This window comes from Sprattus sprattus (assembly GCF_963457725.1).
Source record: "Sprattus sprattus genome assembly, chromosome: 6".
Taxonomy (NCBI): Eukaryota; Metazoa; Chordata; class Actinopteri; order Clupeiformes; family Clupeidae; genus Sprattus; species Sprattus sprattus.
The window spans coordinates 25,316,217-25,385,614 of NC_137925.1; the positions used below are offsets into that span (position 1 = coordinate 25,316,217).

General features: G+C 40.9%; 12 protein-coding genes across 12 annotated transcripts; 1 reads left to right on the plus strand and 11 right to left on the minus strand.

The window, feature by feature from the left end:
* The first annotated feature begins 379 nt into the window (after positions 1 to 379).
* On the plus strand, positions 380 to 5,207 carry pdgfrl (platelet-derived growth factor receptor-like). The gene is made up of 6 exons (XM_080840430.1): positions 380 to 504; positions 2,269 to 2,545; positions 2,675 to 2,826; positions 3,084 to 3,377; positions 3,576 to 3,712; positions 3,947 to 5,207. The coding sequence occupies exons 1-6, from the start codon at positions 450 to 452 to the stop codon at positions 4,130 to 4,132; spliced, it is 1,101 nt and encodes a 366-aa protein (XP_080696556.1). The 5' UTR covers positions 380 to 449; the 3' UTR covers positions 4,133 to 5,207.
* A 213-nt stretch (positions 5,208 to 5,420) lies between these two features.
* On the minus strand, positions 5,421 to 36,235 carry mtus1a (microtubule associated tumor suppressor 1a). The gene is made up of 15 exons (XM_080841286.1): positions 36,112 to 36,235; positions 29,206 to 31,051; positions 28,185 to 28,521; positions 27,034 to 27,228; positions 25,023 to 25,124; positions 24,544 to 24,657; positions 16,911 to 17,137; positions 12,623 to 12,689; positions 8,918 to 9,132; positions 8,651 to 8,756; positions 8,470 to 8,543; positions 8,222 to 8,320; positions 7,890 to 8,006; positions 7,693 to 7,790; positions 5,421 to 7,120 (listed from the first exon to the last, which is right to left on the minus strand). Exons 2-15 carry the CDS (start codon positions 30,907 to 30,909, stop codon positions 6,904 to 6,906), a joined length of 3,672 nt encoding a protein of 1,223 aa, XP_080697412.1. The 5' UTR covers positions 30,910 to 31,051; positions 36,112 to 36,235; the 3' UTR covers positions 5,421 to 6,903.
* Positions 36,236 to 40,113: 3,878 nt separating this feature from the next.
* fgl1 (fibrinogen-like 1) lies at positions 40,114 to 41,714 on the minus strand (the record flags this gene model as incomplete). The annotated part of the gene is made up of 6 exons (XM_080840186.1): positions 40,114 to 40,273; positions 40,392 to 40,579; positions 40,812 to 40,900; positions 41,002 to 41,099; positions 41,216 to 41,375; positions 41,690 to 41,714. 6 exons carry the CDS (start codon positions 41,712 to 41,714, stop codon positions 40,114 to 40,116), a joined length of 720 nt encoding a protein of 239 aa, XP_080696312.1.
* Positions 41,715 to 43,502: 1,788 nt separating this feature from the next.
* Positions 43,503 to 46,395, minus strand: asah1a (N-acylsphingosine amidohydrolase (acid ceramidase) 1a). Its single transcript, XM_080841245.1, has 13 exons — positions 46,312 to 46,395; positions 46,084 to 46,130; positions 45,878 to 45,968; positions 45,584 to 45,670; positions 45,341 to 45,494; positions 45,160 to 45,205; positions 44,912 to 45,056; positions 44,766 to 44,820; positions 44,522 to 44,603; positions 44,287 to 44,418; positions 44,077 to 44,200; positions 43,877 to 43,933; positions 43,503 to 43,773 (listed from the first exon to the last, which is right to left on the minus strand). Exons 1-13 carry the CDS (start codon positions 46,381 to 46,383, stop codon positions 43,684 to 43,686), a joined length of 1,182 nt encoding a protein of 393 aa, XP_080697371.1. The 5' UTR covers positions 46,384 to 46,395; the 3' UTR covers positions 43,503 to 43,683.
* A 1,071-nt stretch (positions 46,396 to 47,466) lies between these two features.
* med29 (mediator complex subunit 29) lies at positions 47,467 to 50,334 on the minus strand. Its single transcript, XM_080841374.1, has 4 exons — positions 50,172 to 50,334; positions 49,453 to 49,511; positions 49,243 to 49,327; positions 47,467 to 47,816 (listed from the first exon to the last, which is right to left on the minus strand). Exons 1-4 carry the CDS (start codon positions 50,328 to 50,330, stop codon positions 47,589 to 47,591), a joined length of 531 nt encoding a protein of 176 aa, XP_080697500.1. The 5' UTR covers positions 50,331 to 50,334; the 3' UTR covers positions 47,467 to 47,588.
* A 1,768-nt stretch (positions 50,335 to 52,102) lies between these two features.
* LOC308367085 (uncharacterized protein) lies at positions 52,103 to 55,459 on the minus strand (the record flags this gene model as incomplete). The annotated part of the gene is made up of 11 exons (XM_080840906.1): positions 52,103 to 52,241; positions 52,407 to 52,437; positions 52,581 to 52,671; positions 52,855 to 52,904; positions 53,156 to 53,215; positions 53,453 to 53,542; positions 53,732 to 53,812; positions 54,207 to 54,278; positions 54,371 to 54,529; positions 54,616 to 54,957; positions 55,405 to 55,459. The coding sequence occupies 11 exons, from the start codon at positions 55,457 to 55,459 to the stop codon at positions 52,103 to 52,105; spliced, it is 1,170 nt and encodes a 389-aa protein (XP_080697032.1).
* Positions 55,460 to 58,256: 2,797 nt separating this feature from the next.
* On the minus strand, positions 58,257 to 58,871 carry LOC308366843 (heat shock protein 30-like; the record flags this gene model as incomplete). The annotated part of the gene is made up of 1 exon (XM_080840605.1): positions 58,257 to 58,871. One exon carries the CDS (start codon positions 58,869 to 58,871, stop codon positions 58,257 to 58,259), a length of 615 nt encoding a protein of 204 aa, XP_080696731.1.
* A 1,222-nt stretch (positions 58,872 to 60,093) lies between these two features.
* On the minus strand, positions 60,094 to 60,735 carry LOC308366396 (heat shock protein 30-like; the record flags this gene model as incomplete). Its single annotated transcript, XM_080840082.1, has 1 exon — positions 60,094 to 60,735. One exon carries the CDS (start codon positions 60,733 to 60,735, stop codon positions 60,121 to 60,123), a length of 615 nt encoding a protein of 204 aa, XP_080696208.1. The 3' UTR covers positions 60,094 to 60,120.
* Positions 60,736 to 61,958: 1,223 nt separating this feature from the next.
* On the minus strand, positions 61,959 to 62,630 carry LOC308366693 (heat shock protein 30-like). The gene has a single exon (XM_080840423.1). It carries the CDS (start codon positions 62,601 to 62,603, stop codon positions 61,989 to 61,991), a length of 615 nt encoding a protein of 204 aa, XP_080696549.1. The 5' UTR covers positions 62,604 to 62,630; the 3' UTR covers positions 61,959 to 61,988.
* Positions 62,631 to 63,856: 1,226 nt separating this feature from the next.
* On the minus strand, positions 63,857 to 64,498 carry LOC308367518 (heat shock protein 30-like; the record flags this gene model as incomplete). Its single annotated transcript, XM_080841455.1, has 1 exon — positions 63,857 to 64,498. The coding sequence occupies exon 1, from the start codon at positions 64,469 to 64,471 to the stop codon at positions 63,857 to 63,859; it is 615 nt and encodes a 204-aa protein (XP_080697581.1). The 5' UTR covers positions 64,472 to 64,498.
* Positions 64,499 to 65,725: 1,227 nt separating this feature from the next.
* LOC308367459 (heat shock protein 30-like) lies at positions 65,726 to 66,367 on the minus strand (the record flags this gene model as incomplete). The annotated part of the gene is made up of 1 exon (XM_080841376.1): positions 65,726 to 66,367. Exon 1 carries the CDS (start codon positions 66,338 to 66,340, stop codon positions 65,726 to 65,728), a length of 615 nt encoding a protein of 204 aa, XP_080697502.1. The 5' UTR covers positions 66,341 to 66,367.
* A 1,228-nt stretch (positions 66,368 to 67,595) lies between these two features.
* On the minus strand, positions 67,596 to 68,237 carry LOC308367419 (heat shock protein 30-like; the record flags this gene model as incomplete). Its single annotated transcript, XM_080841325.1, has 1 exon — positions 67,596 to 68,237. Exon 1 carries the CDS (start codon positions 68,208 to 68,210, stop codon positions 67,596 to 67,598), a length of 615 nt encoding a protein of 204 aa, XP_080697451.1. The 5' UTR covers positions 68,211 to 68,237.
* Between the last annotated feature and the right edge of the window lie 1,161 nt (positions 68,238 to 69,398).

Sequence of the window (69,398 nt, forward strand, 5' to 3'; positions counted from 1 at the left end):
AAGATCTTTCAGAGGTTTGTTTAATCTATTCTATTAAATGCATGAGATTCAAATGTGTTGAAGCTCTTCATACAGTTAGCAGTGCCTTGGAGGATTACCTGGACAAACAGTGTAATCAAATAATGAGGACGGGTTGGGGTGGGGGATTGTGTACTCGTGAGCTGGCAAAATGCATTCCATGATTTATATACAGCTGTCTTTTTTCTCAGGATGAGAAAATATTCATTCCTTCTTTTCTCTTCTCACTCTCCCCACAAGATGGCAGCAGAGTACAACAGAACAGGGGGAATGAGGTCCATGGCTAGAGAGGCACATAATCTGCCCCTCTGTATTGGGATGCAGCGTCGGGGGGAAGGGAGCCCATTGAGTTTCCTGCACTGCTCCTTCTGCTGCGTCCCTCCTGGCATTCCCTCCGTGGCTCTTCCCCTCTGTCGGCTCCCAGCGCAGACATGAAGCTCCTGGTCCTCCTCACTCTTGGGGGGCTCCTTCTGGCACTGCAGACTGGTGAGATTACTTTTTCACCCCTCGCTACTCTCTCTCTCTCTCTCTCTCTCTCTCGCTCTCTCTCTCTCTCTCTCGCTCTCTCGAATTCTTGAAGTATTGATTTCCCTGTTGTACTTTTGAAGAGGATGGTGTGTGGGTTGGATTGGAGTATCAGGATCATCTGAAGTGTGTTGGGAATGCAGACCGAGGGCTGTGGAGTGGGAGAGGAACAGAGGAACGCCAGGGCGGGTTGTCAATTATGTAACAGTTGGAACGTGGTCAGAAGAGATTTATCTCATGTTTGTTGTTTTAGTGAAAGCGACTCAAAGAAAGTTTTGTAAATTTGAAATTCCATGAAAAATCTCCCACAGGATTGAGCAACAGTTCTCAATCCAGTTCTCAATCCTCTCCCAAAGGATTGAGCAACAGTTTGCCTGCTCTGGCCACTCGTAGGCTCTGTCACTGGTACACCTTTATACAAGGCAATTCTTGGTCTGCTCCCATACTACCTATGTGTCCTAATCAGTCAGAAAAGTGCCGGCAAATACTCTTTGCGCTCGCAGTACTTCTTTATGCTAACTATCCCAAATGCCCATATGGAAATGGGAAAGAAGGCTTTTGTGTATTCTGCTCCCTCGGCGTGGAATATGTTGCAAAAGGTCTTGAAACTAAATTATTTCATCTTGCTTTATGCTTTTAAACTCAAAATAAAGAACATGAGACAGAGTCTTTAAGATGTAAATGTTTTTAATGTACCTGACCACGACACTTTTCTTCTTTTGTGTTTCTGTCTGTAACTATATTGTATGTAACTATATTGTATGTTAAATAAAGGTTAAATACATTATTTATTTATTTTTTTAAACAGTTGAGCAACCAGATTATTTTTTTTTAGAGATTATTTTTTGTTTTGGTATGAAACTTCTCATCTCATTTCTTTCAGAAAAGATGTTTGGATTATGGATCTTGGATATATTATAAAGCCCATGATAGATGAATGTCCGTGACATCCAGCCCTTAAAATATCCAAGATCTGCACAGTAATGTTGCTGATGTTAACTGAAAGTCTGCCATTACTAGCTGGTCCAAAGACCAGGAAGAATATTTCTAGCATTTGTGTTTACACAGCTGGAAACTGAAAATGGAGGAGTTTTCCAGATGGAGGCTGCCCCCTCTCTCCTTCTCTCTCTCTCTCTCTCTGGTGAGGCTGTCCCTCTCTTCTTCTCTCTCTTTTTCTCTCTCTCTCTGGTGAAGCTGTGAAATCAAAGGCATATGTTCTCAAAAAGGAACTTTAGTTCAGGCCAACCTACCATGTGGCACACAGGCATGATCTGCTATCTGTTTTTTTGTAGTTAAATGAATGTAGTGAACTGGTGGAGAGACAGATATTCTAAACTTTCCAAGTCTGGCCCAAAACTACCAGCTTACCACTTATAGGCTTATAATCGAGTGATAATTATTGTGGTTTTCAGTGCTTTTGTGATTTCTATAACTCTCATTTTTTTCAGAAATTTCTCCTGGCAATAACAGAAAATAAAAGGTCACTGACCATTTTTAATATTACATCCCACAGGCATGAGTGACTGTCCTAACACAAAAAGTAATAAGTAATGACTTAACGGTCTCAACATATGGACACTTTCTCTTAAAATAACTACAGACAAACCCAAACATGTCCAGTTCATCTGCTTTTCTACAAAGCACTCCCAACATTTAGTATTTTTGCAAATGTTTTCTCTGCTGGACATTTTCTCTGTGTAAAGAAATCTTACCGTTTCTCCGAAGGTGTCTGCCAGCAACCAAAGCGCAAAGAGGACCTAAGTGAGAACCGCATCAGGCCTGGGCGGAAGAGGACGAAAGTCAGGCACACCAAACTGAAGGAGAAGGAGAGTGGCAAGGCCGGGTCCATCCTCACGCAGGTCTTGGACAAGGGTCGTTTCCTGCGGCTCGGAGAGACACTGAGCCAAAGTCCTGGGAAAACCCTTGAGCTTCGATGCAAGGGAAGCAAGATTGGCTGGGCCTATCCCTCCTACCTGGACACTTTCAATGATACTCGACTCACGTAAGCCTATGCCTCAGACTTTAGTTTGTGATTCAGTTCATCTGTATCATTGACTTGCATTGACAAGTTGACCCGTGTTGAGCAATGGTGGTGCACACCAATATTTAACGTGTTTGTTTTGGACCTCAGCATCAAGCAACAGGAGAAGTTTGGTCAACTGATCCTGACGGCGCCCTCAGCTGCTGACACTGGGGAGTACAGCTGCTGGCCCATTCTGTGCGATGGAGATGAGTGTAATAAAGACCCAGACCGTACTTCATCCTCTTACATCTATTTCACTGGTGAGTGTATCCATGGTAATTCCATTGCTGACTGGATTTCTCATACGATCAGAATCTTTGCAATTTGTTGCTATTATTTTGGTGAAACTTTGTATTGCTGTCATCCCAGTCCCTATTTTCCTACTCCCCCTTTCCCTGTTACATTGACCATTGTACCTGCCATGGTAATTACTGTCCAGAACAGGACATTGCAGGAATGTTTTCTTTAAAATATGCTGTTCTTTAACAGCTCTCCACTTGGCACTCTCCCTGTCCAGACAAAGATGAGCTTTTTGTCCCGTCACCGATACACTTTGAGATTGTCTACATGCGACCCGACCAGCCTGCCATGGTGCCCTGCCGGGTGAGCAGCCCCAACGCTGAGGTGTCCCTGCACAGAGAGGTGCCGCCTGAGGAGATCCAGGTGGATGGGACCCAGATCTCCTACAACCCAACCAAAGGCTTCGTCCTGCGGAGCCCCAGTCCCGAGGACCAGGGGGCATTCTACTGCAAAGCCGCCACCAGATCCACGCCTCAGATCTCTACTAAGTACATGCTTCTTTATGTGGAGGGTAAGACCTCAGGATCTTGTATGTAAGGTCACCAGGTTACCATTTTAATGCATAAATAAGGTGAATAAAAGTCCACACTATATGAGATATGGATACTAATGTAACAATCATATCAGAAGCAATGGCATCTTTATTTCATGTTTGGTCATCTGTCTGGAATGAGTTGTGTGTCATATTGTCCCCTTCTTGTGTTCCCAGTTCCCAGTGGACCCCCTTATGTCACACTGGAGGCCTCAGCTGATAGTGTGAGTGCCGGGGACAACTTCAACATCACATGCACAGTCCTGGGAGAGCCAGAAGTCGACGTGGGCTTCAACTGGAAGTTCCCAGGCCAGGTTAGAGGAACTGGGTCATTAAAAAAAAAATCAATAACAAACATGTCTTCTGTCACAGGTTAACGTTTAAAATCATTGTGCTGCTGTTAATGTCTCTTGTACTAAGAGTGACCCTCAGATTTAGTGAAGGAGTATTTAGAATGCGCCTATGATTTCTCATCTAACTGGCCTTGGTGATCAGTATCCCATAATTTCAGTTACCCACTCAATGTAAGTTTCTTTTGCTGTGTTTAGGATATGCGCCCGGTGTTCATCCATAATGAGTGGCGGCTCATAAACAGGGAGGTAAGCTACACAACTCGCATCTCCCAGAGTGTCATCACTGTCGAGGACGTGGAGACAACCATTGACCTCGGAAGATACATCTGCACAGCCAAGAACAAGCATGGGGAGACCTCTGTGTCTATAAGCATGAACTAAATGGGTAGACTATTTCTAATCTACAGAAGATCAATGAAAATACAATACAGATCAATACAGATGATCATTAAACTTGATAAAAAAAGGAACTCATTAATTCCACTGATCTACTGCTCTTTGATTTATGTCATGAAAGACTTTCAAACATGCAACAAAAAAGAAAAGCATAGTTGTTTGGGATAAATATTTCTGGTTTCTTTCTCAGATTTTGATCATATGTGCTACTTGCATAGGTCTACTAGTTCTGACTACAGAGCAATTTTTCCTTTTTAGTTTCTTAAGACAGACAGGCTTTCCCCAACAGAACTCGATTCCCACTTGAGATCGACTTGTAATGTTCTAATGAACTGTGGGACCTGCTTATTGGTTGCCATCAATGCAAAACAGTCTGAGACATCTAATTCTACAACAATTACGTACATAAAAGAATTAAATGCTAAGAAATGCCCAAGATGTGTAAACATTGTTGTTTGCATGCAGGTTTGTTGTGTTTTACTTGATCTCATCGCTATATGGTTTTTGGAACACAAATAAAGTTAAAATTCAGTGGACCTTATCTGAAAGAGGTTTTATACACCCAGTTGTCATTACATTATGATTTGAGGCATTGGTGAGGTTACACATGTGTGCATTCAGACGCACGATTACATTAATAAAATACATTTAACTGAGGTTTTTCATGAAAATCCACGACGTGATTTGAAGGCTCTTGGTGATTTGGCGTGGAATGACCTTAAAGTGTTGTGAAATTAAAACAATTTATTGTTAAATCTTTTCTTCTATAGGGTTCTATTTGTGTCCCAGGCATAAGAGATATACTGGTTTTCCTGAATATTCCTTGTTTTAATGATCGGAAACATTACTGCGGCATAAATAAAACTACCACTTTTAGTAAAAACATTTGTTTCTCAGTTAAACCAGTCATCACCTGTCCACAGATGTGAAAAACTCTCTGCCTTGCCATTAATGAGTCATATGTGGAATGTGCAGAGCGCCTCCACAGCTTATTTTAGTCCACACTTCAAGAATGTTCTCTCTGCTTTTCCTCTTCTGTCTTCCAATAAATAAATATCAAATATAAATTCACATGTATCTGAAGTCTCTTGGAGATAACCGTTTTGTATTCACTTGTTTTTTTTTTCTTCATATGGGCAACAGCGATGTGGAAACCATGATGTGGGTTCACTGGAGATAGCCAAGGAGCCAAGTTTCCAGTCTAGGCAGATTAGTTACACAAGTGCCCCTAGTGGTTCAGGCTAGGATTACAAACGTAAATTGACATCAGATGAAACATGTAGGTGTAACTTTATTAATTGCATATTTTAAAAGAATTTCAGTCACATGAATAAAATCACTTCCATATGGTTACTTTAAAGGAAAACATACTCAAGGGACACACTTAAAATACACACACACACACACACACACACACACACACACACACACTCTCTCTCTCTCTTTTTGCAGTCACACATTTACACTGCCATGACATCAATCTCTTAAAGCTGCAGTAGGAGAATACTCTTTGTACAAAAGGGGAGATGCTCTCAAGGCCATCCGCCATGCTTAAACAGTCAGATACACTGGTCCCATGGTCATGAATACATCTGAACAGAGAAAAACTAAAACTCAGAGGGGAGATATGCCATGGTGAAGAGTTAAGTTACTGATGACGATGCATTACACTGTCAATGTAATCACTGTTAATCAATCACTGAGAGTTCTTAATTGAGTGGAGGGCCCTCATGATTTCCTGACCAGTAGCCCCTTCACAAACAACCGTCTGCTGAAAGATCTCACCGCTGACTGTCTCTAATCATGAGCCTATGGCTAGGTTTCCCTTCGCATCGCATCACTGTACTGTGGAGAACGTCACAGAGGGGCAAAAAGCGCAGCAACCGCTACCAGGACACGTGAAGATATTCAACAGGAGTTTCGAAACCGCGTCACTAACTACATTCACATCAGCAATAGCAGGTCTGTACAGACATTTTGGTAGAGCTGTACATGATACTTCTGTCCGGAGCACAAGAGGTTAAGACCCGTCAAAACCTCTGAAAGCTCTAGAGAGGTTCACAGTCAGCAGGCACTGAGTGTTTGATCTTATGGCATAGAAAAAGTTAAAGTATCCAGGAAGGAGAAGCACAACAGCGTTTACGCAGATTCTCTCTGTAGTGGTTAAGAGGACCTGTGGACAGTTAAATGCACCTTCGGCATCTTCAGTATTCAGTAAGAAAGTTCTTAAGATAGAAGTGTGAATCATTTACCACGGTTAGTGTTTCTGCCCGTTATACATTCCTTTATACATTTCTTTAGATTCCCTGTGCCCTAAATCTGTGAAGTTTTGAAAATATTGAGAGGCAGAAAACTTAATCTAATGATGGCAAAACTACACTGATTTAAACCACCTACAAACCTGCCAGAGGAGCATGACTTTGGCAGTCTGACTGTCAGAAAGGTGGTGATGAGGTCATTCTTCTCAGGGATTTCAAATGACCTCACTCAAGGTAGTCAGAAAACAAATGTTCACACCTGAGATGTCCTTTTCCCTCCATACATCAAAAAAGAAAGGCAGAGAAGAGTTATCCACACTGGTAAGTGCTTCTGTGCAATACACGCATCTTTACAGCTGTCTGTACATCCATTTTTGGAAATGTCTTCTTGGGATAACAGGGCTAAAGTAACCCCTGTGTAGCTAATATAGCCTTTGGTATAGTATATAAAAACTCTGAGTCACAGGTAGCGTGCTTCATGGAAGCCTTCAGCCGGTGTTATCTGGGTGAAACAGGAGGGCTGGAAAAGATGCCAGAGTTTCGGGGTGACTGCAGGGGCATGGAGGGTGAGGGGGGCGACAGCTTGCGGGGGCTGCCCAAGTCACCATTGTGTAATTTCCACAGGAGCTCTTCATTTTCCATGGAGAGGCGATGGTTCATTTTGGCCTCCTTCTGAAGAGACTCCTGCAGTGCTGACTGCTCACTGGACAGTTGCCTGAAAGAGGGAACAAAAACAGTACTGATTACTGCCTAATAGACTAGACAGAACAGCCCAAGTGCCACAACATTTAAACATTGTGTGGCCCAGCGAGCCCAGTTTAGTCAAAACATCAAATCAACCTGCTATTTCTGAAAGCACCTACAAGCTTCAAAGAGTTTAGATGTAAGCAATACAAGGCCTCCAGGGTCAAGTTTCTCCTTCAGATGAGCACTTAACCCAACCTCAAAACATGGAACTAACTGTTACATTAGACTAGCCTAGGGCACCTTCTATTACAGTGACAATGATGCCGGTGTGGTTAGTACGTCATTCCTATTTATATCTGGAAAGTCTTTACAAGTGTTTGTAACCCCCCATTTCCCCCTCTGTGAGACGCATTGTGTTAGCTCCTGGTATGAAATGCGCCGTTCAAATAAAGTTTGATTGATTGATTGAATGATGACCCTTTATTAATACTATTCACATTGAGGTGCTTTGCATAATGAGGCATAAAGGTTATGTAGTAAATGTTTCTGTTTTGGGGGGGGGGGGGGGGGGGGGTATAGAAGCCAAACAGGCAGACTTACCTAGACAAAGCCATATGCTTGTTCATCCTTGCTTTGAAGTCCTCGTTCTCCTGCTGAACTTTTTGCAGAGACTCACCAAGTTTCACATTCTTCTCCAGCTAAGATAAAAAATAAAAAAGTAAAAATAGTCTTAATGACAAATGTGTGATGTGGTTTAAAGAGCAAGAAAGCAGCTCTGTGTGAGTAAAGGTTCGTACCACTTTGTCCATCTCCATAAGTTTCTTGTCCTGCTGATGGAGCTGCTTATTCTTGATGTCCAGCACCACTTTAAGACTCTCCAGCTCCTGCTCCAGATACAGAGAGTGGGAGTCCGCCTGAAACCACACGGTAAAAGAGGTTTTTTCGGGGGGCACTGTGGCACGAGCCAATAAGCCCCCAATTTACGGGCTACAATGCCTGCGGGGACACCGGTTGGATTCTGGCCTGCTGTCGTTTCCCGATCCTTTCCCCACCTGCTGCCAGTTTGTTATCGGAGAACATTTTTCTAGTCTATATGATGTCAGCAGAGGGAAGTGTATGCTTTTGTTACCTGACTATCACCCGTCGTCTCCTTCCACATCTCGTTTTCTACAACCTGAAGTTTTTCGTTTAAAGCACTGTTTTCCGTTCTCAGCTCTTCAATTTGACCCTGGAACAGATTAGTCATGAGCTAATTTACCAAATACATCATTCCGTTAATCAAAGGAAAGAAAACTCAAACATTTTGACCCTTTGTGCAATGTGTCTTAACTGTCCAAGGAGATATGGTTTAGGTATATTCAGACATGAATCACCTACCGTTAAATTAACTTTAGTCTCCTTCAGCATTTTATCCAATGTTTGCATTTCTGCTTCATGGGATTTCCTGAGCTCTGAAAACACAAATTAGTAGTAGAATGGAATCACAGAACTGTCCTTCCTATTTCTGATCACACAAAGACCAAAAATATGAAACTGACTAAATATCCAGATAACTTACCTTCTAAAGATTGCTCATACTGCTGTGTGATGCTCTCCATCTTCTCAGCATGGCTGGCTTCCAGGTCTTTCCTCAAAACCTCATGCTTGAATCTTAAACTTTCCAGCTTCAAGAACAAAAAATCAGGTTATGATGGATACTGACATTTTCCTGGCTGTTTCCACACCTCCCCTTATTTTCAGTGCACATAAAACACCAATATGAAGGAAATATTTCACATAAATACAGAGCAGAAGGCCAAGGTAGTGAGCCATCCCTCCCGCTCACCTGCTGTTCCATCTGGGCCTTGCACTTGTTAGCCTCTTCCTGGTACACCTGGTGGACCATCTCCCATTCGTTCGAGTAGAAGGTCCTGAGCCTCTCCTCCAGGTCAACCAGGTCACTGCGGTGCTGTTCCTGCAGCTTCTGGAGGACGCCATCGAAGGCCCCTCGCAGCTCATCCTTCTCCCGCTCGAGACGCTCGCGGGACTGGGAGGAGTTCACTGTGAAGGAAACATCTACAGCGTCAATATGAGGGAGAGACAAGTCAATCAGCCTCAGGTGAACCTCCATCACCAAAGTTAGCCTTCTATAAAACTGTAAGGGGTTCTTCCACACCCTTACACACCACAACAAATTGTGTAAATATCACCTACATAGTAACACAAATGACAAGCAAGGTTTTCTGCACCTATGCCTTCAACACTTACACAATAGAGTAACTCCAATGGCAAGCAAGGTTTAGAGCAACAACATCTTCATTACATAATATGTACGTCGCTTTCGACAAAAGCGTCTGCTAAATGACTAAATGTAAATGTAATATTCAAGGATAATGCTGCAATACAATCAGGAAAAGATAGACTAGTATATACTGATTGTGGCCAGACTGATATGCAACAACAGGCTACACAGTTTCCCAAGGCTCAACATTTTGACACCACCATTCTACCCTAAACATTTCTAAACCTATAAAGTCTCATTATCACTGGCAGCAGTTGTGGCTTAGCATCCTGAAACAACACAGACATCATTGCTCCTGCTTGCAAAAGCAACCAAATGTGTAGACATACAGTTGACTGTCCCCTTGTTTTTACCAGACCTTAATCACAGTTGACACATCAACAATGTTTAGCAGACGCTTTTATCCAAAGCGACGTACAAGGACACTGCAGAGTTGGGATTCAAACTAGCAACCTTCCGATCACTAAACGACTCCTCTTATAAATGATTAGCAGTCTGGCTGGACCCAGCCCTTGCATGTCAAAGCACCCATTCTGAAAGATCGCCTGACCAAACTCTGCAGTTGTCTTGATGGATTGCAGAAGCTAGGTGGGTGATGTAATGTCAGGCCCAAGACCAACAGCTGTACATGGCAACCATGGCAGACAGACACAGTTAGCTGTGTCACAATCCAACGCCACTTGCCACCAAGAGCCAGGTGGGATAAGTTCAGCAAAATAGGAAAATAGATACCGACTTCCAAAGGAGGGTTTAGAAGCCATTTTGATTAGAGCGGTTAGCATTTCAACATTTACAGTTGTCAGAACAAAGTAAACAATACTTCTTGGCTTTTTTATGCCTTTAATTGATAGGTTAGTGAAAAGTGGGACAGGAAATGAGAGGGAGAAGAGATGAGGAGTGGACAGGAGAAATGACATCGGGCCGGATTCGAACCCAGAGCTACAGTGCCCCCCATAAACAATACTTTTAAAGCAGATGCATTAATAACTGTTTAAAATTCTGAAATTTCTAGTACTGCGCAATGGCCTTTAGACTCGAGAGGATTTGTTGAGAAATGTCGAGAGAAACTGACCTTCAAATGACTTCTTCAGAACAACTTAAAGCTAATCACCATGTGTGCACATTTACATGGTAATTTCAAAGAACTGCATTTGAACACAGACGTCTATACTGCAGTGGGAGAAAAAGCCTCAAAATATATACTTATTGACTATTTCATTCATGGACACATGGAGGGATTCAACCAAATGCACAAAGACTGTTCCAGCGTATAAAAGGGGAAGACTGCATAGGCTGATCCTATATCATAGGAGGAGTGCACCCACATCTGCAGAAGAGTCCAAGTTATTTTGACTTATTGCATCAGGCAGAGGAGGTAATTCTATTAGCGTGTGAATTCATTCTGTTAAGCAGACTACCTATTCAACCATCAATAACGAAAAATATGTGACAGGATTAAATATATTAGCGTTGGGGGGAAGCCAGATTCCTATTTCAGAAGGAAGAGGGGAAACCAGGTCGCAACTTGTCCGAGCGACGTGTGGAATATTGCAGTGGAGGGCTGGTGCAGTCAGCACTATGGATGGCAGCACTCAAATAAAGGCTCCGCTGAGCGAGGGGCACTCAGGATACGATGAGACGTTTACAGATTCGCTTGGGATGAAAACTACAAGAGGTCGACGTGCAGATATCTCGGGGTCCAAGGCGAGAATACTAAAAACACACAGGGGGCAGACATGTGACCGTGACCTTGGACAGTTCTGTGGACTAACTTCTTTTAGTTAATCTTGTTGAGGGGGCAGGAAATGCTGATGATTTGATTTGGCTGATGTATTGTGAGAAAAAATGGCTGTGCTTTATTTCTTAAACATAAGCTACCACAAAACCCAGGGTCATCTGCAAAAAGGTTTCAATGTCAGATCTGAGTTCTCATCCAAACAGAAGTCTGTTAATCAGATTTAGCTACGTACTACAACACAAAAGCCTAACATTTCAAAAGATTATAAGAAGGTTTAACTGTAACGGTCATACAACTGTTCCATGCCTAAGCTAATTGAATAGTAACAGTCTGTGGTAAAAAGCAGAGGTGTGCAAAGCAAAGTGAGGGATTAATCCAAGCCTTAAAGCTTTTACCACAGGAATAATCAAGACTGGCACCACAGGCATCCAAACACAGGCACCCTCATAGCCATTGGCAGTACCTGCAGTCAGCCCTTTGATTGATCTGGATTACTTTAATGCAGTAGGTAACTTTATTTGACCAATTTGGATAAGAGACTGAATCTCCAGACCCCACAACTCTGATTCAGCAAAATACTGTGTGTGTGATCCGAGTTCTGGAGCTCAGGACAATCTAGAGTTCTATAATCACACTAGATTCTAGACATTTTGGGAACTCTCTCACCCGGCTTTGACTAAACATTCACTGGCTTCTTAGTGGGGTCTCACTAGGGTCTTAAACATGCGCTGGGAATGCAAAGATAAGCTGCAGCATAGAGATTACAAATGGAAAGAAAAATCATGTGTTGGCCATTACGGTCCTAATACGTGCGCCCAGTCACACAAAAAATGGTTTTGCCATCACCCCATGAATACTGAAAGTGTTAATTGAACACTAAAAAACGTGTCACAGCCATCTGGGGAATGAGAAGGACACCAAATGCAACAGTCATTAAACCTCCCTGTTCAGCATCCTAATGCATCAATATGAGGGATGCCGCCATGACAACCACATTTGGAGCGTCCTCCACTAAGGCCCTGAAAAAGGCTTATGTTTTTTTAGCAAACAGCTGTAGTGACGCTTACTCTACTCCTGCTGAAGGTACGTTTGTCTTTTTTTTTTATTATTTAAGGAGGGGGGCACTCTAAATGACCCCCAAGGGAGCGACTCCCAGCGATTAACCAACCTCACAAAAGAAGCCCATCAAACCATCCCTGATCCCGGGCTCAGCAATGGCTAAGCAGTGCATCTTGTCTGAACAATTAAATGGAGGAGAGAAAATCTAATTACAAGACAGTGAGAGGCCAAGCAAGGCGACTGGGACTCGTCTGGGGTCTGGAAATACATGAAGTGCTTTCTGTCCCTTCGGTCATACAGATGAATGCCCGTTTCACCAATTAAGGAAAACAAACTGAGAGGCCCCCTTATACGGAGAGCCCTTATCTCACTCAGATTAGCCCTAGCTGCAGTGGTGCAGGCAGTGGGGATGTTGTGGTGATGTGATGTGCTGTGCGGTGGCCCACTCTTACCCAGATCCTCCCGCAGGTTCACAAGCTCCACAGACAACTGCTCACATTTCCTCAAGGACTCTTCACGCTGCACAAACAAACAAACAAAAAAACAAAAGTCACAATTAATATTCATATTGTAGAGCCAAACATGTGTAGCACAAGCCCCTGAGCCAGGGACTAAAGTCAGGAAAAAGATATTGCACTGAGTATCAGTATCCACATAGAAGAAGTGTAAATTAAATACCAGAATGAGAATCTTTCTTTTCCATAAACCATAGACAGTTGGCAGAGAACAGCAGTGAGTGTCTAAACAGAAGCCCCAAGCTGGCTTCCTCTTAAACTAGGTGAATACTCCAGAATGGTGCAAGAACTGCCCAGTTTCCCCCCCTCTCTCCCTCGCCCTCTCTCTGCCTTCCCAAACCTCCCTTCCCTCTCTCTATCTCCCCCTCTCTCACTCTCTTTATCTCTGCCTTTCCAAACCTCCCTCTCCCTCTCTCTAGCTTTCCCTCTCTCTATCTCTGCCTTCCCAAACCTCCCTTCCCTCTGCAGTGTTTCTGGGTGGTGAGCCAGTCCCCACAACTGCAGTGCTCCTCACAGTCAAAAACAACAGTAGTGCTCCGTTCTCCTGCTCTCACTGATCAAATAAAAAAGCTACTCGCAAAGCACCACTCCATAGGACCAGCAGCATAAGATTATGAATGAATTTGACAATTCTACCAGAAGCACACACACCAATATTCAATCTTAAAAGAAAAATCACAGACGTCACACATAGTCTGTGCCTAGGAACTGACAACTTCATATTCCACATGAACAAAAAAACAGATCAATACAGAGATAATAAAGCAGAGAGAATGGATGTCTGTTACCCTGGGTCGAGTGCAGGAGAGACTAAGGCACTCCTTGCTGCTGGAGCAGCCCATGGCTCTGAGGCCTGTTTGGCTTTCTCCCCGGGCTGCTGTCTGCTGCCGAGGGACACACAGCACAGCCCAGGTGCAGGCAGCAGCACCTCTACCTCTGACTGCACGCCTCACATCCAAACCACTGCTGACAGACTGCCTATTGGTCCCCAGCCTCCTCCAACCACTGGCAGTTCAGTGGCACGCTGCTACCGTACTCCTCCTAAAGGAGTGGCAGATGGGGGGAGGAGCCTGCTATGCACTGTGGGGGGAGGTTCCGTCTCTGCAACCGGACTGCTGTGAGAACGGGTCTCAGCAAAGCATAGGCCAGCAGTGGCCAAATGTGAGGGGGACATATATATTTAAATATTAAGTGAGTGTGACAGTGAAGCTGATCAAGTGGCTCTCAGTGAAATGGGACATGGTGGTTGAGAGGACAGCGAGGACCTTCAGGGTCCCACGTGGGGAAAAGAAAGGAGTGCCTCTCCACCTCCATCAGTGGAAAATATGAACCCATGCCTCCTAATTCAATATATTTAGCTCGACCGTTGACTCTTTTAGAATCTCTGTTCTTTCATGTCCTTGTGGTGAATTAGGTTAAGACACACAGGAGTTAATTGCCACGCAATGACTCCCATTTAAGTCTTGTTAGCTTTCAACTCATTGCAGGAAAGCTTAAACAAAACACTGCATTGGAGAAAGAGGATGTAAGAGGAGTAAGAGGATGTCTCCCACACCTCAAACCGCCCACACAAACAAACAGGTCTTAGGGCAAACAACAGAAGAGTACCTCATGCACCAGGGTCACATGCCTAACCTGCTGACAGCCTTTCACAAACAAACGATGGCAATCAGCACAGAGCACCCATCTGAACACTAGGCTCTGCTTGGAACCATATCAAGGCAACAGCTGGAACATTCTCACACAAACATGGCAAAGACCCACTTACTATTCTTGGGATAATGAATGTTGAACGGATTCCTCCACTGAACACTGTTCACTAACCGACATGTGCCATGTTATCTCTTACAACCAGCTCCAGAGAGGTGTCTGTAAAACTTGACGTGTAGCGAGGATAGGGAAGCAGTTTTAGGTTCCGGTGGGAAAAGTCAACTTCCCAATTTAAATGGTATTCTTTCTTGGTTGGTAACTGTTCTTTTGAGGTAGCTTGGTTGTAATGGTTTAAAGTAGTTTCTTGAAAATGTATATTCCTCTGTGAACATCATAGCAGAAGATCAACATCAAAATCCCAAATAAAGCAAACAATATATATGACCACCACACACACACACACACACACACACACACACACACGTGTGTAGTCTTATATATAGACATCTTTGGAGAGGCACTGGCATTGAAACTAATTTGAAACCCAAGTGATTTATGGTTCTGATGTATTCTAATGGATATCAGCAGAAGTAGGGGGAAGGGTGCAGGCTATATCCACCACCCTCCCCCACCATACAGGGGATAAGTGAAAACACACAACGCATCTGAACATCACCAAGAGGTAGAGGAAAGGTGTGTAAGATATTCAACCTCTTATTCTCCATTAGCCCAGTAAAGCTAAAGCTTTATGTAAAGTCTTTTTGTACAGGGCCTTGGCTGCAACATTTACCAAAATAATCCTCTAAAAACAGCAGTGCTATCGTACGCTGCATAGCTACATAGTTGGCAGTGAGCAAACAACATGCACTGGATGACATAATATGCCCAAGGATAAGATAATGCTCAGTGAAATCCGGTCTTTTCTGTGTACACTCACGCATGTATGCCAGACCAGACCTCTGGAGTACATCACTGACCCAACACAGGCACTTGCTCTCAGACATGTCAGATAAACCCCCCCTGAACCGCTCTCTGTCTCTAGCATATTTCCAGGGGCAGATAACAGTGTCCCATGGGTCCTTAGGCAGAGCAGACAAGAGCAGATGTGACGTCCCCTGCACCACTCCTCGGGATGGGTGGGGCCAGGCACAGAGCCGGATCTCTACTGTTTATCACCTCTCTAGGGTTTGGCGTCCACAAACACGCACACGCACACGCACACGCACACGCACACGCACACGCACACACACACACACACACAGGGGACCAAATAAGGACACAACACACACAGGCACTCAGATTCCTTTGAATGAAAAGTGCGTTAAAAATAAAATGAATTATTATTATTATTATTATTATTATTATTATTATTATTATTATTATTATTATTATTATTATTATTATTATTATTATTATTATTACTACATGGTCCTTGTGATATTAAACTAGTAACTACCTGGCGCTTTCCTTTGTATTTGGGTGAATCTCATACTAAAAATGTTTGAATGTTTTTGCAGGGGAGCTCTCGGGTGAAATGGAACATTGGTGGGAGAATGAGCAGCTTGTTTATGGGCCTCTCATTATATCTAGGGTACTTGTTTATGGACCTGTCCTTATATCTATGTTACTAACCTGCAGTCAGTAATGACAGAGGCAGAAAGCCTTAGTACTTAAATGGGGTGGTGTTTTAAATAAACAGACTTGAGTACTCAGGGTCTCCTCAAGAGTGGGGAAAAAGCATGTCCTTTCTTCAATACTTGCCTTCCCATGTTATAAGGGAAAAGTCAGGATGATTAATTAATTATACATAATACAAATCTCTGTAAAATAATCCATGCCAAATATATTCAATGGCTAAACAGTGTGAAGGTGAAGTGTACCATTTGGAGTCTAAATAAGAACACCTCCCTCGGTTAAATTATGTGTGTGTGTGTGTGTGTGTGTGTGTGTGTGTGTGTGTGTGTGTGTGTGTGTGTGTGTTCTAAAACCAAATCCTATTCTATTGCCAGCTTTGATCCGAGCAAGGTGACCAAAATAACTTAAGGGGGTATCAAGTGTTCCCTGTCAGGACAGCGAGGGCAGCTCCTTTAATACTGCACCAGCCTGGAGCTCTAATGACACCTGTCATTGCATATGGTCTTCATGCCACAGCAATGGTTTTTAAAGACACTACAGGCTGGAGAAATGCACACATGTCCAAAAACACATGGCTTCATGTTGTTAGACAGCAGAGGCATTAAAGACAATATAAGCCTCGGCTGCAGAGCCAACTCTCAAGCCACCTCCCAGGATCTAATCATTCAGCCATGGAAGAGCACCGCCAATGCAAACAGTGGGAGTGAGCGAAGTGTCACTCAAAGACCTGGGGCAGATAAACATGTTCCACTCCAGACCTGGGGCAGATAAACATGTTCCTCCCCCACATGCAGCGCTATCACCAATCCTAGCATGCTAGCATGTGAAGTCTGCCAATAGGACTTTAATGAGTAATACATGTCAAACAAAACTTGAGGCAGACATTTTAAGTAAACAACAGATTTAACCACTGAAACAGGATGTTTGGGTGGGGGGTTACCTCTGCTAAACAATGCTGCAGGACGACAGAGACGGCCTCAAATCTGCGGTTGCTTTCAAGAATGACACTCTTCAGATCCTGGAGGGTCTTTGTGTTCTTCTCACACTGTGCCTGATGACACTCCGCACTGCATGCCTTCTTCACAGGGGCCGCTGGCTCCCGATGCCCATTCACCTGCTGCGGCTGCTGGTTTCTGGCAGTGGGCTTCTGTTTGTTGTTCTTGTCCACTGTAAGAGAGCATCGGTTTAGTGTCCCGATCACATTTAGCATTATTCCTTCTTGCACAAAAATTCAGTTTGCCCTCCTACCAGTCCTACCACCAAGCCCTTTGGTGCCTAGTTACAGTGAATCTCAGGACAGAGAATATGACGGGGCTTCCAGTAAAATTGACACGAGCCACTGCCCACCACAGTGTAATTAGGATGATTCACAACGCTGTTAGGACCCATGTAGAAGCCTCCCTCGAACCAGAACTAAACGGATCAGAGAATGAGATTACTCCCATGGCCAGATTGAATCTTGCGCTCTGTACGACTGCAGCCCGACAGGGCACTGTTATTTTGGCACAGCAGTGTCAACGCGGTTTTGATTGACATCAGCCTTATACATGCAACACCAGGGCATAATAATGGTGTGAATCCCACTAATGAGGAGAGAAGCCCAAAATAGCGCAAGTGAGGCCGAGGTCTGGGCTCCCCCGACAGCTATTGGCTGCCTAAATGCAGCACACAAGAAAATAGACGTGTATTCCAGGAGAGTCCTACATGTATGCTTGAGGCTTGATATTGAACTCTGTGGGATTGCCCCCGAGGGCAACTTGTTCCATCAGGGGTATTATATAATATTATAGTAAGGACAGGCTTGGACATTGCCAAAATAGCAGACTTAAATGGGGGGGGGGGGGGGGGGGGGGGGGACGACGACACTAAATCCCCCTTTGGGCTTGTGTTCCTACATGGCTCCTAGATTTTAATACATTTACAGTATGTCTTCATGCTGGTAACCATAACAATAACAAACAGAAACAGCACCATTGTGACACTAAAAGATATATTTATTGGGTAAACTAAGTGCATGGCACAAAAATAACAATTCTATTCCACATGCAAATTTAAACATAATTTGACAATCTAAAATGGGCTTTTGACAGTTCATACAATGTTATCCCTCAACCAAAGGGGAGAATTGACAGGAATGAAAGCATTGTATGAGGACTCATATTGATGTTAAAGAAAACCCAGCAGTCTATCCTGACTTTACTGAGAACACAATTGGTATGCTGACTGTGTTGTGAAATTTTGATCTAGCATACTTTCTATTGTTCCCTCTACACTGCTGATTGAGGGCTACAAGTTGCTACACGTGTTACTGTGTGTGTCTATGACCCTGCGGAAATAAATAATAAACACATTAAAAAGGAGCAGTACGCTTCCCAACAGATTTTCAGACAGAGGCCATTGCAATACATTTGTTAACAGTGGGGAGAATCAGGTTTCAAGAGATACCCCAGAACCTTGTCTACTCCTGGGAAGATGAATACACAAATGAAGTAGGCAGAAATATTACATTTCAGCCCTCATCTCAGGTTCATACACTGTGAAAATCACTGCCATGAAATATTTATAGCACTGAAGCATCAGTGCCGTGCCTCAGCCCCAGCCAAAGAGCACAAAAGCCTCACTGAAACAACATTCCAGCCCAATAAAACCTGCATTATTTCACAACTATGAGGGGTGAGGCCGGGCTGACACTAAACCAAAGAACCTCAGGACCACCGTGTCCTCACAGGGGCCAAGCAGAAAGGTATGATGGGAAATGAAGGATGTTTAAACAGCGATGCCAAGAATCTGCTGAATTTCCCCCAGCTCTAAAAGAGGACGAGGTAATCATTGTGTGGGAAACATTACTACAGATTACTACACCAGGTTCACTGCACATTGCTTTTAGAACATCATTATGTACCTCACCAAGTATGTACCTCAGTTGTGAACATAACCTTTATTCCCACGTAATAGAAGTAAAAGTAAACCCCATACATGCCCCATGGTTGTGCTACTAAGCACACTGATCGTCAAAATAAATAAGTGTTAATTCTTATAAACTGCTGAGTACAATGCTTTCCCACTAAAATCAATTGTAGTTCTTGTCTTGGATACTGCTGTGTACTTCAGTGTCAGTCATTTCAATATGTGATCCTATTGGCAGTGGCCTCATAACAAAACCCTTTAAAATTCCACAGAGGGTTGAAAGCTAAGGAGTCCTGTTCACCACATTGCCCTCTAGTGGCCTAATCTCAGGTTGACCGTCTTTTCCAAGATTGGAGTCCACCCACACAGTTGCTCTCTACGTTTTCTATCTCATAACACATAGAAGTGGCTTAATCTTTGTTTTTGTATACAAGCTTATATATTTCCATCCATTTCTATAAACAGAGCACAGGAGTCTTCCAAAAGACTTACATATGACTCACTAGGCACAGTAAAGACAAAGATCAAAACCTGATAATTAGTTACATGCCAAATGCAACCATTTTTAAATGAATTGCAATCGCTAGAAATATGTCTTATATAGCTTGACATTTTTAACTCCTTAAATATATCACCCCACATCACAGCCCAACACAGTTGTCATGAAAGGAGAGTCATGAAATACAAATCAATAAGCTACTCTCAATACAGTGCCATTAATTAGGTTTTGCAATATCAACATTTAATCAGCAACAATCAGTCACTTTCTGGTTATTTCAGCTGCTTGCTTACGAGACACGCCATCACCAAGAGCAATCTGAAGCATAACATGACTATACGTGGGAACATGGCTCGATACGTCTTAAATCACTGAATCTCTTGGGAATTTGAAGTACTTGCTTTATGTATTGCAGTCCAGAAGGACTCTGAAGAAGACAGAAAATATCATGGGAGAGGTTCTGAAACTTGCTTTGTTTGCATTAACTGCGCTTTATCCACTGATTTTGAGTCATAGTTTGTGCTATGAAAATGAGCCTCGCTCACCCACAATGCTGTGTGACCTAGCTTTAACTGTATGAAGCGAACTGACGGTCACTATTTAGGGCGGGTGAAACACCAGGCACAATTTCAATGATTCCACTGCAACCGTGTATGCATAACTACCAGTTCAGTTGTGCTAAAAGACACAAATAAATATAGAGGTCATTGACTGCGCTCATCCCATGTGTCTGGGTTCATGACCGATTAGGCTATATTTGTCTACGAGGAGAGGGCTGGGTGTTACTCAGTCAAGTCTGAATAATTCCCCCTCATCTCTCACAGCTGAATTATTCAGAGTAAAGTGGCTAGAGTAGCAGGCAGCCCTCTCCCAGTTCCTCTCAACGGCCAGCTCCTTTATGACACACATTGCCTAGCAACAAGGACTGGTTACCAGCAGCGGTGCAACCCTCACTTCATCCTCAGTGTCTTGCATCAACCCTCATCAGTCCAGAGGCTTTTTTTTTAATTGATATCTAAACTGTGTTACATCCTAACTCGTCCAAAGAGGTTTGAAAAAGCAAAAAATAGTCTGATTCCAGTGACTGCACGTGAAAGCCATTTAGCGCTGGCTATGTGAGAGCATAAAGTGCTGGATTGTAGCAAATCAAAATAATCTGGGGATGTACACAACTTGACTTATAGCTTGCTTACGTATGATGAACCTATACATTCATTCAAAAAGGAAAACTGTAAAATGTGAAAATGTTTTGTCCTTTATCTTTGTCACTCTGAGCTATGGCAAAAAGGAATGTGAACAGCCAATCCAATACATCAACTTTTGAATTGAATGATGTGTCTGTTTAACTTCCAGCATAATTCAAACCAGTTTCTTGATATAAACTAAAATATTTCTTCATGGTAAATCACGCTAGTCATAAATAATGTATTTCGTCGTAGAAAGACTGTTATAGCTCCGTCTTGTGGTTCATGTCAGTTTTTTTTTCTCCCATTCCAGTAAGGTGTTACTGTGTTTTAAATTGTTTACATACCCACTTTTTCAATAATACAAAAAATAAAGTTAAATTGATAACAGTCTTTAATCTGGTTGAAAAATACTAAGGAATGCACTGTGGCCCTAAATGCTAATGCGCATGCCTGAATATACCACAACAACAACAACAACAAATGATAGTGTGGTAATGAATCACTTGGTACAGCATCACATTACAAGTCCACTTACACCTGGCTTGTACGCCCCACATGGGCAGTATGCAAAAGGAATATTGAGACCATTGAATAATAATAGCAATCTATTTTTTAGCATCACCCTGAAACAAGCTGAACAGAGAACCTTAATCAAAACAATTTTTCACAAGCCTGAGATTCCAACGATCGAGCAATTGTTGCATTGCTACATACGCGGTTCAACTATAGCTGGTAAATTAATCCTCTAGAAACCTCTCAAATAAAATCTGCATATGAGTGAAAATATACTCGTCTGTCCCTGTAATATTACAGTCCTTTTTTGGCCATATTCTAAAAGCAGGAATGGAATGCCTCTTAAAACAAGTCTAAATTAAAAACATTTCCATGTGAATCTACCCGCTCAGAGGAATGTTCTCTCAAATAACCCCTCTGAGAGCTGGAGTAGTCCTCTGAAACTGTAAACCATATGTGCACACTCCACCATACGCACAACCTTAAAATTGACAAAACACCTTGCTTGATGGTGGCGGACACTCATCTGTCAACATCTGAACTCAGACTCAGTTCTATTTCTTTGGTTCTATATTTGGACAGTGGCTTCTAGCATGTAGACAAGCAGTAAATATGAGATGAACTCGTTTCCTCTGTCAGCCAAGAGACTGCCGGTCTATAAATAAATGCACAAACACAACCCAAGAGCTACACCTCAGGGAGGCCAACAACCACGGCACTGAAAGACCCAACCTGAAGACAAGCAAATGGCCACTGTGAGCATCCATTTCAACGGCAGACGGATGACGAACAGACCTGCACAGAAGACCAAAGTGTTCTTCTTGCATCCCGAGAGCAGCTGGAGGTTCCGGAGCAAACCTTTGGCCGTCAGTCTCACGTGGATGTTGGACAGCGAGAACTTGGCGGTGAACATCTCTCGAGTGCCCGTGCGAACACGAAGCTGCCGACTCTTTGCTCGCAAAACAAAACCGTAAGCATTCAGTGAGTGCAAGGCAGCTCTGGGTCAGGTTAACCACAGGTGGGATTCAGTCAGTGCATCATAATCTCCGTCAGCAGGTGCACTCTATGTTCATTCGCGTTATTTCAAGCTCTTCAGTCAACAAGACGGTGGCAATGTTGCAATAAAAACTGGCAGGAAAAGAGTAGAATATAAAGTGCTCCTCAGCTGGAGGAATTAGAAACTAGCTTGTCTCCGAAACTAGTTAACGTCTCCTCTCCACGAGATGCAGTAGCGCTCTCCCCTACCACACTACTCCCTGTGGCAGCACAGCAGTGTTGAGGTCAGGGGGGAGGGAGGAGGGGGAAAGTTCGACAAGAAGGTCCCCCCCTACTGACAGATGTGCTGACAATTGAGACCTTAATCCAGCGGCTGAGGCGGAGCCTTTATCCCTTTGGTTCCCCACACAAAGCTGCAGCAGCATCCCAACACGACCACTTCCACTATGCAGTGTGCTGCTTTAGTGTACCAAGGGATGATGGAGGAGGAGGAGGAGGAGAAGGAGGGGGCAGTGGGAGGAGTGTGAAGAGCGGGTGTGTGGATTGTGTTGTGACAAATCTTTCGCTCACACTTTCGCTTCCTCCCTCTCCCCCTCTCCCTTAGTCTCAGACACTTCTCTCTCTCACTCAGATAGATTTACATAAAGAGTGGAGATTTACATAAAGAGTGGAGAAGAAAGATGGCGTGAGGCAAAGCATGACTGGTGGCGAGGTGGTGATTCTCTACTGTTAAACAGCCTGTGTGCCATAGTGGCAAATACAGATCCACACCAGAAGAACAAACACATCACCATGTCTCGTGTCATGAGGATTGCTTTCGAACTTAATTTTGATACAATTTTGGCAGTTAGGGGAAATATGAGTGCCCTGTTATTTACTTTTCTCAGATGGTTTGATATCATGGACTCCAAAAACAGAATAGAATATTCGTCCATTCATCTATTTATCTATTATAATGTATTATGCTTTACAAACATTAATGAGCAGAGTGTGGTGATCAAAATAGGCCTCACATAGATCATGGCTAGATAGAAACGATGTCAATAGGCATTTCTAGATACCCAGATGATGTAGCTATAGTCAGACATGCTATCGATCCACAACACTGCACATCTCTACAATGACTGTCAAAGAATCTCCAGTAAAGATATACTTTTAACCGCTCTCTAAGTAGCCACGAAAAATCTCTGACCACAACATGCACAAGCAACCATTCCCTTAGCTGCAGGAGATCATTTGTGGTCAGCCGAGCCACTACCAGAATTGTCCAGCGCCCCCGCAGACGGCCATCAACAAAGTGCCCCCCTCCTGGGACTCATAATTATGTTTGTGGTAGAATTATGTTTACAGGGAGCACATGTGGAAAGAATGCTGCTGAGGAGGAGGAGGAGGCAAATGCTGGTGCCTGGGCATCTTGGGCCCGCATCCAAGTCCTATTCTGAAGAAACCAGCAAGAATGAAAAGACACGTTATATCCAGAAGAAAGGATGCAGAGCCTGGGGGCATTTTTAGAGTTTTGGAATTGCAATGGCTAAAGAATCTGGCTGACCAATGGCCCAAATGTCAGCACATAGTCAGCGATGTGTTGTTATAGAACTAAACAACACTGTAACCACAGACAGTGCAACATCCCGCTGGGGGTGAAGCAAGGCCCAATATAAAAGACAAACAAAGCGACAGATGGCTTGTCAGCAGCACCCCGTAGGTCCAAATTAAATTCATCTCCTACCAAGCATACATTACATTTAAAATTGAGTATGCATTTTTCAAACAAAATGCAATTGTAGCTCTGAAACAATTACAAGCTCTGTGTGACAAAAAAACATTTGTACCATTTTATATTTAGTGACTAATCATGGTGAGTGCTACAACACAATTTTCGAAATCAAAGAAACATATACAGGATGCAAGGGAATAAAGGGAAATATCCATTTTTAAAATCATACACTGTTTAAAAGGCCAGAGGCCTTTCTATACTTTTGACAACCTTTGGAGGAGATCTGGCTGCAGTGGCTCTCTCCAGAACTACGGAGTTGGCATTTCAGAACTGAACACATGGTGCACACAGCCTGCCACATGGCATCGTGGGTAAACCACTTCTGAATCACTGAAGCTGCCGCAGACCACAGAAATCATTTAGATTTAGAGGACTGGGTGAAGCAAACATGGACAGACATTTTGGATGTGGATCATATCAAGTACACCATAGAATAAGCATCCTCCATGACTGGTAGAGATTGGATGCATTTCCTTTGTGATGTTGCCCAATCCACTACCATGCAGTCAGGGACAGGCAGTCATGAATTTCATATTGGTGTTGTTTAAGATCACAGACAAACATCCAATGGATGGGTTAGGATTAAGGATTTATCACCATATCTGCCAGATATTAAAAGTAAGACCTGGAGAATCACTTCCTTATGGTTTTACCATACACGTTTACTTAAAAAAAAAAAAAGAATACTTCTTACCTGGTTGAGCAGTGTTTGCACGAGCTGGCCATGTCAGGGGGAGCTTTTTCAGAGAGCTGGGAGCAGGCTTGATGGCTGCTGGATGTGATGAGGATGAGGCTAAGCTCCTGTAAACTGCAGTCAGGGAGAAAAGAGGCTGTCAGATACAAACACTCAGAACATATCAGTGGGAATCTGCATTTGGCTGACATATCTTTGTGAGGAGTCAGACAGACACCTCAGTAGCCACACTAGAGGGTTCACCGTGTTCACCAACACACACATGGTATTCAAAGTAGAGATTCAGGCTAGTGGCAGGCATTTGTGACTAGTTATATACAAAGAATATAAGCCGTCTTTAAAGTATTAGTCTTCCATACAGTCATTGACATATATGCACCCATTCATCAAATCCCCATGCCCTTTTGATGAGCAGCAGTGCAAGACACTGTGTGTCGTGTGCGTATCTGAGCGTTACAGAGGAGAGGACTTGGCCTTGCCTGTTGTTGTGATGCTCTTAGCTGGTGTCTGAAGTCTGGGTCTGAGTCCTAAGGCTTTGGATGTGGAAGCCCTCTCACCGCTGCTACATGACTCTCCATAGCCTGCACAGAGGAAGACATGTCCACAAAAGAACTGCAGTATTAAAAAGCTTTTTAGCACTTATTTCCTTTAAGTTTTGATGGATTACGGTTGGTGCCATGTAGAGACTGCCTTTCTGGAGGGGCCATCATATCATATCATACCCATATGAATGGAGATCATTTAAAACTGAAAGCCCCCCTCCCTGGGCACAAACATGGCCTTTCTTCCCAGGGGCCTCTCATGCTGTTGCCATGTTACCAAGACAATAACGCAATACACCGCTGAAACACAATATTGGACTGCTGTGCCGTTTTCAGAATTAAACAGGGTGTTTCAATTCCAATATACCACACACAGGGCTGAGGTTATTTCCAACTGACGGACACAGTAGGGGACTTCAGGCGCAACACAAAACACAAATAATTCCATGCCACGGACAGTCCTCACTTACTTCCCCATTGTTGTGTTCTAGGCTTTGCATGGAGGGCGGCTAACAAAGGGATGATACAGAAGCGATAGGATCCAATGAGGAGGCAAGTCAAAAGAGTGAGATCACAGTGTGGGGTCGCGCCGACACGCAGGTCCAGAGTGGTGTTGGAGGAAGCAGGTACGACAAGCTCAGTCGAGGTACAGCTCCAGAGGCTTCTGTATGCAGACATGGTGACCCAGCAGTGGGGTACAGAACAGCCAAGAAGGCTCCAGGAGAACGGAAGCCTGTGTTGCTTTGTTATGAGACCAATGACATGTTGCAGCCATGCAGCGCCTCTTTCCCTGTGCGTGAAGTGGGGTGGAACAAACCCCGCCTCCCAGATATCTGTGTGGGGATCCCTGGTTCAAAGACCAGCACGCTACTCAGCCAATGGGAGGACAGAGGGAATGGAGATGCTCAAAGAAAAGGATTCTTTGTTGGTGGGGGGGTTCCCCCTTTTTCTACAGTCGAATGCCAGACTCTGAGAAATCATCATGTACTCTGACCTGGTATTCGACAGACCATGCCAAATCAGCAGCAATGCTATTCCCACTGATATAGATCACTGGGTTATACGCTTTGGTCAAAACATAAATACATATTATGAATCACATGCATTACATTTCTAATACAGAGATTCCAAACAATATAAAATATATGGAATATGGTAGAAGAACTGGTATGATATAATACAGAATATGGTAGAATAAATGGTATGGTATAATACAGAATATGGTAGAAGAAATAATACTATAAATAACAATATAAATAACTTGTCCTTTAACATTTCTTAAATGTATGCAGCAATGGTTTTAACCCCATAGATTAAATGAGTCACTTGGGGAGGGGACACAACTGGATAGTGTTTATAGGTCAGAGTGCGCTGGTGTGGACCATCAACAACTGCCTTCTTACCAAAGGAAATGGTGGCTTATTTGGATTCACTATAAAACATTATTTCTGCCAACAATAGCCTGAAATAATTTTTCAAAAAAAGGTTTTGATGAAATTCTATTTTCCTGCAGTTGTTTGAGTATGTGTTTTGGGTAGAGGAGACATTCAAGCTGCAACTTAACTACAAAGATGAACAGTTTCTCTCACACACACACACCAAGAGGTCCCCAGAGTGCCGTGGTTATGAGTGGCTATGAGTCACACTGTTTATGTGCACATAGAGAGGAAAGACACCTCCCTTTTCTTAAACAAGAATACAAAAGAAATGGCAAGACACTTTTGTGCACACACACACTCAAAACACAAACATTGGCTGGCGCGCACGCACACACACACAAACATTGGCTGGCGCGCACGCACACACACATTGGCTGGCGCGCGCACACACACACACACACACACACACACACAACTGGCCAACTACTTCCATAAAGTGCATGTAAAAAGCAAATGCCTCAGTATTGCAAGATTAAACAGCTCTAATTAAACAATGATTATTTCCCCACCTGGTGTGCTACGGACACTGGCTTGAGAGGATCTGATAACACTCTTGGTCTGTCCCTCGGGCTGCACTGGTATTCTGGAGGGGGTGACCGGGGGCAGGGCTCGCTTTGGACTGTGCTTTGCCCCACTGAATGGATCCAGAGGCCGCGTTGATCCCATACCAGCTGACATGTTGTTTAGAACATTTTTGGAATGACCTGTGAAAAATAAAATGACATATCAGAATTTTTTTTTTCTCTCAATCATCTCGATTATATATTTAACATTTTTTTTTCTGCAGTCAGTCACCCACTGTTGGTTGTATTCCTAATATCCAGTGCAGTTATAGTAGAGTATTTTAAATCCAGTGCAGTTATAGTTATATGAGAGTATTTTATTGTAATGATTGCTAGAGGCCAGTCTAATCTCAGAGCTCAGATCAGAATCGCTTAGAATGAGTGATACTCCTGAACACCGCTTCATGACAATGAACTGTAAACATCCTCCATGTTCTCCAAGGCTCTAGAGACCTTCTTGACCCCTGAACCCCCCCCCCGTCTGCTTTTTCAATCCCATCTTTTGATGTGGCCTCAGAGGAGCTGGCCTCCTCCCTACAACACCTGCTTCCTCCATAAAGCTCAACAAAACCTTGGTCTATAAATGGCCGATGTTGAACAGTTGATGTTTGACAGTGGTTACATGCACAATAAAAAAATTAAACACAGTGATCATTAATCATCTTTAGAATCCTCATGTAAAGCATTTTCTGTGATTTCTCTCCAATGGTAAAAGGTGGTACTGCCTGTGTGGTTTTAAAATGTATAAAAGAAAAATAATAAAAACGGTAAATCAACAATTTGATTCCTAAGATTCCTCCAAGTTTCTTAAATATGTGATTTGCCTGAAGATCTCTCCTAAAGTAACCATGTTCAAATATATTGATATATTGTGACATTAATAAGCTATTGATTTCCAGCTCTCTGTGTAGTTTGACTGAATAGTTAGGAAGAGTCCAAGTTACAGGCTTTTACGGGAAACCAATCCCCATGTCAGAAACAGAGAAGATAATTAAATAAACATTTTCAAATAAATGACCAAATTGAAGTGAACCAAAATTACCAGTCAGCACTAATTATTATGGCGAGAGACTGAATCTCTTTTGTGAGTGACTTACTTGCAGCCTGGCTGTCTTTGTTGGGACTGACCCCCCGGGCACCGCCCAGCCTCAGCCTGGCCATGTTGGGCAGCAGCCGTGGGCTGGCAGCCTGTGCTGCTGGGGAGGCTGGGGCACCTCGCTCACGCAAGGGAGATGCAACTCGGTCACGGCAGGGGGATGGCTGCACTCCAAACCTGGCCTTCCTCCCCTCGACGGCTGCTCTTACTCCTCCTGCTGCTGGTCCTGCTACTGCTGCTCCTCCTGCTCTTGCTGCTCCTGCCCCTGCTCCTGCTGCTCTTGGTGCTGCTGCTCCTGCTGCTCCAGTCGCTGGCACCACTGGCTTAGTGCACACCGTCTGCAAGAGGAGCTGACCATCACTTACAAAGTCCCATGTGAGAAAATCTAATTCCCTTGTCCCGAGCTGCACCATGGTGTTCGCTATAGCTACTCAGGAGAGATCTGTTGCATGAGAGGGCTACTTATGCTAGTGCAAAAGCTAGGCTGCTATTGTATCTACATTCCCCTTGGATTCCGGCAGGCCTGGCCACGTTTTATCCCCTCCTTTTTTTCCCTTTCTTGCTGTCTGTAAACATGTGGCGCACATGGAGTACATTTGTCAAAGAGATATATACATGCACATCACCCATAGTCCTTGGAAGAATGTTGTTCTCAAAGGAAAACTGGATGACCAGTGCTTTTCCAAAATGTGTTTTGTTTCAAAAGTGTTTGTGCACTTTAAAACTATACTAACAGAACATTTCAATTTCAGAATTATAGTCCATCATATACATAGTTAAAGCCGTAGTTGTACACTTTATGTTGTTGTACCATATATGTGTTTAATGATGCAAACCTATTACAGGACATAGAGCAACTATCTGATTGACAATTCAAATAAATATATTTGGAACAAAAACTACAGGAAAATGATCACTAGTTATGTTCCACTGTGGAACACAACAGGAGGGTTTACAGAAAACATTTTGAATCCAATTAAATTATCTAAATAAATAAATTAAACAAATTCATGTCAACTTACTTTCAGGCTTATTTTTGAGAGCTCCTTTCGGGACTCCTTTGCTGCACCCTCTTGAGAAGATGCTGAGCCATTCCGATCTCCCGGTTTGAACTGCAACTGTCGTTTGAGGTTTGCCGAAACAGCCTTGGACTGAGTGACAGCCTTGTAGACCTTAGCTATGAAACTAGGAGGGACTGTTTTTCCCCTTTGGTGTTGGGTGTCAGCCTTTGATTTGGGCACGAGAGAACTGTCAGACCCCAAACGAGGCCTAGCCTTGGGGAACAGAAGGTTTTTGTGACTTGCAGGTGGCTTCTCTTGTTGGCCTGAAGGGGGCGCCCCTACCTTACTTAGAGCAAACTTGTTAGACGACACAGAGGGACTGGAAACAGCGGATGATGTCGACACAGTAGGGGAGGGTTTACTCTGTGTGGGATGAGATGGCCTCTGAACCTGGTCCCCCATACGTTTAGAAGAACAAAAAGGGGAAGCTTTCACAACCGGCAGATTGGACGATTTTGATGTGCTCGCCTGCCTCGAGATGATCTTCGGCCTGACAGAACTAAAGTCAGGCTTTTTGACTTTGGGCGCAGCTGCAGCGGCCTTTAACACACCCGTTGTTCTTGTGGTGCCATATCCAGGCTGTTGTTTCATACCATCTGCTTTCGAGCTTCCCTGTTCTCCTGGTTCTTCTGTGAAGGGTGATTCGTTGAGGGTTGGTAGGCAGAAGGTCACGTTGCCTAAGGACTGCACTGGTGTGGAAGTCTGCACATTGCTGGGGTCACCATCCTCAGGGCCAGGCACCACAAAAGTCTTGTCCCCAGCAGTCATGCGCTGACCAGATCCCAGGGTATTACTGTGCAGCAACTTAACAACAGAGTTACCACTCCTGCCAGTCTCCGGGGTGGCATAATCAAACTTTGAGGGCACAGCGAAAGGCGAGCCTCTGGCCTTTCCTCCAGCACTGAGTGCAGATTGCCCGGTGCTTTCCTCCAAGAAAAAGGTTTGATTATTGGGGCTCAAGAGGTCGTCTCCAAGGCGACGGTGCTTCATGTCCTCTTTTGGGGTGCCATCTGGGCCCCAGAAAGGGTGAGCGTCATGGGGCGTGTCCAGGTCGGAGAGTGTGGCTGGGGAGCCTGCCGACTCGGCTAGGTAGGAGATGCTGAAGACCTGGTCTGAGTCCTGCAGGCAGAAGCTGTTGCTACGCAGGACCCGGTCCAGGGAGCCGTCACTATGGCAACGCAGGACCCGGTCCATGGAGCCGTCACTGGAGCTACAGCAGGAAGGCAGAGAGTAACTGTCTGGCGTGCCCAGACTGACAGAGGACAGGAGTGGACTGAAGTCCCTGCTACTGCCATCAACACTACCGTGCTGTATGTACGAGCCATTTTGGAGGTCGGTCATTACCATTGCCACGTTCAGGGCTTGGATAGTGGTGTTTCTGTTGACTTTAAAAAGGGTTGGAGACACTGGAGGGCTTGAAGAGCGTGTGGGATCACCTTCCCCTGAATTGCCATCACTGAGACACTCAAACATCTCTACGTCAGGTGGACTTTCCACACTCCTATTGCTAAGGCTGCTGGTGCTTCTGGCAGAGTCTGGTGATGGGTTAAGGGGACTCGGCAAGTCATTGCCATTCTGTTCATCGGTCAGCAGAGGGACACACTCGGTCTTGCATTGGACAGGCACCATTTCAGTGTTTGCACACATTTTTACAGTGGAGTTCATTTTGCAGTTTTAGTTCCTCCTGTTGTCTATATTGAATAGGCCTCAGGAAGAGGTACTTGCTCCAACAGTAACTGCAGAATATGAGTAGCTTGCTTCAGTTAATTAGGGATCATCACCTCTTTCAAAAACGTTGATTACACACCTTTAACAGAGAAAAAAACACAGAAGAGACAGAAATTGACTGAGTGTTGTATTTGAGGAAACTTAACTGTACAGAGAAAAAAACACACCTTTAACAGAGAAATACACAGACGCGCGTTGATTACACACAGAGAAAAACACAGAAGAGACAGAAATTGAATGATGAACTGAATACGGGATAGAACAGACAAAATACCTTCCAAGTATTCTTAACTGAGGGTTGTATTGGAGGACACTTGTACAACTGTACATAAATACATCAACACCAAGTGGGACTTAAGTGATGCCTCTTAAAACCACAAAAAGATGAGAAAAGGCATCACTGAAATCACACTTTAAAACAATTATTCCACTGTCAACAGTTCAAGATTTCGGTTTGTGAAGTGAGAACATACACACTGCCTATTGAGGTTACCGTCTCATTGACTCAACTGACGTCTCAGGTTTACCATGTCTTGTTGAATTATTAATGCCCTCAGGTACGGATTCATTACAAATGACGGGCTCTAAGGGAACAGCACAACACAGGATAAAAACACTAATGAAAAGAGGCAGTGCAAGCCAGATACTGTCCGCTTCTCCAACTAAATAAAATTGCATTCCGTTCAATTCTCCCACCATTGGTTAGACATGGTTTGGCAAGAAGAGATCACAAAAATGTGATTATTCTTTAAAAAAAAATGCAGGCATAGTGAATCTATCCAACAGTCAGTGAATATGCTGGCTAAATGAACGCATTCCTACTGCTACTCCTTTCCAAGTCCATTGAAAAACAGGCTGACACAACTAAAGGCTGACATACACAGTGTGGTCTGGACACAGGACCAGTCAGTAGGGATGCACCGATCCACTTTTTTCACCTCCGATACCGATACCGATATCTGAGGTTTAGTATCGGCCGATACCGATCCGATACCGATATAAAAAAACAGGGTGTGATCCTACATATGTGAGTGTCTGCAATTAGAATGGGGACTTATTTGCACTGCACTGAATTACTTTAACATTTTATTGCTACACGATAACAATTACACAACTAATATTACTCGATACATATAATTGTACAAGGCAACATGAATGTCATTCATAGCTCATCCAGTCGAAATCTTAACAGGATGAACCCATCTTTATTAGAGCGAATCAACATCAGGACATAACTAAATCTCCGCTTAGAATGCTAATCGCTACTAATAGCAACGTGCACTCATAATACACTACCCATATACATAAAAAAAAAAAAAAAAAAAAATGTTTTTTAATTGTCACCGATACCCGATCTAGAAATGTCTTCAATATCGGTACCGATACCGATACAAATATCGGATTGGTGCATCCCAACCAGTCAGTGTCATAATTAGGGGCCAAGTTGGGAAAGCCAATGAGCTAGCTCTACTACCTTGTACAAAGCTCCCACATGCTTAAGCAACAGAATTTAATACAATTGCTTGTTTGGCTAGTTATCCCCCCTTGTGTGTCGCTTTGGATAAAAGCGTCCGTTGCATGACTTAATGTAAATGTTAACTGACTGGTACAAGTCTGCCCATGTAATCCAGGCTTCAGGCTTACTGTGTAAGTGTAACAAAGTCTGAAAAGCTACGTGTGTAACTTAACCTGGACGATCCATTACAGGTGGATATACACCAACATATGCATGACCCATTACAGATCATTGAAAGGCATAATTTACTGTCTTCAGAGTTATAATTTCATCACCTGTTACAACTAAAGACAAGATCCAACAGTATTCGGACTAGATGCAGTCCACCAGACAACAGCATTACTGTATGGAAGGGGTCACAATGTTGCTCCTTGTGGATGAATTTTTTTCTTAAAGCGATCACCTCATGACAAGTAATGTTTAAAAGGGCATGTAAGACAGTATGTGGCATCAGCACAGGGAATACTATGGAAATGACGGCGGCAGAAGCTCTTTAAAAACCTTCAAGATAATCAGCAAGACACAAACTGTCCTTGTGCTTGGCTGGAGCGTCACCAATGAACAGGCTACAGTACCACGTGGTGCGTCTTTCAGTGAACAATTATTTTCAAATGGCCTACAATCCTGCTGAGTACTACTACAGTCCAGAGTCATCATTAAGTATCAAAGACCAACAAAACATGGTCCATATTGACATGCTGTACTGCCACAATGCCACTGCATGACCCAGGAGTGGTCTCCACTCCACTGCAGGCTCTGGAGACGGACAGGGATCGAAATACAAACCCATCGTGTGGACACAGAGGAAATATAAGGAATTGAAACAGTGAACTGTTGGGTGACAATTAAGTCCCAGCTGTGTCGTCTCATGGATGATTCAGCATCATGAGGACCAATGGACATGCATGGGCTTGTTCAGACGCAGGAAACAGTCTCCTGGGTGTGTCATGGCACTTGACAAATAAATCTGTCACACCATGTGGATGTGCCCTGATCTAATCCAGAAGGATAGCATATGTGTATACTCCAATTTCACTTCAACATATACAGTATATGAATGCACTGTTCATGAGCATCTGAAAGGACAGTAGCAACACCATCAGCACTAACAGATGAATGTAATGGGGCTAAATTTGTCTGGCATGCACCTAATGATTCAACTACAAACTACCCAAAGGTGTAGTTCTTGATTATAGAGAAATATTTCAGCTCAATAGCCAATCAAACAGCACTCATCCCTTCCTTGCTCTTGAAGTATGGAATGAATCCACTGGTATAGTGTATGGCTATGGCTCTGTCCTTTATCTGTCCATAGTGTATGGCTCTGTTTGAGCCACTTTCATCATTTCCCAGTTATAATATATGGCCCAGACTGTACACTAACACCAGAGTTTTTTGAGGGCGCATAATGGACGGAGAGCTAGAGGAACATGAGGAGGATGTCACTGAATTCTATGGAAAATGTGATGGATTATAAGGACTGCACATTTAAGGGCTCAAATCCTTGTCTGGGAATTCCCCGCCCCTTCACTGCATTTCATTTGCTCAGTTAGTCTGGTGAAGTACTAAATGGAGGTCCACTTCACTCACGTAATTGGACACGCCTTTAACCAATCAGACCAACGATACTATACAACGATACAACGATCGGTAATAAAGCAAACACATCTTTTTTCTGTATGAATTGTTCCAGAGCAGGTTTCTGTTCTATTTTCAAAGAAAACTTGCCTTTGAAATCATCCAAGACAGCCGCGAGAGCAGTATATAGTTTACTGTGCTTTTCTCTTAAGTTTCGCTTTTGTTACGGTAGACGTGGTTATTTTAAATCCGCCAATGGCGCGCCAGGTAGCCAAAAGCCAGTTTGTGATTGGCTCCAAGGATTCTGGAAATGTTGAAGTGAACTGCTATCCTAAGTTTGCCAGACCCCCTTCAGAGGCTAAATCAAATTGGCCGGAGAACAGGGGCGGGACTTCCCAGACTACTCAACCCTATACCAGCATTCCTTCTCATCAAACTGTATTCAGAGAAATAAATATAATATAATAAAAATAATTGTGCTCTATGGAATGCAATTCTATTACAGCCATACCAGTGGTCACACCAGGGGTTCTACAAAATAATCAGCACAAACCACCTGGACAAGCTGTCGCTCAGCAGTCTATGTGTTGTAAACTCTCCTTCTCTCAATACATTAAGCCAGCAGTGTCACTTCAACCATTATCTTAAGGACATTTGTGTTTCGTTGTACAGCCAAGTACATCTAAAAAAAAATTCAGTTAAAAGTGTCCTACTCTGTTCAACTGTGCAAGGCTAAAAACCCAGCGGAAATTTACAAGCGAACTGCTATTTTCATCAATATGTACTATATAGCCTATGCGTAAGACAATGTGATGGAGAACACACATATTTAACAAACTTCCACAGAATCTGAACATACCTCTTGGCCATGCCTTTAAGGAGAGGCTTGTTCACACATTTTGTCATTATTCTCTACATAGAGCACAAGCATGCCTTCTCTGGAGGAGACAGGGAAGCGGGTAAGAGTGTGTGTGTGTGTGTGTGTGTGTAAGTGTGTGTGAGTAAGTGAGTGGTCACATACTGCTATGACCACCTGCATGCCTAACTACAGGTCTATAAAAAAAGCACATTATAGATGGTAAACACTTCAGAATACTGCAAGTTTTGCATGAGGCTGTGTACAACATATGCCCGTGTATAGTAAATTCATTCAGAAGTTGGGAGTTCAGTAACTGCGTTTAGTTTAGTTACACTGTATCATTTCTTGATTATTTATCACAGAGATGCTATGATCACAACCCAATACACTTCTAATTCATTTTGTAATCTGGTTTCTTGCCCTTTTACAGACTATTCATGCAAATGCTAGACTGTTAAAAGTTATATTCAAATATGGCTCAGATGTCATGCTTTGACCTTATCATTTAATCTTCTTCTGAAAGGTTGCGTTTCCACTCCATACTTTTCAAATCACTTAGACTGCCTTTCAAAGTCTCTCATGCCCGGAAAATTAAAAAAGGCCTCACCACACAGACCAACATTTGTCTCAGGCATTTATTGTGGACTTATCTAGAAAGGCTCAGTAACAATCTCTCAGAGTCCTGACAGAATGAAAGGTTTCCTTGGGAACAGACTGTGCTTAGTCATGACAGCCAGAATGCTCAAGCCAGTGCCGGGCAGTGCAGAAACAAGAGCTTGCCTGTTCAACAGCATTTGAAAAACTACTAGAAATACCTATACAGTACAGAACTAATATAACTACATTACATTCCTTTCATCTTGCTTTCTAAGGAGTTAAATCTGCCATCTCAGATGCTGTGCTGAATTAGCAAATCGGTTTACATGACAATATTTATAGGTTGCCAAAACAGTCAGAAGAGTCTCATATTCAGTATCAATCACAGCCACCTATAAAGGGGTCTTGACTTCAGAATACAATTCCAATACAAAGAAAAGAAGAAACATTTACATCACAGAAAGAGCAATCACACATGCCGTAACAAGATCTCAACCATACGAAACACAAAACTTAAGCAGACAGGCACTATAAATCAACTCGCCTTACTTGGCCCATCTATAACTAGTTCAGCCAGTCACATACATACCAGTCCCACAGCATAGTCCACGACTGCCATGGATCACTTGGCTCTCCCTTTCATCCATCAGGATTTTCTCTTGCAGCTCCAATCCCATTAGCGCTGTGTAAAGCACTACAGGAGACTCAACATGTCCCGTGTATGTCTGTGCAGAGTATTCCTCTGACTTAACGCTCTTCTACCCGCCCCCCCTCCCACTCCTCCTCCTCCTCCTCGCTCGCTCTCTCTCTCGGCTCACTAACTCAGCCAAGCATCAGTAATATGGTGCTCAACAGTGGAACTTTTCCTGACTCCAACGCCCATCCAGCCAGAGCTGCTCAGCCCAGGGACGTACCTCCAGGCCGTGTCAGCCACACTCACACTGATATGCCTGCACTCGCTCTTGGCTGTTTAAGAATTTCAGTCAGCTCCATGTGCTCGCCCAGTGCTAAGTTTACTGGGAGAGTAACTGGTCACCTTATCCATGCCTAAGCCCAGTCGATCAGGGAGGGGGGTGGGGGGTACTGTGGAGGAAGGAGTGGCCTGCCATTGGACTGCCAAACTCAGCATGCAGAGTTGCTAAGCAGCTAACCAAGCCCACCCTTCAATGAGGCATGGACCCGTGTGTGTGTGTGTGTGTTTGTGTGTTTTAATAGTCTGAACTTGAAACTGAAACCACAGAAAACTATTTGATCCCCCACACATGAATGCACACTTCTGAGAAATCATAAAAAATGTAGTAAGCTACATAGGCTTGTTGGGAGATACTGGAGACTGGAGGTACTGTAACAAAGAGTATCATTTAAAGGACATTCGCAAGGTACTCTGTCGCTAACTACTTAACAGATGGGAAAGAACAAACTTTTATCTTACTACTTCACATATCAGGGCAAGTATGCAATGGCATCAGCACAACCTCTCTCGCATGCTCAGCAGAAAGAACCACTAAAGACAAACATTGCAAGTGCTAGGCCTTTTCTGTTGATTCTGCACTGCATTAAGACTATTAGCTTAAACCATTAGATTAATTGCATCACAGTACAGTGTTTCGCCAACACTGAAGAACTACTCCCCAGAATCTTCAATTATATAATGGGGGATCCAAGGGCATGAACTTGTAAACCAGTGGCCCAAGAACTGACCGTGTCACAGTAAGAACAGTTCTATTTCTACCTAATCCAAATAAGGTCTTTAGATCTAAATGGAGAGGGACAGACTCAGCCCACACTTGGCAAATACCAGTAGAAAACCATTGTCTCCTGGATTATACAATCCATGACAACAACGGCTGACTTTCAAAGAGAGTTATTTCAATGCCGGCCTGTTGAACCTGGTAAAAGCTTCAGATAATATTGCACAAATATCCCGTAGTGTAGATCTTCTCTGTGTGAGCAAAACTCTATTGTGTTTGTAGGATCTCAGTCCTACCCCATGAACTATTGTTGATAATTAGTCTGAAAATTATTGGGAAGAGGATATTTGATACTTCAGAGCAAACCCAATGCCCAGTTTCCATTTTGCCTGGCTACATTTGCTGCATTTTCAGAGTCACAACAAACAGACATTTTTAGTGTGAATTATATATTTCTGCCTTTCTCTTTTGATGAGCTCAGCAATGTAAATTCCAAATCATTAAGATTACACTTCAGATAGCCTTACTACACATTCAAGGGAGACTCTTGCCACAGGATAACATAGCAACACATAGCAAGGGAACCAGTGGTAAGTGCTTAAGCATTTACAATGACACATTATGGACCTATCGAACTCACATAAATTGGAATAAAACATGCACACACAAGCACACATACACACACAATGTGCATGTTTTTTTTTGAAGCACTGAAAAATGACCTTGTTGAGAGGTAAATATAATGGTATGACAACTATGACAACTCTGTGTTTTTCAAAGCATCAAAATAAACCATGGACATTGAGCTCTAGTGATTGATGACAGCACAAAGGATAAGTCATCGGACCAATAGTGACACCAAAACAGGGTTCAAAACAACATGGTAACACCTGCACGGGCATTTGAGGATTCTGTAAAATTCCAAAAAGCCCCAACAGAGTTCCTCAAAGTCCCATGGCATACTCACGGGGCCCCATGTTCAACTTAAAGAAGCTCAGTGACAGATCTGTGCAACCTACAAAAACATCTCTCTGGTATTGCTTGTTAGGACTTGCAATTAAAAACAGATCTAGGCCTATGTCTTTTTTTTTTTTTTTTTTTTTTACATCTTGAATTCATACAAGGGATTCAAGTGTATCATTTGTATAGGTTTAGACATTAATTGAAAGACAAAAAAAATCCATCGTTTACACTTTTTATGTTCAACCACAAATGTAACACTCAAGCCAGACCCCCATTTGTTACATAACCACACTGTCTTTATTGGATTAACTTCAGCTCAAGTGTCTCAAGTAGAGCCCAGCCCAGGGACCTAAAATCTGCTGCCAGAGTCAAGCTTTTTAGTTAAGAACAAACCCTCAAATCCCTGTCAAGCTGCTTACGGTACGCTGTAGTGCGGACCATCACAGGGCAACGCAAATACCATGGGGGCCGAAGTACCACCCAAAGCCGTCTTCTGCACCTGACTTCCACACATCAAACAGCTGTTTCTGATTGCCTGCCACCATTTCTAAACATAGATCAAGTCAGGAGAGTAAACAAATAGTGGGCCTAAACGTGGACAGGATCATCTGCTGCACATGGACTGCTGGACACATTCTTCCCCTTCAACAGCTTATCAAAGTTAACCAAAATAAATTCTCATTTTCATCTCAATCTCATCTGAAAACACATAATGTCTGGTTACATTATTGTGGGGACATTCCATCAATATTCAGTAAGAATTAATTTACAATTGGCTTCATCAGTGGACATAGGCTACACATACATAGGGCTAAAGTTACATACAGTTCCTTGAACAGCATCGCCATGTGCTCTGTAAATCGAAGTACACCTGATGCGTTATTCATATGATGGCACACTTTTTAAACGCTCACGCTGACTCAATGTCAAGTTAATGTAGGCTATTCGTCAATATGATGTATGATAAAGTGGCCAAACAAAGCGGAGTAGGCTATAGGTTCCGCACACAAAGGATGCAACAGATAATCAAACCTTTGTCAAAATAGGCAGAGAGATGTGAACAGTTACTTCTATACCAATCGCTTTGAGTAAACTAACCTTAGTGGAGTTCTTCGGGAGAAATTCCAACACCTATAAATAGCTAAGTAACAAAAGCAGGTATCTCGGGAGCCGTTTCAGGGGTTGCAAAGTCAAAAGATCAGTTAAAACTGCCACAACAACTTGTTAGCCTGTAGCCATGAGAAAGACTGATTAGGCTACGATTTCAGGTGTTGATCTGTTTTAACTGAATGTCGGCTTGTCGCTTTTCGGAAGTCAATTATTTTCATACTCCTGATAATAAGCCCACTTGTGAATCTAAAAAGCACCTCTTGGTTTACCACGTAAATTATTCGTCGTATCGTCCAACGTTTTACTACAAAGCAAACTCTCAGAATATAATCTTGTGAGCCGTTTTGGCGGCTACTTTTAAACTCTCCCTCTCTTCACCTGAGGAAAGGATGGCGTTGAAATTGAGATAATGAGAAAAATTAATGACGTCGTAGGGCAGTCTATTAGATTTTATGCCAAACTCTAATCCCGATCCACATGCTTCTTCACAATAGGCTCGAACTAACCCAATACTCGCATTGACACTTTTACTGAAGTATCAGAATTTAGTTTTGATAAAGCACTGGGAAAACTAAAAAAAGACATATTGTGAGATGCAAAAAGTATCCACTCTTAACACTTTTTTTTATAAAACTCACATCTCTTGAAATAAAGCAAAACCAAGAGGCCTTGAATCTTAATATCTTTATTAAGGGTATAGTAAAGCACTTAATTTGTGTTTGTTTGGTTATAATATTTAGCTGCGGTTAATCAATTAGATGCTGCTTTTATTTTAAAGGAGACAGACATTCTGGGATCTCCCTTAATAGATTGTAAAACATCTCCTGCTACACCTCATTTGGCTCAAAGTGTGCAGGTCGGATCTTTATGACCACAGACTTCAACGAATACCACCATCCATGCCATGTGTACCAGACTATCCCATTGTCAGTCACAGCGCTGTATGGACCTTGATAGTACACTCCGTTCGGGTTGGCAGAGTGACATCTAGTGGCAAAAGATGAAACAAACGATGATGAAATTATTTCACATTTTAGGGAAATCGATCGTTTTCTATATCTGACAGTGCAGGAGACCAAGTAGTGTCAAGGATAGAGTAGTATACCTGTTAAACCACCAACCACACTTGTCCTCATTGGCACAGTTGCGTTCATAGCGATCGTTGTCATTGTCAAAGGTGCTGAATTTCATGCCTTGATGGCTGGCCCACCACTCCACCTCAGGGTGGTAGCTTCCCCCCAGCGAGTCCCCAGCATTTCCTCTGTACTTCCCAAAGTTCAACTGATATTTTTCCTTTAAAAAGAATCTACATGTCAATTGGAAGTACCTTATTCATTCATCAAAATGTATGATGTAAATTGATTGGTAGGTTTTCAGAACAATTGGGCAAGATAGAATACATGCATATCTATTAAATTACAGCGAATAGTAGGTCTACTGGTATATAGTTCATATAGCTGTAATCAGAGTTCACTGATATTGCTTATATTGCTCTAATTTATCTGCAGGTTAACAAAGACCGTACCTCCTCACTTGAAACTTTGAATTTTTCATAGACTGCATAGCGCTGGGTCCCATCAAAGTCCTCCATGTTGATTCTTAGGTCATAATCAACTACACAGTGAGAACATAAATCAGTAAATTAAATTCTCCAGTTGCACAAACTGCTCTTTATCAGGTGCTTTTGCACTTTGATGTTTTAGAAATTAGTTTACCTTGTGAAGTCAAATAATGTAGATTGTCATTTCCTAACCAGAATTCTCCATTTGCTGATTCCATGTCCCCGAAACCCTTCTTGTAGTCATCCCATCCCCTTTGAAAACATCTTGTCTTGTTAAATGAACACACATTATGACTATTTTGTTCTTTTTAAATATTTTTGATAAAAGAGCCACATCTTTTAAAAATTGAAAATCACATCCCTCTTACCTTTCAAAATTCTCTTTGCCATCTGTGCGTCTTTGTAGGACTGTCCATCCACCGCCCTCAGACATGTCACAGTACACCTTTATCTGGGTTGGCCCCCTAATGGGCTTGATCATGTAAAATCCACTTGCCTTACTGCCATTGTTAAAGATCTGTGCACAGTCTGACCAATACAATATGATCTTTTAAAACCTCAAACATAGTTTTTGCAGTTGATTTAAAGTATAAACTTTACATATTGTCCACATACACGTAGTTAAGCAAATTAAGACCCCACAACCTGCACGCACGCACGCACGCACGCACGCACGCACGCACGCACGCACGCACGCACGCACGCACGCACGCACGCACGCACGCACGCACACACACACACACACACACACACACACACACACACACACACACACACACACACACACACACACACACAAACACACAAACACACAAACACACAAACACACAAACACCCTTTACCAGTATATTCAGTGTGACCAGGCATCTCAATAAAATCATCCACATTTGTAGATGTCTTGTCCCTCAGGGTGCGTAAGTGCTGGATTTGTTGTTGCTGCTTCTGATAACGAATTTCCAGGTTCTTCAGCTGAATGCGGAGCCTTTCCGTCTCCTTCTGGCACTCGTCTGGGACCTGGGCTCACACGCACACAAACACACAGCAGGTATATACAGTGCCTTGCATAAGTATTCACCCCCTTGGATGTTTTACCCTTTTATTGCTTTTATAAATCAGTCATGGTCAATATAAGTTGGCATAACTGTGTAGGAATCTGTTTTCACTTGACATTAAAGAGGGCTATTTTGTGATTTTTTTTTGTTGTCCAAAAAGCCAACTTATATTGACCGTGACTGATTTATAAAAGCAATAAAAGGGTAAAAGGGGTTCTATATCCCCTTGGGGTTCTATATCCCCTTGTAATTGTGTCTAATGCTGCTCAGGAAAAAAGGTCCTTTAAGAGGTCTGTCCAAATTACAATAAAGTTGTTCTTAATTGGGTGGCATTCAGGTTGTTAAGAGATGTTATTAAACTAGGCATAGATTATTCACATGTATATTCAGCAAGAATGTGTAGTTGTTGAAGACCACATACGTTGTCAGATAGGAATTAAGAGAAAAAAGCAAACATTATCTAATTGAAAAGTCAGTACTTACAGAATGAGACACGTTCAAAATGAAAGAAATCCAAATCAGAAAGTTCACTTGTTTAATCTTAACCATGATGAAATCCACAGGTATGTTACTCCAAAGTGCTCCTTTGTTTAATAGTTGAGAACACAAAATCTAGCACCAACGAAGATGCCTTCTGCCTTGTCCTCACTCTCCAGAAGAAGAAAACTATGAAATGTCTCCACACGCAGTAGGATCCTTGGATCCTGGCAGCGAGCAGGGAAGTCCTGACGGTTGAGTCATTTCTGCAGTTACTTGACACAGATAACACTTGAGGAAGACCCAACAAATAGCATCTTTTTTCCGTGTCCTAAGGCCTTACTTTCATTACAAAGAAAACTAATATTTATTTTTACAAATAAGACATCTTCACGTTTTTCATTAACATACAAAAATTTGACTTTTCTGAAATGTGGTTAATAAATTGTACAAAAAGAGTTGCTACATCTTTCAGCGTTCTACTGTGGACTGTGATTGAGATGGGATGCCTGATTAGCCACAGATATAAAAGAGGAATGGGGAAAATGGACCTGAAGCGAATGAAAACAGTGTGTGCCAAAGCGAAGGTGAGCAAGTTGTTTGTCAGTTTTCATTATCTCCAAGATAACTCGGCAAACATACATTTTAATACTAAACACAATTCCATTCTGAAATGAAAAATAGCAACACCTAGGATTTTTCCAGAAACTTACTTACCAGTGGGACCCTACATTGGGGGGCTGGGGTCTATTCCTCACATGTTCAGCGAACACATACCTAGCAATGAGGAAAACTATAAAGCCGTCAACACATGAGTTTCACATTTTCAACATGGGGTAGGACTAAGTAATTTCTTTGCACGTTTGGAAGGACTTATTTGGGAGGAATACTGGCTATTTTGTACCATACACTTGGATGAAGGGTATACACATCAATATAAAAAGCAGTCCGCACAACTATGGATAACTAAATTCCTGTATAGATACATGAAACAGAACACAAACCCAGTCACATAAATTATTTTATTTCAAAGCCATTACACATATCAAAGTCAACATATATTTACATATTTGGTTAAGACAATTGTTTGGGACAATTATTTGATGAATAGCTTAGTAGTCTAAAACAAGTGTATACTGTAACATGTAGAGGTAGCACAGTATGTATGACACCGAGGCTCATTCCCAAACACTGAACTGCATTGGCCATCACTTCAGTAGTGACAAGAAATTATATTGGCTGAGGATCTGGCAAGAATACTGCCATCTGTACAGACTAACAGGGGGCACGGGAAGTTAGCGCTCTGATCACCACGGACTGCACTGGTCTGGGCAATCTCTGAGGAAGGACTCCAGTCTGCCCGAGGATACTTCCATCAGAGTGGTGTAGGTAGTCAGCTAGAGAGAGAGAGTTGAACAGTTAAAAGGTTACAACAATACAGCTCAAAAACTAAATCTCTTTTGTCACTGGAAAAAAAAGCTGTTCATTTATGTTTCTTACCTTGTTGAGGATTGGTTTGGTTGAAAGAACATCATACATTGTTTTAAAGGAAATATACTGAGGAAAAGAAGAAAAAGTAAATTTACCATCAGAATGGCATGACATGTAAAATTAGACATGAGATGTGTAAAATATTAGGTAAACTGAATTGTGTTTCAACTCTTCACACAGTCTGCTACAATAAGAGACCAATAACTCACGTTCTGTGTAGTCTTTTTCATGCACTTCATGGCCGGCGTCCTGCGGTCATCCAATATGAAAGGCTTCTCCCAGTGATCATAGTTGGTCTCAAGCACAAACCACCTTCCAAGCTTCAGGTCAATCCTAGAACAGAAACAATCACTCAGCTAATAACGCTTCCCAAACGAGGCAAAGCTCTACATTTGCTCTCCGAGGTGTAGACTACTCACTCCCAAACGTCCAAGGCATTGATTCTTGTTCTGGTGATCACACAGCCTTGTCCAGTCTGGTTTCCCCCAAGTATGAAGTAAGCAGGTGCCAGTAACTTGGTAAGAGAGAGCTGGGTTTTGGCGTCCTCGTAACTGAATAAAGGAAACGAGATTGGTTGTGCTATTCTCAGGTCTGCTTTGCAGGGCTCAGCTAGAAATGAAGTGTACATAGAAGTGTTTTAAATTGTCGCCGTACCTAGTGGCATTCTCTAGGACTGTGCGAGTGAGGAAACCCATCCACATGCCATCTCTCTGCCCCAAGATCCACTCCAAGATCCCTGTTGAAACCAGGACGGAAGGCAAAATGTCGTTTTGTTATGCAAGTCTCTGATCCCATCTGTAACATCCTTAATCCATGATAAATGCAAGACAGACATTGAAATTAGGCCTCAACACACACAAATATTAACGTGTTTGCAAAAATACTTCCAGACACTGACCTACATATCCCCCATCAATGTTAAAACGCTCATTCATAGTCAGGGTGAACTGTTTCTGCAGATAAAAACAACATGTAGTTGGCATTTTGCTGCCTGGAAGAGGCTGAACTTGACCATGCACACTCTTACAATAATGTTGTACTTACAGGTCTGATGCCAGTCAACATGCCAACATATCCAGCAAAGTTGGTGGACTTGAAAACAGTAGCATTGTTTCGTTTGAAATCAACATTGACAGCTAGAGGTTTAAGCTTGTCTGTTATTGTCCAGGAATGGTTTTTGTGATTCCATCTGACACATAAGCAAGAAAGTATTTAAAACAGGTGATTTACCAGAATTTCAGTTAACTCTTACCAAGGACGAAAATAAAAATAAATCAATAAAAGCACCTCACCCCATCAACAAACCAAAGTCCAAATTCCGCCCATGATACAGAGTACCTACAGACAAAACCACGCATGTCACAGTCAATGCTATATGCCATCCATTTGTGGTCATTCAATTACCAAAATGAAACGGACAAATCACACACACTCAAGTTTTTCTATAAAATATAGAAATATATAGATATTTACCACTTGTATCCTCTGCAACCACTGATGTACACACAGTGAAGACCTCGTAGAAGATGTTGAAGAGTAGAACTTCTCCTACAGGAGCTCCTGAAGATATTGCTATTCCACGGATCTCCTCATTAAAAGGGTAGGGCAATGTATCCAACATCAGTGGCTGCCAAAGAGATGTATTCAGCCTTCAATATCCACAAACATAAAACAAATCCGACTTCTGTTGCGAGGGTGTGAAACATACAATCTTACCAAGACGTTGTCCACCAGGTCAACAAGTTTTCCACTATGAACTAAACTATTAGCAAGTTCCTTTATGACCTGCATCACTGCTACAAGCTGAAAAAGACAAACACGTTATTGTAGCAAATGCGGCTATATGCTCACTCACCACAATCGCGTTAGTTCGAAGGTTTGATCAAATGTATTCTTCGAAGTAACATCTAACTGTGCAGTGCAAACATATATATAACCACATAATTTAAAGCAGGGTTAAGCCTACGGTAGGAACCAGCATCGGATGCCTCTTTAAACTTAACAAAGTACCTCATTTTTCTTGTCTTTGACAACTCCATCCCATCTTTTAACGGGAGGCTCGTCGAGATCTACAGTATACCACGGAACATCTCCTTTGAACCTAAACAAAGATTTATATCAATGAGATGCGCCTGCAAATGCACAATGCACAGATCAAGCTAAAATGTCCCACCGTAGGAACAGAACACGTTAGCCAACAAACATTAGACACTTACGTCGGCCCATTGGGTGGGTACATGCCAGTCCTGCATTCTTCGGTTTGCTACAAAAAATAAGACAAAACGACAGAGATTTTTCTCACGGAGAACTTCGAAAAAGCTAACGTTAGTCAGTAGAAGTACAGTACTGTTAGTACAGAACACGTAGGAAGTTGCAGTTGGACACAAAGCCGATATGAGACAACGGAAGTTTAGGCATAAATAACAACAACAAAAATCACATACCCCATAAAGACATTGGGTCAATATAATGGCATAGAACGTCCAAAGAGCGCAGCAAAGTCCAGGTGAATTCATTCCTCTTCGAATCCAAATTTTGTCGCGCTATCAGAGAAGGCGATGCTCAATTAAATTGACAATGGAATGTACCAATCACTCGAGGGTGAGTCGGGCAGAAAAACGTTGTGTGTAAAAAAAAACAACAAACATATATCACATAATATATATTACTATTTAAATGTAAATATGTTTTGGTGATTTAGTAACGTGCCATACAGTCAAAATGTTCTTCATTACAAACACAGATTTTATGTAACCTAGATCCGGGGGGTAAGTTTCAACACGTGACAGACTAGCCTACTGATAAACAAGGAAGAGACCTTGCCTACTCCTATGTCATCATGTGATTGTGAGTGGTCTGCTATGTAATGTATTGAAATGTAAACAGTTTGGCACTGTTTTAGAAGGCTGAGGGCATTGCATCCCTATATTCTCAGTGCATCAACCATACTCACTTAAATTGAGCTGCTGCAGAGGTTTGATCGTCAGGCTTAAGATTTAAAAGTACGCAAGCTGAACATTGAGCCAGCAGGTTTTTTTTTTTTTTTTAGCCCAAATGTGGCGTTTGCTGCACGAAATCAGTCAAATGCCACAAATACCAAAAGGGAAGCACAGAAAGAGCGAAAGCGGCTAGAGAAAGTGAAATGTGTAAAGTGCGCTGTGCAACTGTTTGAGAAGGCTGAACGTCATATTTCAAATCTTCAAACTTGTGTGTGGGTGACGTCAACTGATTCTTGAACGAGTTGCTCGACCACGAGGATTGTCCTTGAAACTACTTCCAACACTACCGCTGGGTTACTCATGCTCCCATTTTATCATAAGTGTAACAAATCAGTAGATCTAAAAAGATAAGTACGGACAGGGGCATTCAGTTGTCTGAAGCACAATAAGGTCACCGTTCATAATAATTACCCAAAACACCAATTAGACTACAAGTGGTTCATAAAACTATACAATCTTAAGTCATAAGATTATGGAAGGGTGGCAAATCAACAGTCCTTCAATATTTGTTTTTATCAGAATGTCACTTTGTGAGGAACTGTACTGTACTAACTGCATAGTATTTGTCTTGGCAAAGAATAAGACGCACAGGTTCAGTACAAGAGTAGAATATGTACAATTACATCTCTGTGTGCTTTATTTTTGAAAAACTGACAATGTAAATAAACAACTATGAGAAAAAATAAAATAAAAAAACACTGTTCTGTATATGATGTCCATAATCACATGATTCCTTGTTGCTGGTTCTTAGACAAGATCTTCTTTGAGCACTCCAGCAGAGCATTATGGATGTCCTTTGCACAAGATATCTGTGATTTAATCATACTGAGGTACTGGGAGTAGGACAGAGATTCGGTCTGCACTGTGTCTGGCTTGGTGGCTGTGGGGACCAGGTTAGGTGAGTGTTTGGCACTGTCGATGCTCTGAGAAAGGCACTCATGGGCAAGCCGCTAGAGAGGGATAGAAAGAAAGATAGAGGTTGAGCGAGAGAGAGAGAGAGAGAGAGAGAGAGAGAGAGAGAGAGTCAGTCCTCAATTTAGAAAATCAGGAGGAGCTGCCATGTATGAGTACAAGTTTAAATGCTGTGTAGTCTTGGCAGCTACTCCCAAACATTGATAGCATACAACTTGATGATACAAGAAAACAATGCCAGCCATGAACACCCTTCCCCTTCTCATGTTGCAACATTCAAAACATCCGATTCAGATGAGTTGCTTCAAATAGATAGGAAAGGCAGAGACAGAATCATTTTGAATAAGGACATGGTCTACGGTGTAAACATGGACTATATCATTATGAAATATGAAACTTAATAAACTCTAATCATAATAAACTAAATAATAGTAATAACAAACTTATACAACTGCATGTAATTTGACCCACACAACCCTGCTTGAGCATATACAGCCTAAACACACTTTCAAGATTGTATCACCCTCAGTCTTAATGATGTATAAATCATGTCCTCATAACAAAAAAAACACTCTTTTATTTGAAAAGGATGATTGGCCCAATAAACTGCCAGCCATCAGTATGACAAATTATGTCTCAGGAACATACAAAACAGTTTACTTTGCCCGGATAGGTTATGACAAGATACAGATGAAGATGGTTATCACCTTCCAAGATAAACCTTTAAGCATTAAGCATTTGCAATTGAGAAAAATCAGCACTACTCTCTTGATTCAGTAAGCTAAGGGTTGAAGTATAGTCCAAAACGTCTGCACGGATAGGTACGTGCGTATTTGTGCCTCCAAAGTATACTAGTTTTGCAGTTGTGGACACGTCTTTAAGGGCACAAGCTCAATCACAGCGTTTTTTATAATGTCTCTATGACTTATTTTTATAGGTCTGTAGTTTTCTCTGCCCCTTCATAACTATTTGCCATACCTTAATGGCCATAGTTTTCTACCTTCAAATTCCATTGCTGGTAATCTAATCAGCTATGACTCACTGAAGCATGAAATAAACAAAACTTATTTTATCAGCGCATCTCCAGTAGTTTTATTCCTAGGCACATACCAATGAAAATGTGCATTGTACTATAAGTCACTTTGCATACAAAATGTCTGCTAAATGAATACATAGCGTAAGTAGATTTAGTTTTCTCTTGACCCTGAGCCAGTGCTTTAAACTTTGCAAGCACACACGCAGTCAACACACAGAAGTCTGCGCTGACTGTCCCCATAGCAACCAAAATTACCTGTGTGCAGACTTGTGCAGCTGAACTCTGCACATGCAAGTTTTAAAGCGGCTGGCTCAGGGGCAAGCATTGTGTCAAGGGGGCAAGGGTGTGTCATAAACAACATTAAGCGTGGATCTGACATGCATGATTAAATATGTGTTACTGATTGTAGACCATTGTTGCATCCTTACCAGGCAGAGTTCAACCTGGTCACACAGTGCATAGAACTCCTCAAGGCTTTTATCAAAACGCTGTACCGCGGCATCATTGCTTTTGCTGTAGGGGAGGCAATGTTAAAGTTAATTCAATTATCAACCCATACACAAACATGTAAGGACATCCACATTAACATGACATAATTGTGATGTTAACACGTTGTAGATTTGTATGAGGATACTCACATCCCATTGTCAATTGCTGTGTTGTGTTGGAAGTTCAAAGAGGCAATGGTCATGACATTCTGGTAAAGATGAATGAAAACACATGTTAAGACAACGAGACACACAACAACATTTGCATTATAAGATGAATCAGAGTTAAAGAGACGACACCTCTTCACAAATCACAAGCCCGTTTATGATGAAAACGTTAGTTCTTCTAACGCTACACACACAAAAGGTGTTTCGATAAATACCACGTCGCTTCGCCTCAACATACGTCAAACTCACACATTAGGTTAAGCACCCACTGGAGAGCTTGAGTAACATAAGCTGGGAGAGTTAGCCGGGGAGCATGGTCTGATTCCTGCATCAAAGAGGTTTGCAGACCTTTTCTTTCCCCAGACAGTAAACTGCTACGGGTACTGGACAATACAGTAACGCTTCTGTTAAGGTCCTCATCCTTAACCAGAGTATTGTGTACGTAGAATAGGGAGAGTGGCTAACTCTCTAGCTAACTAGTAGCTTGGTTAACATTAGCCAGCTATTCCACTTTAAGCGTTAACATGCACATGTTTAGCACAGTGTCTACTTCACATCTCAACATGCCCATGTTCTAATGTCTAAGTAGGCTACTTCTGCAGCATATGTCAGCTTAACAAAAATCCTTAGGCTAGCTAGGTTACCTTTAGCTTAACTGAACTAACGTTAGCTACATGCTTGCACTCAAACAAAGGACTAACCTGAAGGCTTTCCTTTAGTTGTGGTATTAACATTTTAAAACGGTGAACAGGATCAAAGTCCTGTTGTTGACTAAGCTGTTGCTGAGGTTGCTGAAGACCCGCTGGCTGATGAGGACCACCCTGAGGAGCAACTCCACCAGGCTGTTGTTGGGACGCCATGGTATTTATGTTTCTTTCGGCTTCTTTCTCCAGGAGGAATGATTTTTTTTATAAAAGGGCTCATTACCGCCACCAACTGGATTGTAGTCATGTTGACCATGTAGTCATGTTGATGTTGCCCCACTCAGAATTGTAAAGAGCAAAATGAATGAATGAGAGAGAGAATTAACAAAATAATGATTTAGGTCCGTCTTATTTGTCTCAATAGTCAAAAACTAAAGCTGTCATAACCAGTGCTTCTAGCATATAACAACTCAAATGCTTCTTGATCATGACTGACTTTGTGTTTGACTGAATTGTGAGTCAATGGTGTGCAATATTTAAGCGTTACATTACAGTTAATAATTTTGTGTGATTATATTATGTTGACATAATGTTTTTCACCATGCATTTCTTTCAGGAGTGCCCTTACGTAATGTGTTAAACAATATGGATCATATTATTATTATTATTATTATTAATAATAATAATGTTATAATGCATTGGACTTGATAAACACTTGTTGGACCTGATGATTAATGAAGGCTACTGAGTATAACTTTTGTTGTAGTATGGATAAGGACAAAGAGGGCAGTCCCACAAAGTGAAGCATAGCAAAGTCTGTTCCTATTGGGAGCGAATATAAATTACTCTCTGAAATGTATTTACTTCTTTATCAGTTGAATATTTTGCTTAATCAAAGAAAATAATTGAAGATAAGAATAATGTATCATTTCAAAATTAATTAAAGGATTCATATTAGATATAAATTGTGTTTTTCAAACTCCTCCAAAACCAATTGTGTGAGTAATTTAGTTGCTGATGTTTTTGTGAAGTGTGCTTCCCTCTTCTCACAGAAAACAGAAGCATCAGAGGACTCCCAGCCGCCTCAACAAGGAAAAGAAGAAGAAAGAGCTGCAAAGGCAACTGCCCGTCAACTTATAGTTTTATTTAGTAGATTGCATTTTATGTAATTAAGCCTTATGTATTGATGATTGTTTGTAAACATCTCATTTTAAACTTGAAAGACTATTAAACTCATTATTTTTTTTATAAAAAATGTTTCAAGTGAGACTGTTATGATATATTGTTATAATATAGTATAACAGTGGTGTTTTCACATGAAATCCGTCGGAACTCCAAATTTCGTTGTATGTAAATACAATGACAATAGAGGCTTTTCTATCTTCTATCTAACACGTTGATGTTTTAGTTAGTGTTTCCACCCAGTTTCATGATCTTTCACCTGTAAATCTATATGACTTCAACACTTTTAGTGCGATAAGGGGCACCTAACAGAACCTGTGGTGGATTTAGAAATGTCATTAATTTTTCATTTTTTTCACACAACTAAACATGTATTCTGAAAAATCAGGAATACTCAAAACATTTTTAATTGTTTATTCCCCAGTTTACACAGCATACATATGTATATATATATGGGGGCCAATTTCAATCAGTATAAGCACAAAATTCATAAACATTAACATATACATTTATACTTTAGCTTGATGATGGGTATACATTCTTATAAGTGTATACTCATATGTTCTTTACAGTTTAATGCTTAAATTGATGTAAAATCATTGCATCTTTTTTAACTCTATCTGAAAGATTATGCACTAGAGAAAACTGGTGATTAATGATGGTTGTTAATAGAAAAAACTAGTTTAGTTGTTAAATAATCATAGCTTTGCAAACAATCAGTATGAAGGTGTATATGAATTCAATTAAAAGTCAAACCAAATCTCTAATGTCTAGATTGTTGATAAAAGAGACATGTTTCCAGTGAATCAAGGTGGGTTACTCTGTTTAAATGTCACAAATTGATGCGGTGAGGAATCCATGATCTCCATCAATATTTCACTGCTAGGTGGGCCTTGGCTGGAGTCAGAGTTTGCAGACAGGGTTTCGTTCACACTTTTTTCTAATCTGAGGAGAGAAGAGATAGATACTTTATGAAACACAAAATTGGTCCAATGTTTAGCCTATGGAACATATTTAGGTAATCAAGGTAGACATATAGATCAGACATTTAAATGTTTGTTGGAAATTGTTTAGAACGGTTGTTTTGGAAATTGTTTAGGATTATCTTACATGGTAAAGGAGCCAGTTTTCTGCTGTTTTTCTAGTTAGAAAAAGAACAAAATATCTGTTAATTCATGATGTTTAGAAAAAGAGTAGGCCTAGCAGAAGGGTCTATATTTGACAGATTGAAATATGGCATGGAATGGAAAGGATCAAAATATGTATACATTATTTGGTACTTACTTTTGAACACCAGTATGGTTATAGCAGTAACTACAATGAAAAGTCCCAAAACTGGCACGATCCACTGAACAATGTTGTGTCTTTCTGGCATCTGTTTGTAAAGCCAAACCAATTACATTACAAGATAATCCCCATCTTTACCACTTTATATCTTCAATGAGCATCTGTTGTCTTTACTCTCAACAGCAAGAGACCATAGACAGTTTGTGGTCAGCTAAATACCTGAACTATAACTATACAGTATGTGAGGAGACAAAATATATATTTGGTTCACCTTTCTCATATCTGGAACACTTGATGTTGACATGTTGACCGTTTCATGAACTACAGGGTAAAGTGGAGATAATTGAAACGTAATGAAGTACAATTAAGTTATCTAATGTCACCATTAATCTCTGTTTATTTCACTAAACAAGTGAAAAAAGTAATTCAACAGCATTTATTAGTAAGACCATTCCTTCTGAATGGAGGTCTGCAACTGCAGTAATGTAGTGACACTCAGGTTCAGTTATACTAGTGCATTATACAGTATGTCCTCACCAAACATTAAACTGGCATTTGAAAGCGTACAGTACCTGGCAGAGACATGTAAGTGTCTGTCCTTAAGGTTTCCTCAGTTGTTGACTCTGGTTGCTCTGTTGTGCAGAACAAAAATGTGAATGTATGCCATGATATGTGCAATGGACATGGTTCAAAACTATGGTTTAGAAATATAAAATGTGCTTGCTATAAAATATGCACTTCAACAACAGCAAGCAAAAAAGTTAAATAAAGAAATTCTGTTCTCCTCAAACTAAACAGTAGATTTAGTTGCCGTGGTTTTAGTTGGCTTCATTAGAGAAAAATACTGAAAGGACAGTATAGCGAGGTACCTGTTTGTATTGGTGAGGATTGTGCAGTGGACATCCCAATCATCTGTGCTGCCTTAGATGATGAATGTACAGCATGCGTAGGTTGTCCAACTTGTTGAAAAAAAGCAATGGCATTTCATTTGAATGTTTAATGAAATGAGTAAACGAAAAAATTATGTGATGTGGCATTATTTATTGACAGTTATAATTTGTAGTTGAGCATAATTAGTAGTGCATCATTTCTTATGTTCTCCAAAACATTTAACAATTTGTATTCATTCTTTATTTGTATTGACTTACTGGTTGGCCTTGGTGTTCTTTCTACCAAAGTTGTGGCAGGCCGTGTAGTAGTGGTTAGAAGCTCTACAGTAGGATCTTGGACTAAAACAAAATCCACACAGCCACAATAAGTCTTGGTTTTTACTCTACACGTACACTATGTACAAGTGCACAAAATGGGTGTGAAATGGGCGACTTGCAAATGTTGAGATTCTAAAGGATTTTCATAGTTGTCCAGGCAGCCCCGTCTAAATCTGTTATTATGTTTACTTTTTACTTGTCTATTCTGCTATCTCCAGACATTGATTCTAGTTTCCTTTGGCCTTACTTGTTACTCATAGTGTAACGCAATTGTGTTATTGTGTCCTTTGTTGCTAGAGCTGACTATGGGCAAATATAAGGGCATAGTGTTGATGTAAGTTCATGACTGTAAGCCATTATCTAACTACATATGTGATATATGTCACAAAAGTTTAATGGCACTTTCATTACATACAGTTTGTTATCCATTCTGTTTCTGTGGTGGCTGTGGTTCCTACAGTAGTGGATTCTGTGGTAGTTCTAGGAGCTGAAAATAGAACAAATATTAATAGTCATGAAGTCAAACTACTCAACACCTCAACCTTTGGTTTATCATTATGATGTTGTGTGTAGACTTACTTGTTGCCACAGTAGTTTCTAGAGTAGTGGTCTCTGCAGAAGTTGTTGGGGCTTTTGTTGTCGTTGTTGGGGCTTCTGTTGTCTTCGTCGTCGCTGTCGCCGTCGTTGTTTTTGTTGTTGTTGTTGTTGTTGTTGTTGTTGTTGTTGTTGTTGTTGGAGCTGTAAACATACCATGAACATAAAAACAAAATTTGATATCTTTTTTTTTTTCTAGAACGATGGCATTTTATCACCAGCATATTTACCAGCGTGTACGCGGAGATCCACATGAGTTTTTTGATCATTGAACCATCCTGGAATGTCCACTCTGCAGCCATAGGTTCCGCTGTCTTGCTCTCTAGCACTGAAGATAGTCAAAGCAACATCTCCCACATTGCCACGTCTGTTGACTAGCTGATATCGCCAAGATAATTTTTCGGTCACCTTTAAGCCATCTGTTTGAATAATCTGGTTACCACAGCCTTTTGATGGCAGTGGGCCTTTGCCCCAACAGATAGACAAAGTGCCGTAGTATGTGCTATCATATTTGCAAGGCAGAGTAACACTCTGTCCTATATATCCATATACAGTAACTGCTGATCCATTATCTGAAAGACAGTCACATCAAACAACATTTTCAACAAAACAACAGCAACATTTTACAGTTAATTTCAAACATTGCTTAAACATAATATAAACTGTTTTACAAGTAGGTTACAATATAGGTCAATGTTATTCTTTAATAACCACTTGGGCACTGAATTATTGCAGTACAGTTGTATATATCCAATAGCCTAACTAGTTAGTAACAAAACACTGTTCTGAAAATGTCAATCATTTTTACTGACATTTGTCTTGAGAATGATGTGGTTGAAGATGCCCATTCTTTTTGAACCTCACAATATGTTAATGAAAAAAAGTGCCTTTAACCTAATAGCAATTTTGTTATTGTACATACATCGCATTGCAGAGCAGTTATCAATCATTCTTATTAGTAGGCTATGTTGCATCTGGGGTTGCAGTTTTAGAATGAGATATCTAATGAGATATCTTACCAATTAGATGACCGAGAAGCAGCCAGAAGACAGCGATGAACTGTTGCTTCGTCATGGTGTAATGCTCTCTGAATTCCTTAGCTTGTCTGTAAACTCTCCCTTTTGATCAAGTGACTCCCCGAATCAGCTAACATCATCAATAATGTTGGGTTAAGCAGGTCAAGAAGTGAAAATCGTGGTCTCTGTTCTGCATGAATGGCACATCTCATTTGGTGGAAGGGGAAATTGCTCTTCTGCTCGCTTCCTAAAATGTTCACCAAAGAGCCAAACATATTTATGTTAGGACATGTCCTGATGTATAGTCTTGTATTGTAGTAGATATTAACTATATCTGTGGACATCAGAATGACACAAGCCCCAATATAGCTTCAAAATCAAAACATTTCAGCAGTAAAATTGATTCTAGCATTTCAGCTAGTCCTGTGAGTTTGAAAATTAAGCATAAGCTTCAGTCTTGTCCAGAAAGATAGTTTGCATTGAAGTTTACACTTTGTTAGAATAATGTTCTTACTTAGAAACAACTTGAAGTGGCAGGGAAAAATTCAAGGATGCAATTTTTTTTCTTGCTCAGTTGAAGAACAACAACGTGATCTTCTAAGACAAGTGGAAGTTTGACAGAGAAGTTAAACCTTGAAACTTACAAGCTGGTGATTTCCCAGAAAAGCTGTCCCAAACTTGACTTGTAAGCAGATTGCAAATGGCACACAACTGGCATAAGTAAGCAAAACTTATGCAACAGGCTTTGAATCACTGTTCAACTAGTTGAAAATAGTTCCTCTGAGAAATGTAGCAAGTGCACTTTCTTGTAGACCATGTAGAAAAGACATACTCTGTAGCAAAACACTGAGTTAAATTACACGTTGGTCTTAAAAACCCATCCAGCCTGGCTGGCCTGGAATGAAGAATCGTGTTGGATATCACAACTGATCATTTCGAATGACAATGACAATGTTTAGTGGAGAGCACATTCCTAACACATTCTGCTGCTGCAGGAACTGATATCATTCCACTGTTTTGTTGGAGACAGAGAAAATCCTGATGGCAGTATCGTTTCCAAACCTGTTCAATATCACTCCTCAGACCTGGTCTTTTAATATCATGTATAACATTTTTTTTTACAACAGTCATGTGAACATAAGATGATATATGATAAGATGATAAATAATGCATCTATGAATTTTAAGCAAATGCGATTGTCCTGCTTGTGTTCAGGAATTAAAGGTAAATGACAAGAAAAATACTCTTGGTCCAGTATGGGTTGATTTAAACCCAGCATTTTAGATGCATGATATGAGTATGAGATTACATCTCAAAAACCCAGAACAAAGCTGGATTCAAAAAGCAGGTGAAGCAACACCTCATGGCTGTTAGTATGTATTACTAATTTTTATTTATCTACTCACTTATCCTTTTTTCCTATTTGTCATCTGTTGTTTTTGTGTGTGATGGTTAGGTTATTTAGTTGTTGTTTTTTTCCTTTCTTTTATCTGGTGTTTGTATGTTGATTTCTTCTTTGTTATGTGTCTTTTTCCCTTTCCTTTATCTGTTGTTTGTATGTTGATGTCTTCTTTGTTATATGCTTTTCCTTCTTTTATCTGTTGTTTGGTACGTTGTTTTCTTGTGTGGACCCCAGGAAGAGTAGCTGGTGTCTTTGGCATCAGCTAATGGGGATCCGAATCAAATCAAATCAAATCAAATGATGGGCATGACATTTACACTGCGTTTTAGGCTAGATGTTACTCATAATGAGTGTACACGCCCAGACACTCATACCGCATTTTAGGCTAGATCTTACTGATAGTAGGTGTATACACACAGACACTTATACCGCATTTTAGGCTAGATCTTACTGATATTTGATGTTACTCACAATTACTGGCACCCCTGCATTTAATAGTTTGTACAACCACCCTTTGCCAATACAACACCACTGTAAAATAAGAAAAATAAGCTTGGGTCCTCTTCCATGTAAGTTTGTAACAGTTCCAATGGATTTTAACTTTAAATGTTTTGCCCTAACGGTAGATATTGGTATTTACAGGTGATTTAGCTATTTATTATAGACATTTCCTGACTTATGAAGGTCAACACACTTTTCCCTTATTTTATTTGTGTGTTCTCATATCTTTCCCATGTTACAGAATGAATAAATTTGGCCTCTGTGTTACCTCATATTTATACTGAAGTGAAACAGGAAGTCATGGATAACCTCTTGAAAGTTCCTCCGTGATCACTCTGAACACTCTGATGAACTCAAAAAAGTAAACTATAAATGGACAAAATGCTTCTGTTTCATTTTGTTTCTAAGAATGTCAATAATTGTGGCCGTGTGATTTTGTAAAAAAAATATTATTTCCTGCCTTTTCCCCCCAGAATAAATGTACTAAAATTCAAGGCTGGAATTTTTTGTTTTCAAGAGACTGTCCTTTGACTCTTTACTTTTGTTGTCGTTGATGTGTTTCTCTGTTGAATTTGAATGAACCTGAACTTGTGGTTACGATGTGCTCCGTCTCAATATTGTTCAATTACTCAAAACAGAAAATGTAAATTGTCTTTGTTTTTGTCCTCTCTCCGGCCTTGTGATATTTCTGAAATTGTATTAATTTTAGGTTTTGCTGTTCACACTCTTTCACAATGAAAATACACACAAGTAAAAATTCATGATGGTTATTCATTTAAAACAGGTTCAATCTCTTGCGTAAAATGATATTTTATTTGTCTGTAAAAAACAACATCATTCACATGAATTGTTCACACTTAAAACAATTTGTTACATCTCGACTTAAGAAATCACAATAAGAAATGGAATGACATTTTAAGAGTCCAGCTTTTTTCATCAAGGAGGAATATAGTCACTGTAAGATCTTTTCTGCATCTGTGGTGTTGTCCTGTTTCTTAAACTTCTCAGACTGTTGTGTCGTTTCTGCTGTCTCGCAGTCGATGGGCACTACCCTCTCTGAGATGGCAGGAGTCTGTTTCCCTGAGGCTTTAATGTGAAGCTTTCCATCAGACAGACTGCAGGTCACAGCCTCAGGATTCACCCCGTCTTGGAGATCAAACTCCCTCCTGAACGCCTGAACCCTGTAGAAGTAGGAGCCTTTTCCGTCATCATGCTTCTTCTCAGATTTGCCGCTCACTTGTAGCTTGTTGCCCACCTGCTTGACTGAGAGATCTTCAGGAGAAAAGTCTTTAGTGTCCAGTGTTAGAGCAAAACCATCTCCCTTCTTCTCTAGATTGCAAGGAAGTGGATGAACCTCCCCTGAAGCTGGGATTTGGTCAATCTCCTGAAAGAAGTGATGTTCAAGATTCTTCAGGAGCTCCAAACTGCTCTTCATATCCTCTATGTTTCTCAGCATGAGATCTCTGTGAGTGTCTAGAGGTTGGACCTGTGGCCAGAGACTGCGGACAGGCCAGTAGAAGTCCACATAGGGGCTGAGGGAGGGCTGGAATCCATGTAGGCTCAGCATTTTCAGAGTTGAGAGTTGGTAGTTCTTGCTGTGGTTACTGCTCTTAGCGTAGCCTTGGATTTGTCTGTTCTGCTTCAGCACAGTGAGCTTTCCCAGCTTTATATCCTGCCTCTTGAAGTTCCAGGCAGTTCCTGAACGTTCCAGCCAATGCCATAATTTACCACTGTGTGTCACCCCGGAGCATGAGGATGACGTCACATCTGACAGGTTCTAAATCTGGGTGGGGTGAGCAATATGGATTCGTTGCATACCTTTTCACACTCACAGGATACACTTATGTGAAACTGATGTCATGTTGATCACTTGTTGTGAAGTAGGTGATGTATTCAGTGAAATTCATTTAAAAATAATCAAGCTATCAATTAGCATAGCCATAGTGAAATCTGCAAACTGTGCTTTCCCAACAAATACATACATTTCATCAAGTGTTTATGTTTGTAAAAATAGATATGTTCATTGTATTGTTATTTCTGATAACAAAACTGATATTTTCTTTCTCCATGAAAACGTATAATATGCTATTTAAATAGTTGTAAAGTTAACTAAACTTAACATTAATCATCTTGTCTGTGAAAAAAACAAAACATAAAAACTATAATTTTATATAATTATGGCACAAATTAACTTCCATACATCAGTTATCGTACAGTTTCGTGCTGGAGAGATTTTCCTTTGAATTTATGCCGTTGATACTGTGGACATCAATTTTATTCTGTAAGTCGATGTGTTTTTCTATGAAATTTGATTGAATGATCCTGAACTTGTGGTTACGATGTGCTCCATCTCAATATTGCTCAATTACTTAAAACACATTTTTTTATTGTCTGTTTTCATCCTCTCTGGCCTTGTGATTTTTCTGAAATTGTATTCATTTTAGGTTTTGCTGTTCACACTCTATGAACAGATGCACAAGTAAAGATTTATGATGGTTATTCATTGACAACAGGTTCAATCTCTTACGTAAAGTGATATTTTATTTGTCTGTAAAAAACAAGGTGATTGACATGAATTGTTCACATTTGAAATGAGTTGTTACATCTCGCTTTAACAAATCTAAATGAGAAATGGAATAACATTTTAAGAGTCCAGCTTTTTTAATCAAGAAGGAATATAATCTTTTTCACATATAAAAAACAATTATTACATTTGGTGTCATAGAATCTAAATAAGTAACTTAATGACTTTCAAAAAGTACATATTTTTTAATAATAAAGAAGGAATATAGAGTCTATTTCCAACAACATTGTGTTCACTGTTGGATCTTTTCTGCGTCTGTGGTGTTGTCCTCTTTCGCCATCTTCTCTGACTCTTGTGTCGTTTCTGCTGTCTTGCAGTCGATGGGCACTACCCTCTCTGAGATGGCAGGAGTCTGTTTTCCTGTGGCTTCAATGTGAAGCTTTCCATCAGACAGACTGCAGGTCACAGCCTCAGGATTCACCCAGTCTGGGAGATCAAACTCCCTCCTGAACGCCTGAACCCTGTAGAAGTAGGAGCCTTTTCCATCATCATGCTTCTTCTCAGATTTGCCGCTCACTTGTAGCTTGTTGCCCACCTGCTTGACTGAGAGATCTTCAGGAGAAAAGTCTTTAGTGTCCAGTGTTAGAGCAAAACCATCTCCCTTCTTCTCTAGATTGCAAGGAAGTGGATGGCCCTCCCCTGAAGCTGGGATTTGGTCAATCTCCTGAAAGAAGTGATGTTCAAGATTCTTCAGGAGCTCCAAACTGCTCTTCATATCCTCTTTGTTTCTCAGCATGAGATCTCTGTGAGTGTCTAGAGGTTGGACCTGTGGCCAGAGACTGCGGACAGGCCAGTAGAAGTCCACATAGGGGCTGAGGGAGGGCTGGAATCCATGTAGGCTCAGCATTTTCAGAGTTGAGAGTTGGTAGTTCTTGCTGTGGTTACTGCTCTTAGCGTAGCCTTGGATTTGTCTGTTCTGCTTCAGCACAGTGAGCTTTCCCAGCTTTATATCCTGCCTCTTGAAGTTCCAGGCAGTTCCTGAACGTTCCAGCCAATGCCATAATTTACCACTGTGTGTCACCTCGGAGCATGAGGATGACGTCACATCTGACAGGTTCTAAATCTGGGTGGGGTGAGCAATATGGATTCTTTGCATACCTTTTCACACTCACAGGATACACTTATGTGAAACTGATGTCATGTTGATCACTTGTTGTGAAGTAGGTGATGTATTCAGTGAAATTAATTTAAAAATAATCAAGCTATCAATTAGCATAGCCATAGTGAAATCTGCAAACTGTGCTTTCCCAACAAATACATACATTTCATCAAGTGTTTATGTTTGTAAAAATAGATATGTTCATTGTATTGTTATTTCTGATAACAAAACTGATATTTTCTTTCTCCATGAAAACGTATAATATGCTATTTAAATAGTTGTAAAGTTAACTAAACTTAACATTAATCATCTTGTCTGTGAAAGAAACAAAACATAAAAACTATAATTTTATATAATTATGGCACAAATTAACTTCTATTACATCAGTTATCGTACAGTTTCGTGCTGGAGAGATTTTCCTTTGAATTTATGCCGTTGATACCGTGGACATCAATTTTATTCTGTAAGTCCTTGATGTGTTTTTCTATGAAATTTGATTGAATGATCCTGAACTTGTGGTTACGATGTGCTCCATCTCAATATTGCTCAATTACTTAAAACACATTTTTTTATTGTCTGTTTTCATCCTCTCTGGCCTTGTGATTTTTCTGAAATTGTATTCATTTTAGGTTTTGCTGTTCACACTCTATGAACAGATGCACAAGTAAAGATTCATGATGGTTATTCATTGACAACAGGTTCAATCTCTTACGTAAAGTGATATTTTATTTGTCTGTAAAAAACAAGGTGATTGACATGAATTGTTCACATTTGAAATGAGTTGTTACATCTCGCTTTAAGAAAACTAAATGAGAAATGGAATAACATTTTAAGAGTCCAGCTTTTTTAATCAAGAAGGAATATAATCTTTTTCACATATAAAAAACAATTATTACATTTGGTGTCATAGAATCTAAATAAGTAACTTAATGACTTTCAAAAAGTACATATTTTTTAATAATAAAGAAGGAATATAGAGTCTATTTCCAACAACATTGTGTTCACTGTTGGATCTTTTCTGCGTCTGTGGTGTTGTCCTCTTTCGCCATCTTCTCTGACTCTTGTGTCGTTTCTGCTGTCTTGCAGTCGATGGGCACTACCCTCTCTGAGATGGCAGGAGTCTGTTTCCCTGAGGCTTTAATGTGAAGCTTTCCATCAGACAGACTGCAGGTCACAGCCTCAGGATTCACCCCGTCTTGGAGATCAAACTCCCTCCTGAACGCCTGAACCCTGTAGAAGTAGGAGCCTTTTCCATCATCATGCTTCTTCTCAGATTTGCCGCTCACTTGTAGCTTGTTGCCCACCTGCTTGACTGAGAGATCTTCAGGAGAAAAGTCTTTAGTGTCCAGTGTTAGAGCAAAACCATCTCCCTTCTTCTCTAGATTGCAAGGAAGTGGATGAACCTCCCCTGAAGCTGGGATTTGGTCAATCTCCTGAAAGAAGTGATGTTCAAGATTCTTCAGGAGCTCCAAACTGCTCTTCATATCCTCTATGTTTCTCAGCATGAGATCTCTGTGAGTGTCTAGAGGTTGGACCTGTGGCCAGAGACTGCGGACAGGCCAGTAGAAGTCCACATAGGGGCTGAGGGAGGGCTGGAATCCATGTAGGCTCAGCATTTTCAGAGTTGAGAGTTGGTAGTTCTTGCTGTGGTTACTGCTCTTAGCGTAGCCTTGGATTTGTCTGTTCTGCTTCAGCACAGTGAGCTTTCCCAGCTTTATATCCTGCCTCTTGAAGTTCCAGGCAGTTCCTGAACGTTCCAGCCAATGCCATAATTTACCACTGTGTGTCACCCCGGAGCATGAGGATGACGTCACATCTGACAGGTTCTAAATCTGGGTGGGGTGAGCAATATGGATTCGTTGCATACCTTTTCACACTCACAGGATACACTTATGTGAAACTGATGTCATGTTGATCACTTGTTGTGAAGTAGGTGATGTATTCAGTGAAATTCATTTAAAAATAATCAAGCTATCAATTAGCATAGCCATAGTGAAATCTGCAAACTGTGCTTTCCCAACAAATACATACATTTCATCAAGTGTTTATGTTTGTAAAAATAGATATGTTCATTGTATTGTTATTTCTGATAACAAAACTGATATTTTCTTTCTCCATGAAAACGTATAATATGCTATTTAAATAGTTGTAAAGTTAACTAAACTTAACATTAATCATCTTGTCTGTGAAAAAAAAAAACATAAAAACTATAATTTTATATAATTATGGCACAAATTAACTTCTATTACATCAGTTATCGTACAGTTTCGTGCTGGAGAGATTTTCCTTTGAATTCATGCCGTTGATACCGTGGACATCAATTTTATTCTGTAAGTCCTTGATGTGTTTTTCTATGAAATTTGATTGAATGATCCTGAACTTGTGGTTACGATGTGCTCCATCTCAATATTGCTCAATTACTTAAAACACATTTTTTTATTGTCTGTTTTCATCCTCTCTGGCCTTGTGTTTTTTCTGAAATTGTATTCATTTTAGGTTTTGCTGTTCACACTCTATGAACAGATGCACAAGTAAAGATTCATGATGGTTATTCATTGACAACAGGTTCAATCTCTTACGTAAGGTGATATTTTATTTGTCTGTAAAAAAACAAGGTGATTGACATGAATTGTTCACATTTGAAATGAGTTGTTACATCTCGCTTTAAGAAATCTAAATGAGAAATGGAATAACATTTTAAGAGTCCAGCTTTTTTAATAAAGAAGGAATATAATCTTTTTCACATATAAAAAACAATTATTACATTTGGTGTCATAGAATCACAATAAGTAACTTAATGACTTTCAAAAAGTACATATTTTTTTATAATAAAGAAGGAATATAGAGTCTATTTCCAACAACATTGTGTTCACTGTTGGATCTTTTCTGCGTCTGTGGTGTTGTCCTCTTTCGCCATCTTCTCTGACTCTTGTGTCGTTTCTGCTGTCTTGCAGTCGATGGGCACTACCCTCTCTGAGATGGCAGGAGTCTGTTTCCCTGAGGCTTTAATGTGAAGCTTTCCATCAGACAGACTGCAGGTCACAGCCTCAGGATTCACCCCGTCTTGGAGATCAAACTCCCTCCTGAACGCCTGAACCCTGTAGAAGTAGGAGCCTTTTCCATCATCATGCTTCTTCTCAGATTTGCCGCTCACTTGTAGCTTGTTGCCCACCTGCTTGACTGAGAGATCTTCAGGAGAAAAGTCTTTAGTGTCCAGTGTTAGAGCAAAACCATCTCCCTTCTTCTCTAGATTGCAAGGAAGTGGATGAACCTCCCCTGAAGCTGGGATTTGGTCAATCTCCTGAAAGAAGTGATGTTCAAGATTCTTCAGGAGCTCCAAACTGCTCTTCATATCCTCTATGTTTCTCAGCATGAGATCTCTGTGAGTGTCTAGAGGTTGGACCTGTGGCCAGAGACTGCGGACAGGCCAGTAGAAGTCCACATAGGGGCTGAGGGAGGGCTGGAATCCATGTAGGCTCAGCATTTTCAGAGTTGAGAGTTGGTAGTTCTTGCTGTGGTTACTGCTCTTAGCGTAGCCTTGGATTTGTCTGTTCTGCTTCAGCACAGTGAGCTTTCCCAGCTTTATATCCTGCCTCTTGAAGTTCCAGGCAGTTCCTGAACGTTCCAGCCAATGCCATAATTTACCACTGTGTGTCACCCCGGAGCATGAGGATGACGTCACATCTGACAGGTTCTAAATCTGGGTGGGGTGAGCAATATGGATTCGTTGCATACCTTTTCACACTTACAGGATACACTTATGTGAAACTGATGTCATGTTGATCACTTGTTGTGAAGTAGGTGATGTATTCAGTGAAATTCATTTAAAAATAATCAAGCTATCAATTAGCATAGCCATAGTGAAATCTGCAAACTGTGCTTTCCCAACAAATACATACATTTAATCAAGTGTTTATGTTTGTAAAAATAGATATGTTCATTGTATTGTTATTTCTGATAACAAAACTGATATTTTCTTTCTCCATGAAAACGTATAATATGCTATTTAAATAGTTGTAAAGTTAACTAAACTTAACATTAATCATCTTGTCTGTGAAAAAAAACAAAACATAAAAACTGTAATTTTATATAATTATGGCACAAATTAACTTCTATTACATCAGTTATCGTACAGTTTCGTGCTGGAGAGATTTTCCTTTGAATTCATGCCGTTGATACCGTGGACATCAATTTTATTCTGTAAGTCCTTGATGTGTTTTTCTATGAAATTTGATTGAATGATCCTGAACTTGTGGTTACGATGTGCTCCATCTCAATATTGCTCAATTACTTAAAACACATTTTTTTATTGTCTGTTTTCATCCTCTCTGGCCTTGTGATTTTTCTGAAATTGTATTCATTTTAGGTTTTGCTGTTCACACTCTATGAACAGATGCACAAGTAAATATTCATGATGGTTATTCATTGACAACAGGTTCAATCTCTTACATAAAGTGATATTTTATTTGTCTGTAAAAAACAAGGTGATTGACATGAATTGTTCACATTTGAAATGAGTTGTTACATCTCGCTTTAAGAAATCTAAATGAGAAATGGAATAACATTTTAAGAGTCCAGCTTTTTTAATAAAGAAGGAATATAATCTTTTTCACATATAAAAAACAATTATTACATTTGGTGTCATAGAATCACAATAAGTAACTTAATGACTTTCAAAAAGTACATATTTTTTTATAATAAAGAAGGAATATAGAGTCTATTTCCAACAACATTGTGTTCACTGTTGGATCTTTTCTGCGTCTGTGGTGTTGTCCTCTTTCGCCATCTTCTCTGACTCTTGTGTCGTTTCTGCTGTCTTGCAGTCGATGGGCACTACCCTCTCTGAGATGGCAGGAGTCTGTTTCCCTGAGGCTTTAATGTGAAGCTTTCCATCAGACAGACTGCAGGTCACAGCCTCAGGATTCACCCCGTCTTGGAGATCAAACTCCCTCCTGAACGCCTGAACCCTGTAGAAGTAGGAGCCTTTTCCATCATCATGCTTCTTCTCAGATTTGCCGCTCACTTGTAGCTTGTTGCCCACCTGCTTGACTGAGAGATCTTCAGGAGAAAAGTCTTTAGTGTCCAGTGTTAGAGCAAAACCATCTCCCTTCTTCTCTAGATTGCAAGGAAGTGGATGAACCTCCCCTGAAGCTGGGATTTGGTCAATCTCCTGAAAGAAGTGATGTTCAAGATTCTTCAGGAGCTCCAAACTGCTCTTCATATCCTCTATGTTTCTCAGCATGAGATCTCTGTGAGTGTCTAGAGGTTGGACCTGTGGCCAGAGACTGCGGACAGGCCAGTAGAAGTCCACATAGGGGCTGAGGGAGGGCTGGAATCCATGTAGGCTCAGCATTTTCAGAGTTGAGAGTTGGTAGTTCTTGCTGTGGTTACTGCTCTTAGCGTAGCCTTGGATTTGTCTGTTCTGCTTCAGCACAGTGAGCTTTCCCAGCTTTATATCCTGCCTCTTGAAGTTCCAGGCAGTTCCTGAACGTTCCAGCCAATGCCATAATTTACCACTGTGTGTCACCCCGGAGCATGAGGATGACGTCACATCTGACAGGTTCTAAATCTGGGTGGGGTGAGCAATATGGATTCGTTGCATACCTTTTCACACTCACAGGATACACTTATGTGAAACTGATGTCATGTTGATCACTTGTTGTGAAGTAGGTGATGTATTCAGTGAAATTCATTTAAAAATAATCAAGCTATCAATTAGCATAGCCATAGTGAAATCTGCAAACTGTGCTTTCCCAACAAATACATACATTTCATCAAGTGTTTATGTTTGTAAAAATAGATATGTTCATTGTATTGTTATTTCTGATAACAAAACTGATATTTTCTTTCTCCATGAAAACGTATAATATGCTATTTAAATAGTTGTAAAGTTAACTAAACTTAACATTAATCATCTTGTCTGTGAAAAAAAAAAAAACATAAAAACTATAATTTTATATAATTATGGCACAAATTAACTTCTATTACATCAGTTATCGTACAGTTTCGTGCTGGAGAGATTTTCCTTTGAATTCATGCCGTTGATACCGTGGACATCAATTTTATTCTGTAAGTCCTTGATGTGTTTTTCTATGAAATTTGATTGAATGATCCTGAACTTGTGGTTACGATGTGCTCCATCTCAATATTGCTCAATTACTTAAAACACATTTTTTTATTGTCTGTTTTCATCCTCTCTGGCCTTGTGTTTTTTCTGAAATTGTATTCATTTTAGGTTTTGCTGTTCACACTCTATGAACAGATGCACAAGTAAAGATTCATGATGGTTATTCATTGACAACAGGTTCAATCTCTTACGTAAGGTGATATTTTATTTGTCTGTAAAAAAACAAGGTGATTGACATGAATTGTTCACATTTGAAATGAGTTGTTACATCTCGCTTTAAGAAATCTAAATGAGAAATGGAATAACATTTTAAGAGTCCAGCTTTTTTAATAAAGAAGGAATATAATCTTTTTCACATATAAAAAACAATTATTACATTTGGTGTCATAGAATCACAATAAGTAACTTAATGACTTTCAAAAAGTACATATTTTTTTATAATAAAGAAGGAATATAGAGTCTATTTCCAACAACATTGTGTTCACTGTTGGATCTTTTCTGCGTCTGTGGTGTTGTCCTCTTTCGCCATCTTCTCTGACTCTTGTGTCGTTTCTGCTGTCTTGCAGTCGATGGGCACTACCCTCTCTGAGATGGCAGGAGTCTGTTTCCCTGAGGCTTTAATGTGAAGCTTTCCATCAGACAGACTGCAGGTCACAGCCTCAGGATTCACCCCGTCTTGGAGATCAAACTCCCTCCTGAACGCCTGAACCCTGTAGAAGTAGGAGCCTTTTCCATCATCATGCTTCTTCTCAGATTTGCCGCTCACTTGTAGCTTGTTGCCCACCTGCTTGACTGAGAGATCTTCAGGAGAAAAGTCTTTAGTGTCCAGTGTTAGAGCAAAACCATCTCCCTTCTTCTCTAGATTGCAAGGAAGTGGATGAACCTCCCCTGAAGCTGGGATTTGGTCAATCTCCTGAAAGAAGTGATGTTCAAGATTCTTCAGGAGCTCCAAACTGCTCTTCATATCCTCTATGTTTCTCAGCATGAGATCTCTGTGAGTGTCTAGAGGTTGGACCTGTGGCCAGAGACTGCGGACAGGCCAGTAGAAGTCCACATAGGGGCTGAGGGAGGGCTGGAATCCATGTAGGCTCAGCATTTTCAGAGTTGAGAGTTGGTAGTTCTTGCTGTGGTTACTGCTCTTAGCGTAGCCTTGGATTTGTCTGTTCTGCTTCAGCACAGTGAGCTTTCCCAGCTTTATATCCTGCCTCTTGAAGTTCCAGGCAGTTCCTGAACGTTCCAGCCAATGCCATAATTTACCACTGTGTGTCACCCCGGAGCATGAGGATGACGTCACATCTGACAGGTTCTAAATCTGGGTGGGGTGAGCAATATGGATTCGTTGCATACCTTTTCACACTTACAGGATACACTTATGTGAAACTGATGTCATGTTGATCACTTGTTGTGAAGTAGGTGATGTATTCAGTGAAATTCATTTAAAAATAATCAAGCTATCAATTAGCATAGCCATAGTGAAATCTGCAAACTGTGCTTTCCCAACAAATACATACATTTAATCAAGTGTTTATGTTTGTAAAAATAGATATGTTCATTGTATTGTTATTTCTGATAACAAAACTGATATTTTCTTTCTCCATGAAAACGTATAATATGCTATTTAAATAGTTGTAAAGTTAACTAAACTTAACATTAATCATCTTGTCTGTGAAAAAAAACAAAACATAAAAACTGTAATTTTATATAATTATGGCACAAATTAACTTCTATTACATCAGTTATCGTACAGTTTCGTGCTGGAGAGATTTTCCTTTGAATTCATGCCGTTGATACCGTGGACATCAATTTTATTCTGTAAGTCCTTGATGTGTTTTTCTATGAAATTTGATTGAATGATCCTGAACTTGTGGTTACGATGTGCTCCATCTCAATATTGCTCAATTACTTAAAACACATTTTTTTATTGTCTGTTTTCATCCTCTCTGGCCTTGTGATTTTTCTGAAATTGTATTCATTTTAGGTTTTGCTGTTCACACTCTATGAACAGATGCACAAGTAAATATTCATGATGGTTATTCATTGACAACAGGTTCAATCTCTTACATAAAGTGATATTTTATTTGTCTGTAAAAAACAAGGTGATTGACATGAATTGTTCACATTTGAAATGAGTTGTTACATCTCGCTTTAAGAAATCTAAATGAGAAATGGAATAACATTTTAAGAGTCCAGCTTTTTTAATAAAGAAGGAATATAATCTTTTTCACATATAAAAAACAATTATTACATTTGGTGTCATAGAATCACAATAAGTAACTTAATGACT

Excerpts from the sequence above, each read along its gene's own strand:
- pdgfrl (XM_080840430.1), top strand. The coding sequence starts at position 450 with ATGAAGCTCCTGGTCCTCCTCACTCTTGGGGGGCTCCTTCTGGCACTG. Across the intron at positions 505-2,268 it reads CCTTCTGGCACTGCAGACTG|GTGTCTGCCAGCAACCAAAG; the intron begins GTGAGATTACTT and ends GTTTCTCCGAAG. Across the intron at positions 3,378-3,575 it reads CATGCTTCTTTATGTGGAGG|TTCCCAGTGGACCCCCTTAT; the intron begins GTAAGACCTCAG and ends TTGTGTTCCCAG.
- mtus1a (XM_080841286.1), bottom strand. The coding sequence starts at position 30,909 with ATGAACTCCACTGTAAAAATGTGTGCAAACACTGAAATGGTGCCTGTC. Across the intron at positions 27,229-28,184 it reads CAAAGACAGCCAGGCTGCAA|GTCATTCCAAAAATGTTCTA; the intron begins GTAAGTCACTCA and ends TATTTTTCACAG. Across the intron at positions 24,658-25,022 it reads TAAGAGCATCACAACAACAG|TTTACAGGAGCTTAGCCTCA; the intron begins GCAAGGCCAAGT and ends CCCTGACTGCAG.
- asah1a (XM_080841245.1), bottom strand. The coding sequence starts at position 46,383 with ATGAATTCACCTGGACTTTGCTGCGCTCTTTGGACGTTCTATGCCATT. Across the intron at positions 45,206-45,340 it reads GGTTGCAGAGGATACAAGTG|GTACTCTGTATCATGGGCGG; the intron begins GTAAATATCTAT and ends TTTTGTCTGTAG. Across the intron at positions 44,604-44,765 it reads CATTGATGGGGGATATGTAG|GGATCTTGGAGTGGATCTTG; the intron begins GTCAGTGTCTGG and ends TGGTTTCAACAG.
- med29 (XM_080841374.1), bottom strand. The coding sequence starts at position 50,330 with ATGGCGTCCCAACAACAGCCTGGTGGAGTTGCTCCTCAGGGTGGTCCT. Across the intron at positions 49,512-50,171 it reads AACTAAAGGAAAGCCTTCAG|AATGTCATGACCATTGCCTC; the intron begins GTTAGTCCTTTG and ends CATCTTTACCAG. Across the intron at positions 49,328-49,452 it reads ACAGCAATTGACAATGGGAT|CAAAAGCAATGATGCCGCGG; the intron begins GTGAGTATCCTC and ends CCTCCCCTACAG.
- LOC308366693 (XM_080840423.1), bottom strand. The coding sequence starts at position 62,603 with ATGCTGAGCCTACATGGATTCCAGCCCTCCCTCAGCCCCTATGTGGAC.